Source organism: Diadema antillarum, unplaced genomic scaffold (assembly GCF_040938485.1).
Source record: "Diadema antillarum isolate AM-2024a unplaced genomic scaffold, OU_Dant_1.0 seq00001979_RagTag, whole genome shotgun sequence".
Classification (NCBI taxonomy): Eukaryota; Metazoa; Echinodermata; class Echinoidea; order Diadematoida; family Diadematidae; genus Diadema; species Diadema antillarum.
In genome coordinates this window covers 126,871-188,590 of record NW_027272637.1, presented here as the reverse complement: position 1 = coordinate 188,590, position 61,720 = coordinate 126,871, and the positions used below count along the sequence as shown (strand labels likewise).

Here is a 61,720-nt window from a genome sequence, read left to right as displayed (position 1 = left end):
TGTTAAGCTTAATACCCCAGTTCCACAGAGATTTTGTATCATCGGTCACTCACTGGAAGCAAAGTTTGCTGCTTCCAGCCACCGACCGAAGTGTATCGGATCGTAGTCTCATGAATTTGACATGGTTGGTCGACTATCAAGTGACTGTCAGACAATGTCGCAAGTGATCCTCATCTGACGATCTCGCCTCATCGGATCACCACCAGACATGTCTGACACTGATCTGATACTGTATACACTGTATTTTCGCGCACAGATATTTTCGCGAATGACAAGGTCATAGACATGTTTGTGAGATGTTTTCGCGAATCGATGCTGACGCTTACATTAATGCTCTATTAACAAAGCGCATGGAGACATTTTCGCGTGTTGTTAAATTGGCGATCCAACTGCGATTCGCAAAATTTGTGAAAATTAATCTTTTGCAAAAATAACAGCTTATACAGTAGTCAACCAACATGAGTCAGATTCATCGGCATCGATCCGATAATACACTTCGGTGGGTGGCCAGAAGCGATAAACAATGAGTGACCGATGAGAGAAAATCTCTGTGGAATGGGGGCATTAGAAATAGAAATTCAATGAAGGTAAGAAATTAAGAATATGCATCCAATGTGGTAGGACACATGCAACATGAAGGATGAACTCAGCTGGCCAAAAAGTCAGCAAGGGGATAAGAAGAGAGAAAAATGCCAGAAACATCAGAGTTATCTCCTATTTGGCCAAAAGCGGTAACGTGACTCATGGGTGAGGTCAAATTGAACAATGCAGGCAGCCGTAGACAGATGCACCGGGCTATGAATAGTAACAGGCTGTGCCAAAAATACAATGTGTCACGAAGGGCAAGATGTTCCCTGGATTTCTCTTTCTTCTCCTCCCTCTCGTTCTCTTTCACTCTCTCTGCAAGAGCACACCTAAGACAGTCTTGCAGGGATCATCAGCATGATGTCACTGGCTGTGGCCAGATGCCAACTTCTAATGCAGAGCTGCTCTCAAATAGTTGCACGTTGCTTTAGATGGCAGAATTTAAGGCAGTTCAGTCAGATGGAAAAGTTCTTACAAGAGCTAATTTGATGTACAATTCTCTTTACATACAAATTGTAAATCAAGCGGGGGGACGTAGTGAATTTTATTACTTTCAGGAGCGCCTGAGTTGTTTAAAGAGTGAATCTCGATATAAGAGGATAATAAGCAAAAACTGTCATTTGAAAACCGGAATGGCGTTATTGCCCAAGACACCCCATGTCCAAGTTGATTCAATAGACAGAGTTCATTGAATCAAGAGAGCAGTAGAAGTCACATCAAAATCACATGTGAAACTAGAAAATCATGGAATCTTCTAGAAGTTTAATATATTTTCACCTATCAGGGCAATTACCCTCCGAGGGCAATTACCCCCCCCCCCCCCCAAAAAAAAAAAAAAAAAAAAAAAAAATACAGGTTAGTGAAAAGGTTAGAGTAAAGATTAGGTTTAGGGTTAGAGTTTGGGTTATGGTTAGGTTTAAGTTCAGGATTTAGGGTTAGGGAAAGGGTGTGGGATAAGTGCTGGGGTAATTGCCCTAGACCCCTTTCCACAAAATACTGATATAAGTGGCAGTCACATACAAATATCAAATGTCATGGAATGGCTAATTGGGGCCATTTATGGCTTGTTACCTGGGCGGCATTCCATAGATCATCATGAGTCTTGGCCCTCTCCAGTTTTTCCTGCGAGTAGACATAGTCCCGCTTGTCCCCGGCATGATCCTTCAACGTCTTTTTGGCCCAGTCATTTGTCCCTTTATTGAATTCATGCAAACACAGAATAAGGCAAAAACTGTTGTATTCATGGTGTTGATGATATGACCTCATGATGATGATATGATCTTGTTTATCCAGTGTAGCCTCTTCGGGGTTGCCAAAGGGCTACCAGATGGCCCTACCACTATTAACACCCCTGCATTATTAGTTACCCATTCATCCGAATCTCCATCTGGAGGGACACTGTGGGTAACATACCGGTACCATGTCCACGGATGAATGGTTGTATCAGGCAGGTTTTGAACCCACGACCTCTAGTTCAGAATACAGCATTTTATCCCTGACACTAACTTTCTTTAACCCGTTGAGGACGAGTCCCGAGTATACTCGGGCAGGTGTCTATGGGAAATGCATGTTGTAGCAAAATCATTTCATCCTAAATGGGTTAAGACTCAGGGGCGTGGGGGATTCACAGGTGGCCTGATTGAATCAATCATCATTTACTGCCCACCAAGGCACATTCGAAAACCATGAATGGTGCCAATCAGTGCCACTCATCTGTTACGGTCCACTCCAGTCGAGAATCTTCGGCTGTGTGTATACTTACACAGAAACTAGTGATAAAGCTGTACACATTTTGTTACCTCCGCCAAGGGAGGAGATTGTGATTTCATTACCGTTTCTTTGTTTGTCTGTGTGCATAATAACTCAAAAAGTTGTAAATGGATTTAGATGAAACTTGCAGGAAAGGTTGAGAATGACACAAGGAACAGATGATTAAATTTTGGTAGGAATACAGAAAGTTTTATGGATTTTATGAAGGATTTTCGATATTTTGGCAGGTAGGGTCAATGAACTTGGGAGTTCAAGCTGCACATTTTTTAGGTTTTCATTACGCGCACTGAAGTGCGTGCTCTACTGCGAGAGGCGCGCCATGCAGCTGAGGGTTGATGATGTAACAAAAGGCTTCTGTATTGGGAATTCGGGTGATTTTTAGCATGCACACGTATTGGTGGAAATCACTGATCTCTATGGAAGAGGAAGATCATCGGTGGAAAGTAGCTGCTTGGTGGAGGTCTGCGCCCTCAGAGTGCTTCTCTAGTTATAACGGGGATTCTTGAATATATCTGAGCCAGGCCAGCCTTCCCACCCTATGGTAACCCCACACTACTGGGTTTTTAATGTTTCCAGCTAGTATGTCCTCATCACTGTGCACTGAGGAAATGCAGCTTCCATATCAAAGATAACAAAATAAAAACACTTTCAAATTTGTTGGGAACTCCTGATTCGCGAAAAAATTAGACTCACTAAATATATGATCATGAACAGCACTTATATAGCACCATTTATCCATTAAAAAAAGAAGAAGAAACACTGAAGGTGCCTGGCTCCAACATAAGACTATTAGAGACATCAGCAATAGTTATTCATGTTATACCTAATCATTTTTTCTCCTATCAGTTTTTGTAATCCTATGAGATATAGAGGACAAACCAATGATCTTTTCTTTTTCCCCTCGTGAGGAATAACCTGAGAACTTGCAGTCCATCATGAAAACTGAGATTTCAATATCACTACCTTCCATCACCGAACCATGAAGCCCTTAATTTGAAGCTCTCGCCTCGTTATTGCCTTTGCCTTCATATCAGCTAGGTGGAAACCAAATAAAATACGTCAAATTAAAATTTTTGCTGAACAAACACTCTGGCCTCACTAAAATGAAGAAACCTGTTGGAGGCGGCTGAAGAACAAAGGTAAAAATTTTACCAGATTATCTGTTGAATACAGAATCCCTGATTGACAGACTCACTACCTTTATTAGTTTAAGATCAACACTGGTGAGATAATGAAAGTGACAAGAATCAAGTGATGTGAAATATGTAACATCAGGGCCTGTCTCATAAAGGGTTATGATTGATCTAATGCTCGATTCATTGAGCGTAACTCGGTGAATTGAGTGTATGAACAATAATGATCGTAAATCTGTTTCACAAAGGTACTGACACTTGATTTAATGCACAGGTTTAATAGCAGATGGAGTGTGCAAGTTTTTTTTAATCACATTAATTGCAAGATTGATCTTACAATCAATCTTTATGAAACAGGCCCAAGGTATTTAGGAATCAAAAATTACAATCAGCATATACAATGTAGCACTGCTGACAACTGATGTGGAGGTAATTCTGCTCATCTTTTGTGGACCCCTAGGGAAAGTACATATAACAAAACTTCCAAGATTATTTGTTGTGGATTGATATAGATTTAGTTACTTCATTAATTTATGACCACCGATAATGAAAAAATTGAAGTGAGAGCAATCCAGATCCAAATCATATCTGATGTAATTTCCTTGAGGCTACCCTTACCATACAGAAAAAGAAGACCTCTGAGCTATAACAATTGCACAAGATATTGGGCATGAAATAGCCAACATGCAGATATTGCATGATGGACAGAGATATCTGGCAAGGCATTGTGTACTCGATCTCAGATGCGTCCATCAAGTAGAAGTAGTAGCTTCTCCGTTATATTTCTGCCACGGCTGCAAAACCAGCATCTTACAATTTGCACTAATATGCAACCATTGAGACTAACAGACAAAATCTACTCACTTCTACTTGCATTGTAACACATGAATACGATTATATGTTTCCTGTGATTTGAAGGTCTACTACAGAGTTTCTATTGTGCATGACATTGAACTCTTTATGTGCCACTGCGTAAACCCCCTGCGTGCCATGTTATTCTGAGACAGCAACACAGGCATGCTAGGGGAAAACATTCTGTTTTTCATCTCCTTGTAGCTCTTTATAGATTTTGTTACGATGGACATGCAACAAGCAAAAGTTGTAGAAAAAATGCCAAGCTTCGCAATAATGTTAATTCTACGACAAAGCTACGATTATTTTTCTTTCAAGTATCCAGAAGCTACAAGATTGTTTAGGCATGACATCTGGGCACAAAACAGCATCACAAACACAGAATTTACTCACAAATCCAATTGGAAATGCCACTTGATATTCCATCACAATATAGTGCAAGCTATCTGTGACAGGAATGGAATTGCGGGTGAAGCTTTCATTGCACCTCGGCATTTGGGTGGCGTTTAATTGATCGGTTTGGGCAGGTTGGTGCTTTTGGGCAAAATATGCAAACTTGGCATGTCGTCGACTGAGTCGGGCATGCGAACCTGACACATAAAGAGTTCAGCCATCCATTTGATTAGTCACAGGTAGGTTTAAGGACATGATTGAATACCTTCCACGGAGTCATATTTCTCGTTGTAGTAGCAGAAGTTGTCGGAGAGCTCGCGCCTTACGATCGACTCCTCAATGTAACTTTCGACGGACTCCCTGAATTTTCCTCTGTAGAGCCGCACCATGAGGGCGGCTCGCTGGCTTGACAACTGGCCTGGAGAAAAAGAAACATCAGAGAAATTAGACACGATGTGGCCGACTATGAATGATGTTGTTTCTTCGTTTTTTCAATTCTTTGGATGATGACAGTTGTGGCAGGTAACATACAGACTGCTCAGTTTAAGGTCTGAAATGCTATCTTGGGACTCAAAACTGCCCTAAAACAGAATTTCAAACCCCAAAAAGTTAGAATGTTCTGCATAATCCAAACTCCATTGTATCCTCCATTTATTTAGTGAGTCTAATTTTTTGCAAATCTGGACTTCCCAACGATTTCATGAGTGGTAAACTTAGCGATCGCGGAGTACTGTACTGAATGGGGAAATGTATGTGTGCACATCACCCTCATGTTGGCATCAGAGTAAAAATTTTTGTGTGTCTTTAAATTCGCGAATGGCATTTGACTCGCGAAATTTGTGAAAATCAAAATCTCGCAAAATATTTGGCATATACAGTAAGTCATCATGTGCTGTGAGTTTGTCAAAATACTTTCAAAGTATTGCATGCACTGAACTTGGCAGCCATTTTCATAGCATCACCAACAAGCTCAAAACTGGCTATCTACATTAACTGCACAACTGTCTTTGCACCTTGTTGCACTTGTTCACACCTGAAGAGCATGCCTCGATTTCATTATCCACCACATTCTTTGTCTGCCATTTGTTAACATGAACTAAGTCTTCCTCTGGAAAAATCTTCAGAAATGTTTGGCACACTGACATAACATTTCAAATTGGTCCACTTTCACATGATGCAGTGATCCAATTGCTCACTAGTATCTAACTGACTCATACGATATATAAAACAAATATTGACCACTACCAGGATCATGGGACAATTCCTTGAACCCAAGTTGATTCTAACAGAAATGCTGTGACCTGGGAGGAAGCAGAGGGTCATAAAAATCACTTAAATACTGCTCAACAGTGATTTGCACTATGACCCAACTGATAGCAGTTAATATTTGTTTTCCATAACAGGTGTTCCACATAGAACATTTTAACCCTAACTAGGCCGGGGGGGCCTCGGAGGCCCCCCCCCCCCCCCCCCCCCCCCCCCGACGTTCTGCGCAATGTATCGCTAACGCGAAAAGCTATCGCCGCAACGTTTCATGACTTTTTTCTTTCAAGTCTCCCGCATCTTTTGACACCAAATTTGCGATGCCCGGGCGCGCGGTTCCGAAGTTTCGCATGAATATGTACGGGCCTGTCACACCAAAAATTGCTCGAAAACGAGAATTTGTGTACAATTTCAATGCAAACTGTGCTTACAGGCAAATTTCATAAAAGCATGATTATTTTGGGGTTTTATTGATTAAAATCAATTAATAATATATTTTCTTGTTTGGAACAATGTCGCGGACAAGTTTCATAAAAAAAACAATGAAAAAAAGGTCGAAAAAAACAAAGAAATACATAAGAAATTCAAAAAACAATAAAATACTGAAGAAATTTTTTCTGATGGCACAATTTTTTTGTCTTATATTTGATCAGGACACTAAAAGAATATTTACACATAAAATGTGCCCATTTTGAGCTTCATTTAGTGATTTATACCAAATTGTCTGATTTCATGCATCATAATGCATAAATTAGCATAATTTAGCATAAATGATATATTCCTTTTTAATCTAACTTTGTGGTACTTTAGATTACGTCATATGCAATGTGTGTGCCAATTTTCGTCGCGATCGCGCAATCGACGGCCGAGATCTGGAGGGGGGGGTCTGGTAGTCTAGCGAATAAGACACCTGCATGGCAATCAGGAAATTGTTAGTCCACACTCAACCCAAGTATGTATGGCCATGATTTCTGTCATAGCTACTACTAACACAGTTGAGTGTGGTATTTGAAGTTGATGAAGGGCAATTTGTCATTTAACTGGAATCAGCCAGTTCAGAGTTAGCTCATGTACACATGGATACAAATGACTTTTCTTTTTCCTCAATTGGTTAGGCGCTTCACTTATTTTGAAAGCGACATAATACATGAGCTTGCCTGACGATCAATCAATGAAATTGATTGATCAATCACGTTCAAACAAAGGATGAATTTGCATAGACAAGTAGACCAGAATGGTCCATGAATGATCACCTGGAAAGCATCCATATCATTATTTTGCTTTACATGTAGGCCTATTAACAATCTCTTTCTGATGATATTGCTAAACACCACTTTTTCTGTCAAGTAGATGTACTAGCAAGCACCATTGTTGAGGATTACTTTAATAATCATCACATCTTTCCTACTTATCTCAGTGAATTTAGAAACCAACATGCTGTGTTGGTACGAATGACTTTTTTCTGCTCATGTACAAAGTGAAACCCCCAAATGGCTTATTTTCAGACTCCAACCACCCCCACCCCCAGCCATTGTTGAGTGCTAAAACATGAACACAAGCAAGCCGATCCTATGCGTACCGCACCATAACTGCTCCAGATTTGGGGCATTTGAGTGCTTTGTGGACAAAGCGTACCTCAAGAGTTATTCTCAGAGGGGGTACACATTTTGTAGCAACAAGGTTATTCACCTGGCTCAAGTTATTGGTGTTCAGAACAAAGGAATGAACTTTTTGCATTATGACGTATGTGTGTGTAACTTTTTCTCATGCCAACTTCTGGTATGGTATGGTACCCTTTTGGAGCACATCGGGAAGTGGTCCACTTTTGGCTCGCTAAGAGTACGGTACGGTACACTTTAGGTTAGCGTTTGAGCGCTCCTCTGGCGTGGGTACGATACGGTACGCTTTAGGAGAGCACTCGAATGCACCATTAGATTCCCCTTCCTCACCAAAGTGGATCCATGGGGAGAGATTGCTTAGGGAGTCCTTGGTGGGATCATTCCTACTGGCATTGAAGGACCTAAGTCTCTCCTTGCAGAACTTGTCCAGCTGAATCATCCCTTCCTTGGAGCCGGGCGTGGCCCAGCTCACTGGCTTCACGGTCTGGTCCACCTCCAGACTGGAGTAGGCTGCTTCCCAATCTATGGGCTGAAAAGTGATAACAGTTTGGGAGCATTTCTCTTTTATAGTTTTAGTTTCCAGAAATATATACAATGATTCCTTGTTATTATCTATATGCACACAAAAAAACATATTACATGTGATTTTAGTAAAAAAAAAATCCAGCTCCATCTTACATGTCCTTACAACTCAAGTCCATGCTATGACTCTCAAAGCAAGCTCTCTGGGTCATAGCATGGAGTTGAGATCCCCAGGGCAGGGCAATAATATCAATAATGCCCCCCAGAAGCAGTCCATACTTGTATACTATCACCATCACTCTATCCCTCTCCCTCTGGATGTCAGTCATGTCGACAAAGACTCGTCAACGTCAGAGAGTTATGAATCTAAATGCTGGAGGGTGCGTTGGTGGCTGCACAGACCTATTCTTGAGTTACAGCATCTGCTACACACATTGTGGTCATAGTCATTGTTTGCAAGTGCTACATGTACAGCCATCACCGACTAAAAAACAAAGGTGATACAGTTCAAATGCAGCTACATAAACGTGTGTCATGGATACATGTGTTAGGCTACGCTGCACAGAGTTGTTCTTAATCCCCATAGACAAGTTTGGTTTAATGACCATTATTTTGGCCAGCAAATTATTTCTACAATTACATCACTGGTGTCCATCTCAAACTGACCTCTGGTTTGGCCTTGGACTTGTGGGGATGGCAGATGACCGGTGGGAACTCGGTGAGGTACGTCTGTAACTGCTTGGTGATCTTGGGTCTGATCGTCCGCGCCCCGTACTCAAGTTTGTCGGAGGCCTCCCAGCACGGGACAACGTTGTGAGCATCCACCTACACAAAGACATCAAGATGGCAAGGCTAAAATTTGATAAGTTTTGCTCAGGAAAACTAGTGACACTTGTAACTAAAGCACAGAATGTCAGCATAACACAATTTGATTGCATAAAACAACACATACTGGACTGTTTCATGGTGTGGAGATTTTTGCAAGTTCAAAAAGCGGACTTGTCATTACCTTGCAGTTTTCATTTCATCCACATAAATTTCTTCACACTTGTGATGTGTTCAGAGTGAGTACTACTTGAAACATGAGTTATTTACCATTATTAACTAAGAATACAAAACTAACAGAACGCAAAATGTCTGCCATAACAGAATAACATGTAAGTACACTTCAATGCATCATATCCCTCAAATCTTCAACTCTCTTTCCCTAAAAGACACATTTCAGCTGGTTGAACTTTCTATAATAATAATAATAATACGTATTTATACAGTATTCCTCGCATAATCGGGCATCTGATAATCGGGAACCTCGCTTAAATGACATACGCTTCCCAGAAACATTTCCAGTGCATGTTATTTTCACTAGATAATCGGGCGGGGACCTCTGACAAACGGGACAATTTTTCTTCAAGCGATCTTTGATTATGTTGATATTTTACACAAAAAATCTACCAAAATACCACAACAATATTTCAAAGATACCCTATCAGTTGTCGTTTACATCGAACTTACAAAGCAAGCTTCGGAATGGTGTGTTTTGACCTCCGTCCATCCAGTTCACGTACATGCATAGCCACGAAAGCGCCGTGTATAAGTATCCATGCCATTGCAAAACACATGCTTTCACGAACATTCTTCTCCCCTACATAAGCAAAGCCATGTGCTCGCTTGCAATTCCTACTCACATCCAACAAAAAACATGAATCGCTCACACAGCTCAGGCTGTGTACATTGTTTAATCTCAGTCATACATTTTGAGGGCAAAGTCCAAATTCCTCGTCTCTGAGTGTTTCAACTTTCAATACACTGTGATCTGTGTGTATCTCACAATCTTCCTCAGTTGTCAATGAGCTAGAGGGTCGCGCCGAGGGGTAGCGTGGTTGTGTATTCATGTACATGTACAGTACAGTATGTCAGTATGCATGTGTGTGTGTGTGTGTGTGCACTACATGAACATGTCGTATGCCGTTAGTGTATGGTGAGTGCTCATCGCGAAATCGGGCACCCCGCTTAAAGGGGCCGTGTTTGCTACTCCCAACCTGTCCCGATTACTGTATACGCTATATATTTCGCGGGGGTTTTATTTTCGCGAATTTCGCGAGTCGAGAGCTAATCGCCAAATTAACAACACACGAAAATATTACCTTCCAAAATGAATCCCTTGCCTTGATGATACGAACATTTCAGTACTAGTATACCATGTCACGGCTCACCGAACAGAAAATACTGGCTAAGCTTGTTTACGCACGTCCACGTCTACTTACGAATACTGTAGAGAGCCAATCCATTATCGCAAGGGGGCCACTCGTCAGAAATTTAGCGCGATGGACTTAACCACTTAAAAAATGTTGAATTCCAACTTACTAGTTCGCAGAGTTTGGTAAGTTTTTTTCATGCAGTGTATAACTAGTATCATTCTTATTTGCTAGTAAGTTGAAAGTTCACACTTTCTTTGCCACTTCATACTTTCTCTGGTCCCCCAATCGCGAATTTAACCACTCGCGAAAATGTGTGACGGCGGCAATTCACGAAAATTTATGTACGCGAAAATTATAGCGTATACAGTATGCGATGAATAATGTATTGCACTAAATCCACACTGTAGAGTGCTTAAAGTGAATACATATGATTATCACCCTGGTCTCTGGATACATATTTCCAACCAGCACTGACAGTGCTTCACTGTTCACTCCCTGGGGAGCATTCCAACCAGTCGCCATTTTACAGGTGTGCACCTGCTGATCAACCAGCATAAACATTCTCATCCTACCGGTTATCCATTTGTACTCCTGGGTGGAGAGCAGCAATGTGGATTAAGTGCTTTGCTGAAGGGCAAACATGTCGGGGTTTGGCAATCATTCATGGGGGCAGGTTAGGAAAACTCAATTTTAACAGAGACATACACTTGCACAAGCATGGTAGTAAAAAGCAGAGAGTCTGCTCTTCCACAGTTTGACCTTTACTCAAAAAATCATATGTGGCGACATTCCATCCATTCTGTGAGGCACATGTCACATGGCCATGTGAGAACCAATCACCTGGCAGAATGGCACGTCTGGCGGAAGTGCTTCGGCCACATCGTCCACCCACTGCCGCGGGAGGCGGAGGGGGCTGAAGTCGGTCACCAGACCCCCAATCTTGTTGCTCTCCACAAACTTGGGGAGAACGTCCTTGGCATGACCAATCAGGAGATGAAAGGAGATGTCCAGAGTGGATAGATCCTGAGGAAAAAGAATAAAAAAACAAAACAAAACCCAATAACGACAACTCACGACCACTGTACTTCATTGTATACAAATACATGTCTAGCGCATATCATATGATACCTAAAAAGAATGCAGCTATCCGATTGGTTGATTGCCCATCACATGACATTCAGTTATAAGTTCCATCGCACACTGTGGCTGTCAGCCATGCAATTTTGTTTGAGCAAAAATGGATAGTGCATGGCTGATGTCACCAATTTCCATTGACTCCCATATCTAAACTCACAACTTAACCCTAACTGCACTTGGGGGGGGGGGGGGGGGGGGGGGGGGGGGCCTCGGAGGCCCCCCCCCTCGACATTTCGCACGATTACTCTGCAACACGCAATGCTCTCGCCGCGATGCTCCAGGACTTTTTTCTTTTGAGTTTCCCGCACATTTTGACACCAAATTTGTGACGCCCGGGGGTACGGTTCTGAAGTTACATGACATTTTGTACATGCACGTGAGGCCAAAAATGGCTAAAAAATGTGATTTTGTGTACAAAGTCAATGCAAATTGAGTTTTTTTCACATGGTTCATATAAATATGCTTATTTTTACTCTCAATGGCTAAAATTAGTTTGTTTTAGGAGTATTATGCTTCAAAAAGTGTTTGTGACAAATTTTGTTACAAAAAACAACAAAAACAAAAGGTCGAAAAAACAAAGAAATACATAAGAAATTCATGAAACAATAAAATAAATAAGAAATTAATTTTGATACCGAATTTTTTTTCAAGTACATTTGCTAAGAATGCCACAAAGAATAATTATACCAAAAATGATCACTTTTGGAGCTTTATTTACTGATTTAGATGAAAGATTCTGATTTCTCGCATAAATTATCATAATTAATCAAAATAAAATAAAAGAAGACTATTTTCTAAAATTTAAAAACACGATCTTGTAGATTACATCGCACACTACCATTGTGCAAAGTTCTGCAGCAATCGCGCGATCCACGGCCGAGATCTTGGGGGGGGCCCTTGAGGCCCCCCCCCAGTCTTTCGAGCTACCAAAATAGTCTTTTTAGGGTTAAGTTTTTGTCCATTTGCATGGCTCTGAAGTCACAATAAACAAACATTCGCCATGCGCACTCAACAATTACAAGCGCGCTTACAAATGCATACTTTTGTCACTCAAATTTGTAAGCGACTTCAACTAATCGGTTATGCGTATGTACTTACACGTTGACCGTGACTGTGCAGCTAATCGTTCATCTTTCACAAAAAATGGTTGCCATTTCTGTGCTAAATTCAAGAATCTGTAAGGACCACATCTGTTGACGTTCGAGTTGTATGAAACAAAGTGTATGGTCTTTACTCGTGTAATGGAACGCCTAGCTTTTGACAGACATATCTCTGAAGTATGTAAAAATTCATTTTATCATTTGTTTAATATTGCACATATTCGGAAGCATTTGACACGGGAAAATACTGAAAAAATCATCCATGTTTTTGTCACAAGCAGATTGGATTATTGTAACAGTTTATTTTATGGCTTACCTGATAATCAATTAGGTAAACTACAAAGGGTGCAAAATGCATACGCTAGATTAGTTTGTAATTCTCCTCGTTTTTCTCATTGTAGTCCATTACTACATGCATTACATTGGTTGCCTGTAAAGCAGAGAATCATATTTAAAACTTTCATGGTACAGCACCAGTGTACATACAGGAACTTGTAGAGTTAAAAACATCATTTCAAATATTCTATCATCTTCGAAGTTCACAGGATCAAACATTATTGAAATATCCATCGGGGAAATCAAAAGTTACTCTTGGTGACAGGGCATTTTAGTACGCTGCACCAAAATTATGGAATAATCTCCCTTTGTTTGTAAGACAAGCAGTTACAATTAATGAGTTTAAGGCCAGGTTAAAAAGTCATCTTTTGAAGTTATGCATTTTCTGTTTGAATTTCTTGTCTGCATGTCATTTTGTAATGCGCAGTAGAGTATATTATTATAGTAGCTGCGCAATATAAATGTCCTTTATTATCATATTATCATTTCACACTCGGTGAAAGACGAGGTGCATTATTCAACTCGGCTTCACCTCTTTGAATAAAGCGCCTCTATCTTTCACCTTGTGCGAAATCTCGTACCATCCCACTCGTTACCATTCACTATTTGTAGGCCTATACTGTAACAATCTAGCACATGCAGAGGTTGTCAAACCATATCAAGAATGCAACGCACTAAAATCAGCTGTGGCATTGAACCGAATGAGGCCGCATTGACTACGAAATGCAAATATGCAGTGCACTCCCATTATAACGAACATGGTTATAACAAAATTCCAGTTACAACGAAGGAAAATGTTGCAGAAATGTTATAGATTCTATGTATCTTTATTGTTTATTTGTTCGGTTATAACGAAATTTTGATATACTGTAAAGGTGGAAATTTTCGCGCATTTCGCGCAACCTGAACTAGCGCGAAAATGAAAGCACGCGAATATCTTTGGTTCACATATGTTCCAGTAGTTGATGTCTTGATTTTGTGGGATTAAAAACATGCGAAACTCTTCTTACCCCGCCAAGCGCAAAAAATTAGTCACGCGAAAATAGCCACTTTTACAGTAACGAAAGAAAACTGCCGGTCCTGAGGACTTCATTATAACGGGAGTCCACTGTAGTTGGATGCAAACACTCTTTGATTGTCCTTCCCTTCCAACCTCAAGAGTCGCGTATCCTTTACCTGCGAGACCTCCTTGAGTCCCTCCAGGAGGAAGTTGAAGTGTCTCATGGTGGCATCGAGGAACTTGGGCACCAGGCAGAAACAGACGTGCAGCGGGACCTCCTGCTTCATGGCCAGCCGCTGTGCAAAGAGGAGCGCCCAGTTATCTTTGGAAAAAAGAGCCCAAAATGACAATAAAATGAAATCACAACCATTGGTCAATTTTGTGCACTTTCTTATCTTTAAAAGGGACCATCACAAAACTTCAAATAAATCACCTTGTGCAAGAGGTACAAAGTATCACTCGAGAATGGGAACTTCTAGGAAAATATTACACAAATTATATCAAATCTGACCACATAAACAGGTTAAAATAAGAGGGGTTTTTGTCAACTCAAATTCAATTGACATACATTGTAGGGAGTAAGCCGTAAAGGCGATAAAATGGAAAGAATTTCTGTATTTCATTCTTTTGTTTTAGGAATTTTAGAATTCATGAGACAAATTCAAGAACCAAATATCATTTTCAATTCTCTTAATTTAAAATAACATTTCAAATTTCAGCCATTTTTGTTAATATTGCCTCTTCTCTAATGTCATTGGAATTGGAATTTGACAGAAGATTCCTAATTTTCTCCATTACTTATTTATTATTATCATTTTTTTTTTTTTACTTTGTTGGGTTTTTTTTCCTTCCTAGAGGTTCTATATCTTTGGCGCTACAAAGACATTACAGAGCTCAGTTGATGATTTTTGCACATTAGTTTGTGTTTCTTATTGGGTTAAAATTGTCTTCTGTTCTTATTGTTACATGGAAGAGCACACACACATGCATGAGAACTTGGTCATTATTGCAACTTACTTTTACTTTTGTGCTTCTGAAGAGAAAAATGAGTTCACTCAAGCGTAAAGTTTCCCTTTTTAATGACCTACCAGGTTGATAGCCAATTGAATTACCTTTAATACGGTATATAAAACATCAACATTTAGCCAAATGTTCTATGAGAAATATGAGCTTGAAAAAGTGTCAACTTTCTTTTTCCGCTGAGTGTATATACTCAAAACAAACAAAAAGTCGCCAGCTATGAATTTTTAGTTAAGACCATATTCTGAAAGAGCAGACTTTAAGCTTTAAGATTATGTATAACTCAAATCAAATGGACTCTCCTAACCTATCTTAATATTGGAAAGAAAGCACAAACTCGGGAAAAGTGTGAACTGAGAAAAGAGGCTCTGAAGTACAGTGTCTATTCAAGCGCTTAATCTTTACCAGACCGTGCTGGCTGTGCGATGAATGGGACAAAAAACAGGAAGTAAACCACCAGAGTAACAACAATGAAGGGATTATCTGATTGAACTGAAATTAAGCATGCCTCATTAACACATTCTGTCCATAATTAATGCCAACTTTCAAAGCAGTAGCACTATCTTTTAAAAAGTTATTAGAGTTGAAAGTGAAGAGTGTGGACAAGGTTTTTCAGAAATGAAAAAGGGATTCTAAAGACACACCTAATCACACTATTGTTCCAAAAATGTTCGAGATGAACTGCTAAAAAACACACTTTCCTGCCCGTTTTATGATACCAAATTTTAGCATAATGTAAAAGAAGACCCGCTCTTTCAGAAAATATGAAAAAGTCAAGTTCGGCTAGGTTGACCCATTTCACTTATTCTCAGTCCTCACGCGAAATCAGTGTGTGCGACTTTATGTTCGTTTTGAGGTGCACGGTCACATATCGTCTGTTGAGAATGAGAAGGGCTTTAAGTCTTCTCGAACACTATGGGTTTTGTGGTCACTTAACGCCCTTATCATTCTCAACCGACGATATGCAGATGAGAAATGAAATAACTACATTCTACCCCTCAAATTGCACATAGAGTTTTAAGGTCTAGAGTTTTAGAGTCTCATGTTTGAGCTCTGCTGTTCCATCAGAATGTGACAATGCTTTCTGCAAATGTGCCAGAACACAAATATCTTCCTCTTGATACTGAAGCCTGGGGAATCCTGTAAAAACTTTCCTCTAATCATGCAGACTTGTCAATAGTGAACTCTAACACCATGTAAGGTGACACTTTCATTGCATTTATAATTCTCCCAGTTTCCATCCAAAGAAAATTTCTCTTTTGCTCATCTTTGCTCCTGGAGGAAAATATTTTCCAGCGGCATGCTCACCTTGCACTCTCTGGTCTCGACTCATCCAGTAGACGATGCCGCCGTTATCGTCTGGGACATTCATCTCTGCCGACAGCACTTTCACCCGCTTCTTGTTGAACTTGAATTCGAGGATGGAGCTTGCCGCCGCCTTCCTCAAATTGTCAACTTTGGCCTGGAGGTCCTGAGGCTCCGCATTCCCACTGTCCTTCTTCGCCTGTTAGTATGAAGAGGCAAGGGGGAAAAAAATGGGAAGATTTATATGAAGGTTTGACAGTCCATGGTTGTGCACTGGGTTTTCAATATATGCAGGAATGGTGTACAAGCCCTTTAAAAGAATGGGTAGATAAAATCCTGCAATCTCAGAGGTCGAGAGCTGTGTGTTGATTTTTACTGGCCACACGCTGCCTCAATGATGATAGTCCCTGTAAACATGTCACATTATGCACTTGTAGAGCTTGCCCACTATTGCAAGCATTCATGCTCTCGGTACGAGACACCTAGTGGCTAGTTCACCATACATCCAGTACAGTAAATATACAGTGCATTCAGTAATTACTGGATGCATGGTTTGCATCTATGTCAAGCCAAAAGGATGTGCATTGAGTAAATCTGCCATCAAGTTACAGGATCTAAAAAGTGATTTCTGGCCAAAAAAAAAGAAAAGAAAAAATTTCCCCCATATCTATAAAACAGATAATGCACATGTCATTTTGTGTGCATGCAATAACTAAGAATATAGTCTAACCCCACTCAGCTTGGCCTCGTGGGCTGAACAGTCCACAGTTATCTTATGCGCACAATTTCAATTGATGCACTAAGACCTGTGCATCATCTGTATAATGTGGCACACGAGGTCCTTCAATGAAACATCTCCTTGGTCTGCCTAGGTGTAGCGAGAGGCATCTATTCAGGAATTTGAATAATGCACACTTAAGTTGCATGGCACATGTGTGCACCACTAAAGTAACACCTCACTTGAAATGTTCAGACAAGGAGTGAAACTACAGTAGTTCTTGAGAGGCGCTAGTTTGATTTAGCTCCCATCCTGATATCTTCTTGTGAGAGCATGGAGAAATCACATCATAGCACACAGTGGCAAAACTTCTTAAAGCTTAAATTCTTGAAATTTAAGTTCCTGGAATTTTGCCAGTGTGACTGCCAATGTCCCAAAAATGTCTTGTGAAACTTCCCAGTGAAACTACAGACATTTCCAAAACTACCTCAGATCTTCTCCAAGTTTTTGAAGTCTAAATGCAGGCAGGTAAAACTTCGGTAATTTTTAAAATGCATTTGTAAAGTGACATTATTTTAGTCATGACAAAAAGGGACAAATTAGATGCGACTACTCAGTACAGCATGTTCTGCCAATGCCTGAGTGATGCACAGTAACTCTGTATTACCTAGTGAACAAAGAAAATGTGACCCCGCTTGACCTCTGCTCACTGCCCATGAGTGCGCATGATCACCAAATTCATTTGCATGTTGCGTAAAGCCAGCATACAGACCAGACTGCTAGCAACAAAATGTTTACATTTGTATGCCATAGGGAGTACTGCAACTGGTGGGTTCATCTGTTCATACAATACCTTTTTGTCTGGAGTCTCCGTTGAGGATCCATCACTGTGGGATCTTTTGGCTGCTCCTCCTTCCTTTCCCATGGCTGATGACAAGCCTGTAAACTGCCACCTACATTTAAAAAAAAACAACAACAAAAAAACAAGGATATCATCAAACAAATATGGGCAAGTCCAAGATATCGCGCACCTTACGCATGGGACATTCAGAGATTTCAAACCTCTGAAAAATAATGAAGGAGCACTTGGATTTTACTGTTTATCATCAGGAGGACTGGTAGCCCTGAGAAGAATATTGTGCTTAAGTTTGATGTCATTTGACCATGGGTTAATTATTTTATTAAGAAAAATATGGCAACTTACGTATGGGACCAGAGAAAAACTGGATTTTTCAAAATAAAGTTTGAATTGAAAATTCTCTGAAAGTACCTTACTGATCAAGTTCTGTTTAGAAGTGAAGAAAGGTACAATACTGAAGTATCTTTCAGCAAAGTTTCACTGCAAAAGAATAAAGCATATTTTCGTGAAGTTGGTTTAATTAACGAAAGTACACCTTACGTATGGGACATGGCTCAACTTACGTATGGGACATTTGTCTTTAGTGCACAAGTGTATTCATGGGAATGACCTTAAATTTCCCCATAGTGTCATATTCAGTTCCACAAATCATACTACAACATGTAACAAATGAAATAGACTTCCAAGTGGGTACTTCCCCGGTTCAGGTACCTAACAAAAGCTAAAATAAGACAAATAAAAGTAATTACCAATTTACAATTAAATGTCTTAGTTCAAAATGGATTCCATCATGCATTAACACTGTCCTCATGATGTCTGGTATACAGATACAGTATACATATACTGACACTCTATTTCTAGCCCATTTGTAATACTCTGGTCAATATTTTTTATCAAATGAAAAAAAAAAAATGTGCAAATTCTAGCTTGTGACCTTGATGTAGCATACGTGCACATGTACCATGACTAATTTGTAGTCTTAATAATTTTAACTGTAAAATCAAATGTCATGTACAGTGTAATTTGCAAATTTTATACAGTTTGAAGTGGGTACTTTCAGTAGTTCTAGGCTTACCTTGCAAGTTGTCTAAGTTTTTATAGAGCTTTATAATTGTTTGAAATGCAGCACAAAACACAACAACAACAAGAGTAACTCATTTTGCTCTGTAATCATCATGTTTTGCCATGTGAATTTTAGCTTCTGCAAAATCAATCAAATTTTAATGAAACTTTTAGATTTTAAAAGCTGTGGTAGAACAAAGAGATAGAAGAATGTATGTACCAATGCTGGCACACTTTTTTTCAAATTGCTTGGTCTATGCTACCAAAGATGACAAAATTAGTGTTTACTTTGTACATGCTTGTGTAGTGATACAGGAAAGATTATCATTAATTGTATATTCAAATCTTAAGGGAAAATGTAATTCTAGATTTGAAACACTTCAGTAATTCACTGATCTGAAACTTACAATTTTGATAAATTCTAATAACCTCATTTGATCATACACTACCAGATTGGAATGCATGTTGATAATTGTGTAGATGTGGGGACCGTCTACAAAGTAAGTATGAGTTGATGAAGGTGTCTCAGAGCACATCTGTCTCTTCAAACACAAAATAGAAAAGAAAATTGAATTCCCTATTTGTTTGTGTAATTTGTGTTTTTAGCACTCCAACCACAGAACCAGTATTGATATTGTGGTTCATGGCAATGTAAACTACAAAAGTCTTCATTTTACAGGATTTTCAGAAATCATGTTCATGACCTTGATAAGTCATGATATATTCTGAGGGTGTGCAGTTGAAATATTAAACATCATATCAAAATAAAAAGTATTCTCGTAGGGTTTTTCCTTTGCTATCAACTCTAGTAATGACATTGAAGTTACCTGCTGTCACCTTGATTAATTTTTCTTTTCAGTAAGATCGGTAATGTTGTCATTGATGAGCACCACAAGCACAATTGTTTTGATTTCCCTTTTGAGGCTGTACAGCCTGTAGTACATGCTGAACAGTGTACTGCACCTAAAATGACACTCAGAAAATCCCATTCTCTTGGACAAAGTCATTTTGTAGAGAGGTAAAGTTGAAAATGATAACTGAATTAAGAAAATGTCCAATATCAATATGTTAAAAGGAGGAATGTTAATTTAAGGCCAGCTGCCCAGCCTGTATTGAAAATAATAAAATACATATATAAATGAATATTCTTTATTTTCCTTTCTTAATCATAGAAAGACTCAATAATGCTGTTCTTACACTCTCCCTGAGGTCAACTGAGTAGGAGAGGCAGATATATAGACATATCCTTCAGAGTAGGTGCAAAGATATCCATTAACCAAACAAATGTAAGGACATAATAGCATCCATGTCAAAAGGCGGTTTTCCCATTCACTTTGCATGTAATGTCCCATACGTAAGGCATTTGTCCCATACGTAAGCAAACTTTAATTAGTTATAAGATGAAGGACTAATTAAATTTTGACATTTAGTTTTGCTAATCTGGAGTTGAAATTAATAAATTAGAACTTCCTAAAGTTTGATTGGTCAATGTTAGAAATCTTAAGAAAAAACTTAAAAAAACATACTCAAATCCTTACGTATGGGACACTTCGTTCTGGGAAAGTGCATAATTTGCATAATTAATGTGCTGACCTTGTCTTACCAACTGGAAATTATACTAGCTCATACAGGGGTCATGTCCATAAAGAAACTAGGTCAAGGACAAATTCAACTGATTTTAGATGAATATTTTTAATTTGTCCCATACGTAAGGTTTATTTTTACTTTATGCAAATTAAGGCCATATTTCTTGCATAAATTTGCATAATTCAATATTTTCTTTGCTGGAAATATATGATTTAACTCTTTGGCTACAACATGATATCAATAACTTTTTGATTAGATCAAGATGAATTTTGAGCATCTGAGGGGACATTATCTTGGACTTGCCCATATACTTTTGATGGCAAAAATACTTTTCTGTTTTTCTAAGAAATGTGGAGGCTTCACATACTAAGCATATTAAACAAAATTTAATAAAAATATATTTTGCTAAAATAGTTATTTACAAAAATCACACATTTCATGTAAAAAACATATACTATATCTTGTAAAATTCATTAGTTGAGACCTCTTGCAAATACACTGTATAACCATTAACCTTGCAATAAATTTATGTATTCTGAGCAGGAAATCTACTTGTAGACTTTGAAATTTGGCAAACATTTTGCATCCTACACTACAGATGAAGCAAACACAAAGCTCAACCGTGACTATAAGCAGAAGTATTATCACATACAATTAATGCTGCATTTACACCTTTTTTCGGCAGCCTTAGCAGCCCTGCATGCCCGACACATAATGCGCCATGGGTTTATAAGACATTTTCCTATTTTCCCATCTTCGTATTCTAGTCTTGTTCATTCCAGTCCTCATCCCTGTCAACATGCCTTATAGCTACCACCTGCTGTTCTCACAACGTCTGGTCAGGCTAGACTACCAATATTTTCCGTCACGGCCTGATACGGACCACCTCCAAGTTTTGTTATGGTCTATTACGTGTTGCCATGTTTTGTTGCATTCACCCATTTTACTACGGCATACTAGGTTTCTCATTAGCACCGGGACTGCCCTGGCAACTTTTATCACAGTTTAAAAATCAGAACTAGCATTGACAGCAACCACAGCCTGTTAAGTTTGTCTATCCTGTGTCAACAGGTTGTCTCACGTCCATCCCGTTTTGTCCACAGTGGCCTGAAACGTGACTGCTGTGGCCGCCGGGAAGATGGTGTAAACGCAGCATTGCTCAAAATCAGTAGTGAGATTACAGATTCCCAGCGCTCTCACACAAAAACAGTGATAAACTTAAAATGTACACTATTTAACTCATTTGACGAAATTCACCAAAGTCTGTATTAAGTACATTGCACTCAGATTTAGAAATTATAAATTTCAAAACACATATGTATAAAGGTAATAACTAGAATGTATTATGCCTTTTTTGTCACATTTGAAACAAAGCAACAACAACAAAATTATCACCTATCTTTTTAAAAGTAGGTGAAATGTTTTTTCTTACTTAATGATACAGGAGACAGATCTCAAGAACTTGCTTCTGGTCAAGACTTGCCCTCTGATACAACTAGCCAGCATTCAGCAGTAATCCATCCACACCTGTCAGGGAGAAGCATTTTACACAAAGTTTGAACATTACAGATCAGTAAACATGGTTATACTTCACCAAATTATATTCGGCTCATGAATGTTTACCATAATGAGTGTACATGTATACAAATTTCAATAAATGAATTACATACTAATGTGGTGCTTCATGTTTTATTAAGGAAAGGTGAGAAGAAAATAAAATCAATGCTTAGAACATGTTGCCTAAAAGAGGCCTACATCTGTACTACCTGCAGTTCCATTTGACATATACATGGTATAATATTTCATTACTGTCCTACATTCCTTGCTAAACTGTCCATTGTAGATTGGATTCAATTGCCAAGTATAATCATTTTGACTAAGAAAGCCAACATTCTGAAGCGGTTCTTAGGGTGCAATTTACAAATCACTTCAAGATCTTGTAGCAGTATTGGTACTTGGCACTTGGTGGCATTCCTCTAAAAGACCCCAGGCTGAGTTTAAACTGGAGGTGGGAGCAGAGGGTGGACTCAGTTAAGAGAAAAGTTATCTAAAACAGCGGTCTTGAATTTGGCTGAATCAGTTTGGGATATGTACATAGGTGTCGCCATATTATACTTTGAGGAAGACTGTTCCACGCCCTTGAAGTTCGAAGGAAGAAAAGAAGAGTTCTTCTTATCTGGGTTGCTATTTTGGTACTACAAACTGGTTTGAATGTCCCCGTCCACTTCTATCTGGTTTAGGACAAATAATGTATGGCCTGTATAGTGTATGTCAAGTTCTCTTCATAGCATCTTGTGGAAACAGGACACATGACATACTTCCCGTCTGTGTTGGAATTGAGTTCCATTTGAGCGAACTAAAAAGCTGGGTGACATTCGCTTCCCTCTCATATATGTTTGTTACTAAACAAGCTGCCTGTCTCTGAACTTGTTTGGAGGAGGAAATATGATATCTCTCACAATTCTTGTGTTTTGTTCTGTTTTGTTAATTGTTTGTTTCTCTGTTGAGTTGGAGGCGGGTGGGGTGGGAAGGGGGACTGATTTCAGAGTTGAAAGTTGCTACAGAAGGTACACTTGTACAACAATGTAAATTCATATAGCTGTATTAGACCGATAAATCTGCCTCTTGTTCGGTGGTCTCTTGTTAATTGTACGGTCAGTAGTATGGTCATCCCGAACAACAGATATCTTGCATTCATTCTGCTGTGCAGACTGTGGGATCTATCTGCACACACACAAAGTCAGCGGTTTGAACAAGACTGCTGCCTTTTGCAGGTGAGCAGACCCTGAAGAACATGTACCCGATAAAGATTGCAAATCACGAAATTGATGAGCTTGACTCGTCTTAGCAGTTGTGTATGCCCTTTTTTGTGATCTCCTTGAGGCCCTATATTATCGGTGCGAGATCTTACCATAATCGAGCAGTGCGTGCGAATTCAAGTACCTATCAGGCACCGCGGGTCGACATCGGGTCTTCTGGCACTGTACTGTGTACTCGTATGTGAGATTTCGCATTGGGATGCATGCAGTGTGTGTGAATGTGTCAACGTGCGTGTGCGTGATGAAAGCTCTGATGGTACGTCACATGGTTGCTCTAACGACCTTCCCTGTGCGGCACGGCGTGATCGAGCGCAAGCAGACCCTAGACAAACAGCGTGCTGTGCATTGGCACACAACGGAATGCAACGAGTGATAAACTTCCGCGCTTCAGTCATGATTTTAAATGAATGAATTTTGCGTTATATCTTAAGCAGGAAATGGCTAATTAACCTATTGCAGAGAACATATGTCCACTCATGCCCTTGGTAAAATAATTCTGTGAAATGATAATTAAAAAAAACAAAATCTTATCCCCATTTGTCAGCCTGTCAGTGTTTATTTCGTCTACATAGTTACCGTTTAACAAGCCCGACCAGACACCGTGCAAAGTGTGTACATGTATAACTGATTTACGGGCAGCCACTACATGGACACACACACACATACACAAGCCTCACCCGCGTGGTTGGATTGCGCGATTTGTGATGGGGTCGGATCGGGATGGATTAAGAGGCATGAAAATATTAAAGTAACTGTTGTGGCGAGCTGGCGCGAGCTAGGACCCAAAATGGAATCTATTATATTACAAGACTAATTAATTTACTGCCAACTTTCTCACACTGTAATTTGCGCCCTGATCATGGCAACTTTCTGCGATGCAACATTATACATGTAATAACAGCTCGATGATTCTGCAGCGCAGCAAAGGAACGCGAAATCGTGATCGCACAATGTTTTCGATGTGTAAGCTAGCTCTGCAGAAGCACAGTGAGTGAGGCGGGCTTTTAGTGACCTTATCACTTGTCAAAACGGAGTTCCATACAGCAAGAGAAGCTCGCCAGCTGCTCAGTGTGTGGTGGTTCATGGGATATCACCTTGGCATACGGCGAATGAGGTACCGATATTTCACATTAATTTAAGGCCGTAAAGTGCACAACTGCCGATTTTTTTCCTACAATACTTTTCAAAAAGACACTCAAGACTTCAGAGGTGCTCATGAGGGGGAGAGTGCCTCATGAGACGGAGCCCCCCTCATCATGCTCTTCTTCTTCTTCTTCCGATAAAGTGCTGCCCTCACATGGTCGAGGATGAGCAGATTTTCTGGACTGATAGACGGGGCTAGATAATTGCATGTCGAAAAACAAATCGCACACAAGTACCCGGTACTTGAAGTAAATAAGTTAGGTAGGGATTTTTCATTGACAATGTGAAACATTGGACCTGGCACCAGCCATTTATCACTAGACTGTAGACACTCTAGTCTCTACTGTATGCTGCACAGTATAACTTAACCGGGTTTATAAGTACAGATTCACAAACACATTATCTGTAAATAAACTTATAATAGTTTTACCGTGAGATGCGAGGGTGACCATGGCATGGGGGTTTCTACTACTTGGTATCGGTTCTCCCACGAGAATTGGACTCAGTCCAAGGGGTGGGACCACGGCACAATCAATGACCGAATGTAAATTAGTAAACTAAATTTACTCCACTGTCCTTTACTAGATCTAGACTAGACTTCTAGACCCTAACGACTATAGTGCTAGGCCGACCTCTCTTCGTCATTTCGGCTTTGAACATGAGTATAAGTTTATAAGTTAGTTTATGCAGTTCTCTAGACTCAGGGTCAGCTCATCATCAATTTCAGCGCTGGGCTAGGGTACGGTTAAGAGGGGGGGGGGGGGGGATGCTAATTACTAACACAACTCACCACCCGCCTTGGATGCAGTAGAAGCATGAGAAGCGACTTCACTTCTGCACTGCAGCATGCAAAGCCAGCAAAGGGAAGATGCGTTTTGGTACGATGTCAGCGACAACTTCGCGCAATTTATAGCAGAGTCTCTTGGCCAGCCCTAGTCAGTCAGACGTTCCTTGTGACTTGTGTGGTGAGCAGGTTTTTCTAAGTCCTCGCTGATGTTTCTCCTTTCTTCGATCTCCAGCTTTGCAGCTCACAGCTCGCAGGTCCCTTGCTGTTTTGTGTATACACACAACAACACGTGCGGATGAAGCTATCAGCATGAGAACTGTTGTGTAACGTGCAAACGCCAAACTTACGAAACGTAGTCTCAGTACAAGTGACGATAAGCCGCTACTTGTACGAAATAAAAAGTAATCCAACTACTGCCCGACTTCCATGACAGCGAAACATTTTTTGTTGACAGTTTCTTTGGCCTAACAATTTTGCCACGATTTTTTCAAAAAAATGAATAAAGAATAAGGCTCAAAGATTTGACCGTACACAATTGATAACTTTATAATTGTTGCGACAACTTAATCAAAGGCTACATATAATTCTTCAGTCGTAAATAATCATAACTGAATTACACACGCACTGACCTAGCTCAGGTCAGTGGACACACGAAATAACAACAACAACCGTCGGTTGAGAACAAGTTAGTGGTCATGACCTAGTACCTGGGGCCCGTTGCATAAAAGTTACTATTTTGGTAACTTTGCCATCCAATGGTAACTTCCATGGAATCCTTGATTTTGATTGGCTGTTGAATATTGTTGTCATGGTATAGTTACCACAATAGTATCTTTTATGCAACAGACCCCTCGAAATTGGACAATTTTTTTTTCTTAAATTAGGCTAATTAGCATAATAATTCAGTTAGCATACGTTACAATCTGTAATGGATTTGTTGTTTTAATCAAAGAAGCCAGAAAACAAGGATAATATACAGGTTTTCAAGAGTTTTATATGACGAGGAATCCATTCATAACAACAATTATATTTCTATTTTCTAAAAGATGCTGTGTCCTAAACTTGCAAATTAGCATAATTAGCTGATTTGCATATGTATACTAGGTTTTTGGCGTGGAATAACTGTTCAGTAAAAAAAAAAAAAAAAAAAAAAAAAAAAAAAAAAAAAAAAGCTTGTTAGGTTTTTGTATCAAATCATAATTGAAATATAATAGTCTTGTACACCTACGGGGGGAAACAGGGAGATATAAGCTTTCAAATACAGTGAATATGAGAATAATTACTTTTTGGTGTAGTGTACTTACTGGCAATAAACTTAATTGTCTTGTACACGTTCTTGATGCATGATGATGTTGAGAATTTGTTTGTTTTTGTTTGTTTGTTTTTTGCTCCAGGTAGTGGATTCAAAACGTTCAGTCAATCTTATTTAAGAGTGGTTTTGGAGGGTGTTGGGATTTATAAGCAGGAAATTTTGGATGTCACATGGTTGAAACATATACACTAGATCTTCGGCTGAAGGATATTGATACTTGACAAGTACGGCTGAGTGATGTAAATGATAACGGTCAGTGTTTGAATTATAGAATTCTAAAAGAATCGTTAGCTTTTGAGCCATATCTTGTTAAATGTGATCGTGAGGATAGTAGATAGTAAATTTCGCTGCGGGAGCCATCGTCTCCCCATTGTTATTGGGCGTTATGAAGGATTACCAAGGTCATGCAGATTGTGTACTTCGTATAGTGTTGGTTTGATTGGTGATGAGTTTCCTATGTTCCAGTGCGAGTACTTTTCCGAGGAACGGAAAGTTTATATTCCAAAGAAATGCAGTATATAATTAGGCCAAATACTTTGAAATTGAATGCGTTATTCAATACTAAAATATGAAGGTGCTGTTTAAACTTGCCAAGTTTGTTAGAGTATAATATTACAAAAGTTTCGTTCATAATTCTTGGAAAAAGTTTATACCTTTTTTTACCTCTTTATATGTATATCTAAATTATTTAATGTTCTCTATATCCTTGTTGTTAAGTAGTATCTCATCTCATGCGGGTTTTTTTTTTTTTTCAAATCTGCTATTTTGTGATTGTTTTATGCTGTATACAACATTGTAAATATGTTACATTTCTCATACTCCGGAACGGGTCGGAAGAAATGAAGTTCAAACTTCAAACTTCAGATGGTTACCATATCCATGACGTGGAAAAGTTGTGTAGTAGATGTATTTGTTGGTGTGGCTTTTTTTTTCGTTGTTGAATCGTGTTCACTACAATAGATGGGTAATTAAAGCGTCTAAGTTCTATTCTCATGCCATGTGAGTGGTTACATTAAAATCATTAAAGAAGTGTTAAGCGTACATGTTTCCATGGTAGGGGATGGATAGATGTGTGCGCATTGATTCTTTTGTGATGGATGAAAACAATAATGATGTTTCAGCGCCATCTGTGGGATCATTTCGAAACCGTCTAACGGTTGATCACAGTGGCTAGTTATTTTCGTCATATTTTCTATGTGCTTGTAAATATCTGTAAATAAATTGTATTATAATGTCAATAGCACCAGTCCGCAAGAATCTTCAGTCTATTGAAGGAGGCAGACTTAATCAGAAGAAGAAGAAGAAGAACAACGCTAAATAGAGCTTATAATATTTTTTATGTCACCCTGGGAGACAAAAAAAGTGGAGTCTTTGTTATGCAGAGTATAATTAGACACATTTAATGTTATGCTATTAGTACCGTTTTTACTTACTATGAATATAACAATACTCATGTAATGATGATGATACTTATTAATATCGTATCATTTTCATAATATTCATTTCTTTATCATTATAATTTTCCTCGGGTTTTTTTCCCTCACTATTGTCGCCATCATTATCATCAGCATTATTTCAGTTTGTTTACAGACTTTCCGCATAAGCGGTAATTGTTGTCATTTCACTCCTGCAGATACTTATAATGATACCAGGGCAAAGAAATGATGTTATCATGTTGAAATTCCTTCTTTCCCTGTTCAGGACTTCTGAAGGTCGTGTTTTCCATTTTTGGTTCTATATAATAGGACTCGTCCTTTGAAAATATTTTGTATGGCGTAATCCTGAAAATTTGGAGGTTGTAATTTCCCCTGAAATTGCTATCACAGTATTTTCAAGGCCTTGGAATTAAAAAAGGTTGTAAACCATAAGATAAGAGGTCATAAAACGCTATGTTTATGAAATATGATATAAGGATGACTGCAGTGAATGGTAACTCTACCACTTCTTGACCGGTCAATCTGTACCATTTTTCATTGTTATTATTATTATTTATTTTTTTATTTTTTTATTTATTTATTTTTTTTTTTGTGGGGGGGGGGGGGGATAACCCATCACTATCATAATTGCAACAGTTGGAATTCCGCTGCTACCCCCTGAACACCATACTAACAGTCCCCTAAATTCCAGCCGGGCAAATAGGAAAATTTGCATAGTATAGTATGCAAATTAGCACCTCATGAGAAAAAAAATCTCGGCTACCATTTATTCGATTTCAACAATCTAATCAGCCAAACTTACATTTGATAGGTCACAGAACACGATGAATGCCTTTTCGAATTGATCATAAAAACATTTGCATAGAATACAAGTTAGCTGTTGCTGTAAAAAAAAAAATGTTAAAAAAATGCAAATTTGAATTGCCATACATATTAGTATCTATAGTACGATGAAGTATTGCCTATATGTTTTCACTGTATTTCTGCAGTTACAGGGAACAAACTGATGATGGTGTAGTTACACGAAGATCAGGTACACTGAAGTCAATCAATTATAGGAAGTGAAAAAAAAGATATGCAAAGTTGTCATGAGTGCAAATTATTATAACCGAGAGGTTAAATTTAACCACTATGGGATTCGAGATCAGCTTATGAGGTCCTATTATGATATCGTTAATCTGCAGTAGCGTTCTGGACGAATCAGATTATCTATTAGAGACGAATAAAAAAATCATGAAGCCTATATAATAGTGACAACAATAAAACAGAATGATTAAATCGTCTTATCTAAATACAAAATCTATGTATAATTTTGTCCGTTTGCATGCTTTCTTTTGTCTAAGACTTTAGTCTGTTATAAAACTTTTCCCGGGAAGACTGTGTATACATCACTATGTCTAGGTAGGACCTTTGAAGGACCTATGAAGGTGTTTACCTATTGTGTGACTTCTAAATTATGGATCGAATGTTGATCAAAGTTGTTGGTTTTTTTTTACTATTCCGTTTTTCTGTTCAATAATCTTTCTATATCTAATTTGGTAATTTTGTAAGTGCTCTGCAAGCCTCAAGAGAATTAAAGCGTATATCAAACATTCGTTTTATTGTATGTTTGTATTGTGTTGATAAAATGATGATGCTGTTTTGAAACTTAGTACAACTTATATAGGCCTAAATAGAATAGGATGGAATTCAAGAGTTGAAGCATACAGATTCGGCTTCATCACCCCCGAATTAAGTTTAATTTTCACCATTCTCATATACACAAAAGAAGTTCAGTTTTTGGATGTTGTTATGAATATCTCAAAACCCTAATTAACTGCCAAAGGGATGTAATAATTGGGTAAAGCTATTTTTTTTTCAATTGTTCTTCATTCATGTATGCAGGCCCGTAGCCAGGGGGGGGGGGGGGGGGGGGGGGGGGGTGCGTCGGGTGCGTACGCACCCCCCAAATTCTGAAAGGTCCACTTTTTCATAATAACGGTTTTTAGCAATTCTCAAGATAACAATCCAAATAAATATAAAGACACATTATATGCTACGTTAAGTAAATGTGGAAGAGTACGTTTAACAATGTTAAAAATAATTGTACGAAACCCTTTTGTTGTATGAACCATCGGATCGTCCCCATGCACACAAACACAAATGTTATGTATCAATTTGTGCGAGCTATTATTATATTGGCACTGCATGCCATGGCCCTTGGCGCGTGTGACCGGTGTTTTTTTTTTCCACTGGCCGCCCGAGTACGTGCGATTCGTGGATGACATTGAGGTTGACACTTGCATTTTTTCACAGGTACAGAGGTAAGTGGATGAAAATCTAATAGCCTCAAGTTTACATATAATGTGACCCTGCACCTCAAAACAAACAAAAAGTCGCCAGACATGAATTTTTAGTTAAGACCATATTCTGAAAGAGCACACTTTAAGCTTTAAAATGATGTATAACTCAAATCAAATGGACTCTCCTAACCTATCTAAATATTGGAAAGAAAGCACAAACTCAGGAAAAGTGTGAACTGAGAAAAGAGGCTCTTATTAAAGTACAGTGTCTATTCAAGCGCTTAATCTTTACCAAACCGTGCTGGCTGTGCGATGAATGAGACAAAAAAACAGGAAGTAAACCACCAGAGTAACAACAATGAAGGGATTATCAGATTAAACTGAAATTAAGCATGCCTCATTAACACATTCTGTCCATAATCAATGCCAACTTTCAAAGCGGTAACACTATCTTTTCAAAAGTTATCAGTTGAAAGTGAAGAGTGGGGACAAGGTTTTTCAGAAATGAAAAAGGGATTCTAAAGACACACCTAACCACACTATTCTACCAAAAAATGTTCGAGATAAACTGCTAAAAAACACAGTAATTCCTGCCCATTTTATGATACCAAATTTTAGCATAATGTATAAAGGAAGACCCTCTCTTTCAGAAAATATGAAAAAGTCAAGTTCGGTTAGGTTGACCCACTTCACTTATTTTCAGTCCTCACGCAAAATCAGTGTGTGCGACTTTATGTTCGTTTTGAGGTGCACGGTCACATATGATAAAAATTAAAGAAATTCCTCGAAATTACTATAATCGAAAACCTGAGACATTTTATATCTACGTCTCACAAAGATATAGTACATGTACATATAAGTACATGTTGGCATGATAATGCCTGGGGATAGATTATTATGTCAACTATTTTCCATTATGAATGCATGCTCCAATCAAATTGTGAAAAGGTGGTCATGAATTAGCATTTCTTACGAACGATCAGGAGAGACGAAACAAAATGAAAGGCCTGTCTTACTCCAGTTCTCTATTAGTTATACATTTTCTCATGTTGTGACAGTTCGATTGGTTCTCATTTTGAAGTGAGCCAAAACCTAAGAACATTCTCACTTATAATTTCCAAAGAGTATTATGCAGGCACGCAAACTCAATTTAGTTGTATTTCATTTAAATGTAATGGGTAAGAGGGTATGAGAGAGAATGCTGAGCTATGAAGTAAAATGGTAAAGTAAAAAGTTTGTCAGATAGTATTACAAAAGCCTGAATATTGCAAGAGCTCCGGAGTAAAAACAGTCAGGGAAAAACCCTATGTATGATAACATTGTGAGAGCGTTAGACTGCACTGTGACGCGTCGTTATTTAATTTACATTCTTTATTCATCTTTTTCATAAAAAACACAGGTAATGAGCCGGATTGGGTTAAAATTCTTACTTACAGCTTTGTAGAAGTCTGAGTCAACAGTATCACACAGTACTTCAAGACGTATTAGTACAAACGATTTCTTGAGCCTGCACCGTTTCAGGCTCTGTTCTGGATACGGCGGTAGAAACTCATTCTTTTTTGTTGTTTATTTTATCATTATTTACTAATCTCTTTTCTAACTTACAGGTAGCGGATTTCTTTGCAGGCCAAATTCGGAAATGTACTGTTGATTATTACTTATACATTTTCTCTGTTGTGACAGTTCTATTGGTTCTCATTTTAAAGTGAGCCAAAACCTAAGAACATTCTCACTTATAATTTCCAAAGAGTATTATGCAGGCACGCAAACTCAATTTAGTTGTATTTCATTTAAATGTAATGGGTAAGAGGGTATGAGAGAGAGTGCTGAGCTATGAAGTAAAATGGTAAAGTAAAAAGTTTGTCAGATAGTATTACAAAAGCCTGAATATTGCAAGAGCTCCGGAGTAAAAACAGTCAGGGAAAAACCCTATGTATGATAACATTGTGAGAGCGTTAGACTGCACTGTGACGCGTCGTTATTTAATTTACATTCTTTATTCATCTTTTTCATAAAAAACACAGGTAATGAGCCGGATTGGGTTAAAATTCTTACTTACAGCTTTGTAGAAGTCTGAGTCAACAGTATCACACAGTACTTCAAGACGTATTAGTACAAACGATTTCTTGAGCCTGCACCGTTTCAGGCTCTGTTCTGGATACGGCGGTAGAAACTCATTCTTTTTTGTTGTTTATTTTATCATTATTTACTAATCTCTTTTCTAACTTACAGGTAGCGGATTTCTTTGCAGGCCAAATTCGGAAATGTACTGTTGATTATTACTTATACATTTTCTCATGTTGTGACAGTTCTATTGGTTCTCATTTTAAAGTGAGCCAAAACCTAAGAACATTCTCACTTATAATTTCCAAAGAGTATTATGCAGGCACGCAAACTCATTTTAGTTGTATTTCATTTAAATGTAATGGGTAAGAGGGTATGAGAGAGAATGGAAAGTGCTGAGCTATGAAGTAAAATGGTAAAGTAAAAAGTTTGTCAGATAGTATTACAAAAGAAACTCATTCTTTTTTGTTTGTTTATTTTATCATTATTTACTTATCTCTCTTCTAACTTAAAGGTAGTGGATCTCTTTGCAGCCCAAATTCGAAAATGCTTAGAGACAGCTAGTAACCAAATATGCTACTATAATTACTTTAATAAATAAGAAATAACCATTCCAGTATGTATCTTAGTGTGCACAGTAAGACAGATCAAATCAAATAGGATAACATCTAAGCACTAAGCCTGAGGTCTGAATTTGCACTCAACTTCTTCCAATGGCTAACGGATGTTTAATTTTTGAATTTCACTGACCTCCAAATTTCACAAAGAAAACCTTCTTAGCATGATGGTTAATATGACATTTGACTGATATTGGAGATGTTTGCGAATCGGATCTACTACCTTTAATATTATTAAATCTAAAATGATTATTTGAAAGTTCGGAAATGCTGGAAATATCCTACCACAAGGAGGCAAAATATAAATGGTTCACATTTACAAATCATTTTGTTTTAAAAATTTTCTTATTCATTTTCGTTTTTGACAAACTCGCATACCAACGGCTGATATACTCTATAGTAAAGTGAATGTTTCATCTTCCAAACAGCATCCAATGGGATGGAAAACTCCAACTGAAAGGTGGACACCGTGACCATACTCGCTAAAGAAAACGCGTAATAGGGGTCGTTTTTTCTCACGGATTAGATGGAAAGTGTGATGTACGAGCGTATATAATCAAAGGGTATCAAAAAGGCCGAAATTTGGGAAAATGGTATATTGTTCAATCATGATGAAGTACTTCTTTAGGGTGCAGGAAACATTTAAGGAATACTTGTTTTTAAGGCCCAAAAAAATCATATGATCATTACTCGTTTATAGGGGCCATTTTGAAAGTCCATGTATGAGCATGGTGTCCACCTTTTAATTGTCGCTACCCCTCCCGGGACAGTATCAACGGACCGTTTTGTTAATTAACGCAATCCCCCCTTCCTTTAAAAATCCTGGCTTCAGGCCTGCTAACGCGGGTATACAATAGAAAAAAAGTTAAAACAACACCAGGAAAATCACTATTCTCAATTTTGCGGCGCGCTACGCGCGCAGAGTCTCGAACACAATTAAACTTTGCAACTTCCTGGCAAAATGAGTTTTTACTATTTCCTAGATGAAATACCGTAACGCGATTGCATGCAACAGACAAAAATACAAATTTCCTCGATACTTTAAAACGTCATTAAAACAGTCAAAATTCACAATTTGCGGCGCGCTTCGCGCGCAAATTCTTATACAACTTTTGTAGTTCGGTCGTCCAAAGAATATATATATATATATATATATATATATATATATATAATTGTGTGTGTGTGTGTGTGTGTGTGTGTGTGTGTGTGTGTGTGTCATCATTGGTATTAGTACCGAAGGTCCATTTTTTTAGTGACCGCACCCCCCCTTGAAAAATCCTGGCTACGGGCCTGTGTATGGATATGCACACAGGGACTTTATATTTCCTGCTATGTCGGAGAACATTTTGGTGGCCATCTTGAATATCTATTCGGATTCAGCACTCTCGAAATACAGTAAAGATATCGGTTGTTCACCTTTTATACAAAAGTTAATCATGAAAATTGCAGTTTTAGCCGGTGTTTTGGGTGTGTACAGTTCTGGTCGAGGTGAGGATTTAGCAGTAAACGTTTTGCGAGATATTCAGAAACCACTCTATATGAGATGTCAAAGAGCATGCAATTCTAAGGGGAATCAAACGTTTATTTGATGAAAATCGGTTTTGGAATTGCTAAGATATCCAAAAACAAGGTGAAACAAAGAGAATCTAATAAAAAGCGTGGCCTGTCGCCTTTTATTATAATCACTTTTTTTTTGGATATCTCAGCCATTTGAAAACCAATTTTCATCAAATAAACGTTGAATCCTTCTTAAAATTACATGCTCTTTCATCAAGGTTTCTCATTATCTCACGTAGGAATATACAAAACATAAATCCCCACCTCAACCAGTACTGTACAGTCCCTTTAAGTTGTTCACAGTTGTCTTGAGAAGTGAAGTGTCAACACTTGAGAAAGAGTGAATCGCTCGAAAATTCGTGTGCCGAAATAAACTGTTGGTGAATGCAGCATAAACGTGGTTTCAAGTTTGTTTTTGATGATATATATAAATATGTGTGTGTGTGTGTGTGTGTGTGTGTGTGTGTGTGTGTGTTTACAATCTTTTCGCCATTTGCAAGGAACGTCATAGGAATTTCATTTTAGGCAGCCATATTGGCAACATTTTTTAGTGTCTCAAACCCCCAAGGATATATAAGAGATGAATCATCCATATTCTGATCCAGCACTCTCCAATAATAGGGTTAATGGACAAAACATGGACGTTGACACTTGCTTGGTTTCGTTTGTACTTTGACAGTAAGTGAAGGTCAAACTGCTATCTACGCCTATCTGATAACAAACGGTAATTTCCATATATTTCATAATCTTCATTCTGCATGGTAAAGCGAAACTGAAATCATGAATTTAAGAACTATGCTTATATCGGGTATTTTGATGCAATTGAAAATGAAATTAACTTACCTTTTAACAACATAAGATAACTGGCATATTATTATGCAGATGAGAATCAGATTCATGGAAATATATGTTATTTTCAGTAGTATTTCCCCGTTCTGCGAAATAAAATATGTATAATTTGTGTATAGGTATAGGTTTCCCGGGCTAGCACGTGTTCAAGCATCTGCTTGTGTAGTGGCAGTCCTTCTTCCGCATAATATTATTTCTCAGGTAATCATTTGGTCATTTTGTAATACGGTATAGGATGGAATTAGTTACACATTTATTTTCTTTCTACGAATAATTGTAATCTGTATATTGATATTTTATATGTGGTATTGCTGAAAAGAATCTTGATTCTTTTTTGTAATGAAATCAAATCAAACAGTGTTTGCATTGCAGTTGCTGACGTTGTAGACATGGGGTTTCACACTTACGGGGCGCCCGGTGCGCCGCCCCAGAGCGGGTTGTACCCCCCCCCCCCCCCCTTTTTCCCCTGGATCGGTCACTGATTGGTCAGTCAGTTGGTCACCATTTTAAATGTTCAGACCAAAGAGTATAGAAGCTAGAAGCGCACGCAGTGGTTCAGACCAAAGAGTGCACCTAAAATTTCTTTAGTCCAGACCTTCTAGGCAGCCAGCGAAGACGTGTCAGAGACGTATACGACGGAGCCTGCATAATTACAAATCGTTTTAATCAACTTTTGAAGGACACCTTTATTGTTCATCATGCTGGAAGTGTCGCCTCGTGGTGCAGCTATCCCTGGTCGTTTCTATTTCATTGTCGCTGTCGTCGTATTTCTCGGGAAAACGACCTATTTCACGTCAGGTAAAGTCACTAACTGATTGAAGCTGTTCGGAGTAAATAATTTTGTTCTATTCCACTGGACATTATGTTCGTGAAAATTGTCAAACTTTACAACGTCAAACGTCTCTAACGACACACGAAGTCACCAGTCGCAATATGTGCTCTTTATGAATTGTAAGTGGCAAAAACTAAAGTTGAATTGATCTATAAAGGGAGCCAAGGTTGCGTCCATTTTGAATACCTTATAAAACTCTTCAGTTACATATTATTTCATTGTAATAGAATTTATTGCTATTGTTTGTTGTTATTCGAGACGTCTTCACCAAAACAAGAACACAATCGCGGTGTACGCTCAAGCTGATACTTTTTAGTGCAGTTCTTTAGAGTCCCAATTTATTTTCTTGTGCTTCCTTGCAATTCGTGTATAAATGTGATATTCCATATCATTATTTATTTTGTATGTAACAATGTTCGTTTGTTTTTTAATGTGCAACAGTGTACTGACATGTTGGATATGTTCTATATACCAGTTAAGTACTATATTATGGTGGCATAGAAACAAGATATGGCAATATCACATCAAATCAAATCAATTACCCATGCAGATACGGAAAACAGTATAGACAGAAAGATTCGTCCATGCAGGGAGGTAGTCTCTTCCCACCTCCCTGTCCGGAGTTCGGAGGAGCCTATAAATTTTCATTTTTTTTTTTCTTTGACCTTATCGCTCTCCTCCGGATTCCGTGAAGCCAGACGAGTCTCCGCGGAACCACCGATCTTTCGGTCAAGGAAAACAGTAATCGCTTTTCATCAGGTCAGGCGGAGCGCCTCGTGCAGGGAGGTGGTCTTTCTTCTTTTGTAAATGAATAACAACACGACTGGCTAATGTAAATTGCTGCGTCTGAGCACGGAGGTGACCTCCTTGGTCTGAGCAGGGATCCGTTTCCATGGTTGAGAACATGGGACGTGCCTGGAGTTTACTTTAGACTTGCCTAATGCTTTTTATGCCATGGCGTTTAGCCACTGTTACTCTATGTATTTCCTCCAATATGCAGAACTATCATACCAAGGAGCTATTATCAAGCTCCTTGATCGTACTGATGAGACTGCCCCCAAAAGAACTTGTAGTGGGGACTGGTATTATAAAGGCAGTTGTGGAGATCGTATACTGATTGAGATATTTTACCATACAGACATTAGAAAGAGATCCTCCTCTTCTGTTTTGTCTACTCCTCTCCTATGATCATCCTCCTTCCTATTATTCACCTCTCCTCTCTTCCTCTCCCAATCTCTTCCTATCTGCCTTCTCATACCGCTTCTTCACTTCTCCTCTATTATGGTTCCTTTGTTCCTTCTTTTTCCTACCTTCTTCAGCATTACAGCAAGCCTGTGCCCGTTACGTAAAGACTGTATCCTTTTTTTTCTTTATAGCCCTAACAAAAAAGTCCTGTGGTACTCCCTGTGGTACTTGTCGGTACCACACAATGTACCACACACTTGTAATGTTACCACAGGAACTGTGCGGTACTGTACCACAGGCTTGTAGGGTACTCCCTGTAGTCAGTGGCGTATCTAGGGGGGGCAAGGGGGGCACGTGCCCCGGGCGCCACTCCTTGGGGGCGCAAAAAACGAAAAAAAAAGCGAAGAAAAGAAGAGAAAAAAAAACGAAGAAGAAGAAGAAGAAAAAAGAAGAAGAAGAAGAAGAAGAAAAAAACTCGCCCGGAAAGGGGGGGGGGAGGGAGAATGATGGGGGGGGGGGGCAGAAAACCAAATCAAACAAGGTAAAAACAAAACGTGACGACGCGGACAAAATGACAATGTCTATTGTGTTCACACATGTCATCTAATATTTAGCAGGCAAAATGTTTCACTGAGCAGCGGCTGCAATTTCTTTCGTTCTGAAGGCGATCGCCGATTGGATCAAAAGAGGACGCTAACGGTTTCGAACATACGGGGGGGGGGGCGCAAAAGAAAATCAAAAAAGATAAGAACAAAACGTAATGATGACGCGGAAATATACAAATTTCGGCTTCACTTTGTTGGTATAAATCGTTATCTATAAGGTCGTCACTATATCTTGATTAGAATTGTAAGATTTAATAAGCAAAAAATGACAAGAATTCCATGTTTTGTAAGCTGGAATACAAAAATTTTCGGCTCGCTCGCTGCGCTCGCTCGCCAAAATTTATATATATTATTATAAAAAAAGAGAGATAAGAACAAAACGTGATGATGACGCAGAAATATACAAATTTCGGCTCACTCGCGCGCACTAATTCAGAGTATTTTTTTAAGTCCTCAGTTTGTTGGTATAAATTGTTATCTAAGGCCGTCACTATATCTTGATTAGAATTGTAAGATTTGATAAGCAAAAAATGACAAGAATTCCATGTTTTGTAAGCTGAAATACAAAAATTTTCGGCTCGCTCGCTGCGCTCGCTCGCCAAAATATATATATATATATATATATATATATATATATAAAGAGAGATAAGAATAAAACGTGATGATGACGCAGAAATATACAAATTTCGGCTCACTCGCGCGCACTAATTCAGAGTATTTTTTTAAGTCCTCAGTTTGTTGGTATAAATCGTTATCTATAAGGCCGTCACTATATCTTGATTAGAATTGTAAGATTTAATAAGCAAAAAATGACAAAAATTCCATGTTTTGTAAGCTGAAATACAAAAATTTTCGGCTCGCTCGCTGCGCTCGCTCGCCAAAATTTATATATATTATTATAAAAAAAGAGAGATAAGAACAAAACGTGATGATGACGCAGAAATATACAAACTTCGGCTCACTCGCGCGCACTAATTTAGAGTATTTTTTAAAGTCCTCAGTTTGTTGGTATATCGTTATCTATAAGGCCGTCACTATATCTTGATTAGAATTGTAAGATTTGATAAGCAAAAAATGGCAAGAATTCCATGTTTTGTAAGCTGAAATACAAAAATTTTCGGCTCGCTCGCTGCGCTCGCTCGTCAAAATTTATCAAAATTCGCTACATTTAAATCACCCTCAAAAGACCCCTTTTAAGTGCTTGAAAAAAGCATATCATGTAGACTTTGTGGGGTTGGGGTTGAACACTTTTTCAGAAATTAGGGGCGCAATTTTCGCGCTTGCCCCGGGCGCCGTTTCCCCTAGATACGCCACTGCCTGTAGTACTTGTCAGTACCACACAATGTACCACATTAAAATGTTACCACAGGAACTGTGTGGTACTGTTTTGAATTTACAGGCTCATGTGGTACTCCCTGTGGTACTGGTTGGTACCACACAATGTACCACACAAATAATTATATGTTAACACAGGAACTGTGTGGTACTGTGTCACAGGCTCGTGTGGTACTCTGGGATGTGCTGCTGATGCATTGCAAATTTCACTGAAAACTACACCTGTATGCGCTCTTAGTCTTAATCGTTATTTATAAAGTGTCTATATAAAGAGGTTGAATTTCAAGTTTGTGTATAAAATTGGGTTTCCCAAAATGATTTGTTGCATGTGCGACTGTGCGATTAATAAAGTATTTTGCATCGGACACGCGAACATAATAATGTATCAAATCGTTTCACATTAAGCAACTCCAGTATAAGAAAGATATACATGGAAAAGGACACTAATATACTAGTACTCGTATTATATCTACTTCATTAGTTGGCGCACAGGTCCTTGTTTCGGATAACGGCACCATCTTTATGGCCGATCTATCGAACACCACCTGCGACGTAACCAACTTGGATTTTCACACCACACCCGTTGGGAGCACAGACGTCATGTACGATCTTCTTGACTACTATGAAACAGAGGAGGATATTTATTTCGCGGTTCGGGGAAGCCGAGAGATCCGACGAATAAACCGGAATGGTGCTGACGAAAAGCAAATTGTCGACTTATTCTACGGTTACTTATTAGTTCGAACTACAATGTATATGCCGTATTAAAAGCTCTGACGGACGTGGGTGCCCGTCGAATTCCATCATTATTCTATAGTGGAAATCCTCTCCAAGGTCAAGGGCGATGGGGCATGATATTGTGGACTGAAACCAAGTAAATAGTTTCGTGATGTTTTAGTTAAATCGCTCAAAAATGTCAAGTTTATATTCAGGCATGTTCAGGTTGGACATCAAGTCTGGAAACGGTCATATCAGTCCCACTCATGTATTCTATGAAAAAAAAATAATAAAAAGTAGGTGATGGCTTCAGTGACTTGAAAGTCTTCGTGAGTCTGGGCACATAATAATACAATCTCCCATTGAAAATAAGTTCATTATACTGAAGAACGAAACGCCATTGCTTTACCAAATGATTTGAACGAATTCTCAACAATTGCTTATATTTCAATATATGACACACTACAAAGTCACTATATTTGTTGACCTGAAAATGAGTCTTATACAAGTATCAATTTTATTTACTCCTAATAACACCATTTTAAAGCGATAACATAGAATTATGGTCACTTCATATAATTAATTGTAGGTCTGTGCATGGTTTTGATCAGTTAGTGTTTATAAAGATATAGGCCTAATATGATTTATTAGTGGAAAATGAGCAAAGAAAATATGCTTCCAACATAACAATTCCATGACATCATCAACTTTCTTACTTTTATTGCAAATTTGATGAAATTTTGCGGGATTTTATTTTTTTTACTAATTATTAACTATTCACTTGAGCTAGAACGAGAAAATGTGTGTGTTTGAGAGTTCTTGAAAGTATTACCCATTCCCAAACACAATAAAGAAAACACAATAAAAGCCTTTTCTCTCAAGTAGGCCGGACGAAACTGAAAATATTCAAAGTTTGAGGTCTGGAATTAATGAATATAGGTCCTATATATAATATTATATTACTTTAGTACAATAATAAACATTGTTTAAACGGATAACGTTTAAAGGGACGATATGGTTTTCGTTGAGATGGGGCTTCATTTTTCCAACTTTTTTGAGATAATGAGTCCTCTTATGAAACAAGAAAGAGAATAAGGAATTAAGTTCTAAGAGGAATTCAAAGTTTGTTTGATAAAACTAAAACGTTGTTTTGAAATGGCTGACAACCAGAACACAGGTAAGAGAGGTCCTAAGGAAAGGCGGGACCCACCATTTATTAGGACCGCTTCCTTTCCTATTCTATATGTTTTAGCCATTTCAAGGTTTCCAACTTTTTTGAGATCATGAGAAAACTCTTATGAAATGCGAACAGCATACAATTCTTAGAGGAATTCAAAGTTTGTTTGATGGAAGTTAGTTTTGAAATGGCTGAGATATCCAGAAAAAAAGAGGAGGTCCTTATTATAGGTGGGACCCATCTTTTATTCCAACCACTTTATTTGATTTTGTTTATGGATATCAGTTATTTCAAAATCAATTTGTATTAAATAAACTTGCATTCCTCTTAGAATTGAATGTTCTTTTTTATTTCATAAGTGGTTCTTATTATCTCCAAAAAAAAATCTGAATCTCCCATCTCGATCAAAACTATTAGGGCCTATATCATCCCTTCAACATTGATAATTTTGAGAATGATAACTCTATTGCTAATGAAGATCTGACATGTCATGCACTTTTGTTGCAGCTCCAAAGAGGCTTATATACCATGCTTTACAATAATCATTTTATACTGTCCAAATCACGCAGAATTAAGATCTTTCAAGATCGACCGGAAGACTAGAATACTGATATGGATGTCGATTACAGAAAGATCGTTGGGGTTCTATTATACCAGTCTAGATGGTCTGACGAACTATTGGGTAAATGATGTCTATTTCTTATTTCGTCGAACTGGAGTCGGAGTCGATATGGAAATTGATGAGATGAATGGTAAGCTTTTGTAAGTATTTTTTTCCTTTTCTTTCGACCTGTCATATCCAACCATCCATGTTATAGCTATATTGCCTTCACCAGGGAGGTGAGGGTCTCACCTCCCTGCCTTCACCCAGTGACCCCTCACTACCACAATGTTTTGATCTCCACCTCCGGCCTGCCCCATACTCAGAGGTTCAGGGGCTGAGCTGGATATTGCAAGGGAGCGTAGCAAGCGAGGGGGGGTGGGAGGATGCGGGAGGGGGTACTCCTCCCCCCCCCCCCCCTCGCACAGTAGGGAGATTTTTCATTTTGGGGGTTGCCAGCTTGCGATTTTAAGCATACTTGCATGCTCTATTTTTTCTCTTTTCTTATTTGCTCAAATAATGGAGGGGTGGGGCTGCATCCCCAACCCGCTCCCCTCCCCGGCTGGGTTTTTTACCAAACGCATCGTACACAAGACGCGAAGCGCCGCGCAGTAGCAGCGCGCCGATTTGTTTTTCTTGTATTTTTTGAGCCCCCACTGAGGCGGATCTAGCTTTTTTTCCAAGGGTGGGGAGGGGGGATTCAGGGGCTGAGCTGGGAATTGCAAGGGAGCGTATAGCGACCGAGCCCGAGCGAGCAAAGTGAGCGAGGGGGAGGGTAGTATCCCCCTCCGCTCCGCCCCCCCCCCCCCCGCCCCAGGAGGGAGATTTTTCATTTTTAGGGTTGCCAGCTTGCGATTTTTAAGCATACTTGCATGCTCTATTTTTTTCTCTTTTTTTGCCCAAATGATTGGAGGGCGTGGGGCTTTTTTTTTTTTGTTTTTAACCCCCGTTAGAGATATTTTCCTGGCATCTACTAACGTAATGAAAAACAGTCCATGATAGCGTCTTTTTTAGATCAAGTAATATTTTAAAACACAGTTTATCCTCTCCAGAGTATGTGTATATCTTCACGATATTTGCACTTTTTTCCTCTCCAGTATTGTACACATTCTAGATTTTTAATTGGCAGCCCAAGGAGGGGGGGGGGGGGGTTAAACCTCCCCCCCCCCCGTAGATCCGCCACTGCTGAACCACCATGAAGCAATGGAGGACCTGACTTTGTATACAGCTGGTGTACTGATGATGTATGTGGTGTAACACATTCCCAGTATCAGATGCTATAGTACACTGGCGACGAGTTGCTTCATATTAGTTTCATACATCATAAAAAAACACGAAATTTGTCTGCATGTGAGCACCAGTTTCTTAAACGTCTAATTTTCCTTTAAATATTTTTCTTAAAATGTACCAAAAAAAATGATACGAACGCCATTTTCTCTCCAAAAATAGAAGCAATACACAATATTTTTAATACAGAACTGCTGGAGCAAACTGTATCAATTAATTCTGAAAACATTTAAAGTTGCCTTATGAAGACATGCAAGTTTATCAATTTAGGCCCTATATAGTAGTGCCAGCTGTATGTACATATGAATGTGTAGATACTGTACATCGATGGTCACCTTCTTTCCATCCTCAATCCCTTCTAACTGTTCCTTTCACTTCCTCGTTTCACCTAATCTGGCTTCCAGACTCTCTGCTCGTACTATTTCTCTATTCGAAAACTGGTATTTTGTCCTCCCCACAGAACTCCACAGAGTGTAGAGTTCAGTGGTCCTGCCTTCGTCGCCGCGGAGTCCAGTTGGCAAAGGGTCTGGAAACCAGACTACGTTTCACGATATTCGCTCTTTTCTTTCAATCCATGTTCACCATGCTGAAACTTTTTTCCTGTGCTGTTGAAACCCGGCTGTGTGACCTCTCATGTTATCATCGCCCCCATTCTCCTGCCTCCACCTATATATCGTCACCATAATTCCCCTTTTCCAACTCTCACTGACCATATATAGTACTTATAGTAGTAAAAACGTCTCGTCACAAGCTTTGTGAACTCATTTTTAAAACATTTCCTGTCTCCACTCCAATTCCTGCCTCTCTCACCTGCTCTCTCACTACCTTTCTCACTTTTGCCAGTCAGCTTCCCCTCCTGATCATTTTCGCGACTTCATCGTAGATACTACGTAAAGAAAAAACAAACAAACAGGGAAACAAAAAACAAGGGAGCGGAGGGATGTAATATCAAACCAACCATGTTATGGTTATTGCCCTCACCCAGTGACCCCTACTACCTTTGTGTACAACTGATTTCCATCTCGAACTGCCCAATACTCAAAATTGCCCATGCACATTCACTACTGTAAACGCATCCTTGAATACAGATTACAGCCACATAAACTCACTTACCAGCTCTCAACCATGGACCCAGTGTAGGTCCATGTCTCAACCATCATGAAGGGAGGACTTGATTTTGTACTGCTGGTGTACTGATGATGTATGTGGTGTAACACGGTACAGATGACTTACACATTCCCTTGCGTGACAATGGTTCAAATACGCATACGTTTTACAACAATTATTGACAGGAAATCAATGAAGAATGCAGAGGGTTAATGGAATATAAAACAGTCATTTTGAACTGATTATACCGAAGTCGGCGAAGTTTAAAATTGGAATGGTCATGCGATCGCCTTTTTACAGTCGTATCCTTTATCTGTTCTCCTGGGGGGGGGGGGGGGGGGGGGCATTTCATGAAGCATTTTGTCCGACAAAGTTGTCTTACAAATTTGCTCTCAGCCAATCAGAAGCAAGGATTTCAGTAGCTTTTAACACATTTCAGAAAAATATCTGACCAAAACGCTTCATGAAATGCCCCCCTGGTGTGACGAGAATGGAAAAAAGGGATAAGAGCATTTCATGTGACCACTAATCCGAATGCTAAGCTTATCGTCTTTTTACCAGTATTGGAGGATAAGTACACGTGCATATGCGTTATCATACTCTTAGTAGTTGGTGTCCATGTATTCAATACCAAATACGCCTCCTCAAAATGTGATAGCAGTTTAGCATGTAGTACAATGCGTATTTAAAAAAGAAAGACTTTGGAGGGCTGCTATTTCATAATTGTCAGCTATGGAGAGAATAATGTTGGTTAATGATGGGAGGAAAGAAGAACTCTTCCTCTTTCATTGGTACCTAATTATGTTGACAAATGTTTATTCATGACTGAGCAAATGGACCTTAAAGACAGAAATGACAAATTGCACCTTTTCTAAGTTTGCATGTGATTGTGAAGGAATAATGCATGTGTCTCACTGCATGGAAGAGATCTGTGAATGAAAATGGTCAAATCATCAGGCCAGCCTGCCCGACTGCAGGTTCGTGTTTAGAGTTTCTACTAACCTCTTATAGTCCATAACTTTCAATGGCCTCGTCGACGGGTTGTTGATGACTTGGTCCTTGCCATAAAGGGTAAATCATTATCCATTTTTGTCTCTTCATATTCAAGACATGGTTTGTCGCTGCGAGCTATGTTTTGAATATGAATAGAGAAAATGGGCTATATGTGGGTTGACCTCTTGCTGTGGGAGTGACCATAGGTTATCGGACAGATGTTAGGAGAAACCCTAAACACAAACCTGCATTCGTAAAGGCCGGCCTGTCAGGACACTTTCATTGACAGATCTCATCCATGCAGTGAGACATGCATTGTTCATTCACAGGTATGCATTGTTCCTTCACAGGTATAACATGCAAACGTGGAAATAGTGCATTGTGTCACTGTTGTCTTTAGAGTTCGTGTGCTCAGTCATGCAGGATGTTTGTCGGCATAATTAGGTACAAATGGATAGAGGAAGAGTTCCCCCTTCCTCACAACTAACATTGCGCTCTCTATAGCTGACAATTGTAAAAAAGTAGCCCTCCAAAGTTAGGTTGTTTTTTTTTTATTTGGTAAATTGATACGCACTGTAAAGTGACTCAAGTCAGAGAGATAAAGTGAGGGGCAGGTCATTTTTTTTTTAATTCCCACTAACAATTTTACTTGCATAACTCATAAAATCAATTCAGGTTTTCCTCAAACATGCATATTTTGTTTATTTCTACATGTACTGCGCGCGGTTACGAATGTTCAGAAATTTCACTTTGGTGTCATGCACTTACTGAAAATGTATAGTTTCATGTATATTACTTATTTTATATTCCATTTACATCATTCGTTCTCGTTTACATCATTCTAAAAAAAAAGTCTTAAAATTCGTTTCTTGCACCAGGTTGTTAGGCTACAAAATACATGTAGTTGACTCAAACGATGATCCCTTATTGATATGAGTGTCCATGCCATGGAATTAACGTTTTTATATTTTGTTGATTTACTTAAAGGTACCTTTTTTGGACAACAGATTCCCCCCAAACGGCCATACATAGGGCAAATTTTACAGGTGGAGGCGAGCTGGCCATTAATACTTCATGGCCCATTGCTGATACTGCCTTTGATCAAGACTGTAAGTAAACATACCTCATCCAGACAATACTCATCATTATACTCAAAATTGATATAAAATTAACAAATGAATATATTTGATACAATTCGATACATAGAGAGAGGGGGAGGGGGAGAGAGAGATAAAGATATTTTGTATGGCATATGTGTGTATATAATTAAAGATCCTACACTGCGTGGTGTAGGATCTTTGATATAGTGAAGCATATAAACTTATAAACTAAGGACAGAGAGAGAGAGAGAGAGAGAGAGAGAGAGAGATAGAAGTGATGAAAGAAAAGAATGTTTGGAATTTTTTTATTATCCATATAGTTCCGGTAATGTACTCGTTCTTGTTTCCATGCATAGCTGAATGCTAAAATACCCATATATTTTCATGTGTCCGCGTATGTTTGTGCGCACGCGTTTCTGTTTGTCTTGTGTTTTTGTTTTAATTTGTGTCGTTTTTCTTTATCAATAACGCAAAAATGTACTCCATTTGTATTTTAGCGTCATTGTTGTACTGGATTTCTACGGAAGATGAAATCGGTTACGTGCGAGTCCTTTCGGACCGTTTAGAGTTGCGGGTGCTAAACATCCCCCGGTCGAAGCCGGTTATTCCCGTTGACATAGCAACGTATGGAAACTTTCTGTTCGAAGTTTCCATGTCAACGGGTCATACTGTGACAGTGCGCCATCTCAACGGAACGCAGATCGCAGAGAAGTCCACGCTTAGCCAGCCTGGGGGCGTCAAGGCCGTGAATTTCTATGCTCTTAGGATTATTCTACCGCGTAAGTATATCACACGCCGCTGACGGGCTTTCGACAGAAAAATGTCTTTTCAAGTCTTTCGGGGGAATTCCGAGATGTAACTTTAACAGAGAGGAAGCTTAAACCAGGGAGGTGAAAAACGCACCTCCCTGCTTAAACCAGACCTCCTTTACTACCAATTAATACTTATCATTGTTGTTACCTTTCTTTCCAAGCCATGATATCGATATCAAGAGCTGAAAAAGAGTCTGCGGGAATTACTTAGACTCCTTGACAGCATCTTTATAGAGGAAATCCACTCCAGAATTTTGTAAATTTCATTAGAAAGAGAAAACAATTTCGTACAAAATAGTGCAAAAATTATCAAAACCAGATTCGAAATAAGGAAGTTGTGACATTCTGATATTTCATTTTTTTTCTTCAGAAAACACTTTTTGATCAGTCGTTATAAATATTCAAATCAGAAAGTTGACAATGTCTTGCCGTCACAATTTCTCATTGATTTCATATGCAGAATGATAGAATTTTCATATTTCAGCTTTATGAATCTAGAACCTGCAAAAAAAACACACACAACCTAAAATCTGAAATAAATAATAGACATTTTGGAATGGGATTACACTACCTGTGTTAGCTAAAAAGAACAGTTTTTTTTAATTTCATGAATTACACATTAGATGAAAATTTGTGAGTGCATTACGTCAGTGACTCCCTACTTTGAATATTCATAAGGACTGCAATGGTCAGGAAAATGTTTTGCAAAAAGTTTCAAAGTGGTATAGACACCTATGTATCTTATTTCTTATCCCATATTTGTCATGTTAACAACGTTCACAATGTCACAGGGACATTTTGTTTTCTTTCTTTTAAAGTTTATTTATTTTTGGGGGTGGATTTCCTCTTTAGCAGGAGGGGGTCGATGTTAAAGGCATAATTTACCATTTGCAGATGAAACAAAAACCCATCATTAGTGCTTTAAAATAGTTCTAAAATGTGAGATAGGGATAGACACAACCACTGTAAAAATTTGAATCCGTATAATCAATGTTAAGTATTGTTAAATACACAAAATTTGAACAATATTTATAATAAGAATGCTTCCAGATTAAACCGTCTACAGTTACGGTTTACTGAGAAAAATACTGATATCACCTTATATTTCAGGCTTTATTGCTAAAATTTTATATGGTAGGATGTTTTGTGATACAACAGACCTACACATATGCATCAAATGTGAGATCTTGAACATTTTAAAATCACTGCTCCCAAAGGTAAACTGGCCCTTTAACTAACAATCCATAGTATAAAAAGGGGGAAATCATTGTAATATCTTAGCGGCTATTTTAGATATTCAAAATTATGACGACAATTTATTAAGAAATAAACTGGTGATAATTTCGTTGAAGTTAATTCTGTTAACATGGTTAACGATAAAACATCCCAGCACTTTTGGTACATTTCCAATTTCTAAACCAAATCCATGTTTTGTATCTATACTTATTTATTTTACTGATTCCTAATGACATGATTTAAGCTCAGCTTTCTTCACCTTCGCAATTATCTTCCTCGTTCATTCATTTAGTAAATCCGAACCTTTCTACTGTTACTGCTCATGTGACAACTTTTTCCTTCGCTTGTGTTTTTCTCTGTTGGGAAAAATGACGTGTAACCTGAAACAGTCAACGAGTCAGTCAGTGCCGCCTGCCGGAAATCCGAGACTGGTACGAAACGATCGTGAATAATATCCTTTCGAACTCGGAAGTTCGCGTTATGTGATTTGTTGTTTCAGGTAAAAATAAGGAGATCTGTGATAAACCACAGTGCCCAGAGATGCTGCTGCTGCTAATGATGATGATGATCATGAAGATGATGATGAAGATGATGATGATGATTATCATCATGATCGTGATGATCATGATGATAATAATAATAATGATAATAATAATAGTAATCATCATCATCATCATCATTATCATCATTGTCATCATCGTCACATTCATATCCATGTTCTTCTTTACTAAAGTTGCCTCTTCGGTGTTCCCACTATTCTACCAGAAGGTCCTCTTTTAATATTACTACCGTGGCGTTGACACGTATACCCATTAAAAATGCATTGGGTCATGAGGGGCGTGGTGGGTAAAAACATCATGTCGAAAGAACGTATACATTGACCGGATTCGACCTCGAAACCGTGATTGAAAGTCAGATCCATCATGTCCATTGTGTCACAGTGATCCCACATCGTCAAAATCAGGGTGCATTTATAAGATTTTTCTTCTGGCCAGAAACAGTGTATTGAAACGCTGTTTCTGGCCAAACAGTGTTTCTAGCAAGAAATAAAAAATCTTATAAACGCTAGCCGTGATTTGAAAGAGTGTTTTGAAACACTGTTTGAAATCATACAAAATATCTTATAAACGCTCTCCTGACGTAACTGTGATTTGAAACAGTGTTTCAAAATAGTGTTTCAAAACAGCGATTCTAGGCGCGCAAAATCTTATAAACGCGGCCTCAGTCATGATAATCTAGGCCTCGATGAATATCTGCCACTGTAGTCTTAACACTGCATATCTTGTTTGTTTGTAAACATGCCCTGCTATAATGATTGCATTTTCAGGATGTGAAGGGTTGCATGAAGAATGAAAGATCAATATCGAAAGACTGACTGACATTCTTTCATCTTTATGTCGGCAATGGTACATACACTGCTTTTGTGATAGGTCCCTCTCAGGCTCTCGGTAGTATATAAGTACACATGCTTAAAGGGAACCAACATCCAAAGAGTAATGCGGATAGAGTGAAAGTAGCAACATTAGTAGAACACATCAGTGAAAGTTTGAGGAAAATCGGACAATCAATGCAAAAGTTATGAATTTTTAAAATTTTGGTGTTGAAGCCGCTGGATGAGGAGAATACCAAAGGTTATGGTGTCATGTGTGGACAACATTAGGAAGAAAATATAAAGGGAATTCCACAAAAGTTCATTTTTCATGAAAATTACATATATAATTCTGTCAACTTGATACGCTGTACTGACAAATGTTAAGGGTAGCAATAATTCCCCCTGCTTTCTAAAGGCGGTTAGTCAAGTGCTCTTTCATTATGCTAAAAAAGTGAATTTTTGTGGAATTACCTTTATACTTTATTCTCTGTTGTCCACATACATGTATGACATCAAAACTTCTAATAGTCTCCTCATCCAGCGGTTCCAGCACCAAAACTTTAACAATTCATAACTTTTGCATCGATTGTCCGATTTTCCTCAAACTTTCACTGACGTGTTCTGTTAATGTTGCTGCTTTCACCCAATCCTGATTTTCTCTTTGGCCCGAAATCACGAAGGTGGTACATTCTTTGTCTTTGGACAAACGTATTGGGCGCCAAGTGTTGCTTAGCTTTTTGTGTTATACGAAATATAGGCCATGCGACACTTGGCGCCCCATACAAAACTATGGTCTTTGGCCATAATTTAAACCATGGACAAAGATTGTACAAGTGTACTGTCTTACACCTTTGTGAATTCGCTCTCTTGGGTTTGGTTTCCTTTATCAATTCATATCCCAGTCCACTCAGTTGTCGAGGTTTCATTACGTGTTATATAAAAAGTGAAATATATTTATGTTTGAGGAGAAAATCACGTCATCAAACGAAAATTCTTAACAATGATAAGAATAACGAAGACTATGGTAAATTATCAAACTATGGTCATGTTTGTTTGTTCTCTTTTCTCGTTTGTGTCTGATGTCGGCTGTGTCCTCTGGGCTCTGATGTAGACGACGTACCGAACAGAGATGTAACTGTAGCACCAGGCGGGGAAGTCACCTACAATACGCCCAAAGGCAATGGTCAAACCGCTATCTCCGGAGCCAGACCAAATATCATCATCGGTTTGGGCTTCTTCATCATCATCTTCCTTTTTCTCCGTCGATAAAGGTTTTGTGTGATTACGTTGGAGCAACATACTCTTCAACAATAACCTTTCCACTTTATTCACAATGATCAGAAAATGAAGGTGTTTAACAAGAGTACGTTTCGAGTTGCAACCAGAAGATGGTTCAAATTTTGACCAACAAGACGATAAGCGAAAATCAAAATATTCAGGTATATGTATACTTTTCATGTCAAAGTTTTGGTATCGAATTGTTTGCAAATAATTTCGTCTAATCACCAACAGTTTCGGCACATTTGCTTTCTCGGCATGGTTAACCATTTGTGTGCTTTGTTCCCTGAACATAAAATCCTGACCTGAAAACAAAAGAATTTATTTCAACTTGGTTAATATATGTTTAATTACAACTGCAACCACCTACCCAAAATATTTAACTCTTTATTTCATCGTAACAGCCACGTGCAATGTATCTTCATAACTATATCCCACGAGACAATCGTATGAATTTCATCCTCCCTGAAGAACTGTACACACTCAAATACATTTGTTTATACAGGACCCAGATTTTGGAATAGCTTAGAAAATGATTTCAGAGAATCTGTTAAGTTAATCACTTTTAATTATAAACTTCAAAAAAATATTTGCTTTCCACATAAACCAGTTAATTTCCTTTATGAAAAATTCTCCACATTTTACTTGTCCTTGAACTTCTGTCAGCGTGTCCACAGACCTCTTCCATTCCTTTCCTCTTCCTTTTCTTTCTCCATTCTTCCCTGCTCCTCTTTCCTCGTTCTTCTTTGTCCAGTAACTGTGTGTGTAAATTTTTCTTCATTTCTGTGTTTTGTTGTTGTTATTCTTGTTGTCATATTGTTTTGTATGCTGCCGCGTGTATATCTACTCTTTTGGTCGCATTTTCCTGATATGCACGGCCAAATAGTGTCTGTGCCAAATTTTGTTTGGTATGATATATCTTATATGTATGCATTCTAAAATCATAGTAAGAATTGTTTATAGTATGTTTGTATTATCAGCATCATATATCAATTAGCAAATGTACAATCGTATATAGATGAATTCAATGTGAATGTATTTTATTGCTATATTGGTGCTGTCGTTGTTTCATTTTAGTGTTGCACGTCCTACAAGCTTGGCTTTTTAGTGGAAACTCTTTTCCGTCGCTGTGATTACTAACTCTTTTTTTGTTACCATGACAAAGTGTGAATTGTTTGCTTTTTTATGATATCATTCGTGTATATATATTGTATCCAACGCACTTTCATTATCAGATGAATGAAAGTCAACTTGAAAACTTGTACCGCTTTGAATCATATTTCCTTTTTCTTCTTCGATGGAAAAAGATGAACTATTAAATTGAATTGTTTTGAGTACAGATTGGTACAGAAAATCCCATAGCATGATGCTTACTGTCCAAAGTCCCTAGCTGACACGGGAAGTGTATAGGTATAACATCCGAATGCCTGTGATCCCGCAAAGTATCAACGACTTAAACATTTTTTTTTTTTTAATTATACTGATGAGGCAGTTGGAACGGGGGGTTGTTGTTGTTTTTTAAACTTAGCACTGGCAATGCGTATCGAAAATTAAAACCTAAAGAACGTCCTGATAACGAACATTACTTAACTTGGATCATTTTAGTCATTTTCATCTAAACATTTCTTACTCTTACTAACAAAACCCTCTGACACAAGTCTGAGAGTGATGGAATTAATAAATCTTCAATCTCAAGACCTTTTCAAGATTCCCTTTTAGCAAATCCCTGGTTTCTTTCGGACAGGCATATATCATTATACGACAAACATTATAATGGTGAAATAAAGCTTTTAAAATTGAATTTCAGTGCAGTTTAAACGTAGTCTGAAGAGGAGGAAAACAATGAAAATTTGATCAGAATTAGAGGAAAATGAGAAAGTTATGACATTTTTGTACAGTTTCGCTAATTTTTCAGGAAACAGTCCATAATGAATATGCAAATAGTGAAATGATACCCCCTTACAACATGACATATAGTCTGTACATAAAATTTTGAAATTTCCAGTATTTTCATTCAAATGACATTACGCCTCGGTCTCAAATCCTAATACTTGTATAGCTCACTGACCAGTATTTTGAAGTTATTCAACCGGAATAACATCATGTTTTACTCTCTGATAAAATAAACATCATTGTTGTTGTTTTTCATGATCAGAACAGTTCTGAAGAAGTTGTCAAAACTTTGCAAATTCATAACTTCCCCACTTTTCATCAGACTTTAATCAAATTTCCATTGTTGTAATCTACTCGTAAGATTTTACCCTTTCTTAGGCTAACTTATGACTGGACTGGATTTTTTCTTTAAAGTTCAACCTTAGAAGTAAATCATGTTCTGCACCAGGAGCATACACTCAATTGAATCAGCGATCTATTAACTCCAACAATATTGAACGCTACTATACATAAAAAGCTTTAAATTTCTTCTTGAAAGTAATCCAGCGTGTTGTTGCTAATTTGGACTTGCTAAAAAAAAACATTCCATCAAGTTTTTCATTTCTATGTCAATAATTTGATAATTGTATAACCGATTTCGCGTATTTTTGCAGCTTTTACCGTTTGTTTACTTGAAGTTGAGTGCACCATGGATCTAATACCCGTACATGTATTATTATCTTACTGGTTTTCATAACGGTTTTAGCATAAAACGAGTACTGTATAAAGTAATAAATAAGACATTGAAATACAAATATAGATGTTCTGTGATCTCTTTTACGTGGAGTCTTTTGATGACCACGTATTTTTGGCGCATGTCATTTACGCTTGTTATTTGATTATGCTTTTCGAGTGTGTATGTGTGTGTGAGTGTGTGTGTGTTCATACATTCAAGATAAATGTTGTTTGTTATGTAAAATGATAGAAATCGAATAAAAATTACTGAAAAAATGTTTTGATATAACAGTGTACCTTTTCACTAGTTACTGTAATTTGCTTCATGTTTATACGTACTTTACGTTTTGCGGAGATGCACAATGAGTGAGGGGACTGCATTAGACAGGTTCACCTTTGATGAGGAATTTGAATTTTTAAGAGCCTTGATATAATCCACATTTCTTCTTGTCTCCTTTTATGTCGAATTCTGCTGATAACACCGAATGAACACCAATCTCTACGGTATTAAAAACGCAAGTAAGTCATGTATATTCAAGATTCGAGGATGCCACTAGAGTTGATCAGCGTTATAGCGCAAGATTTCATCAATATCGTTGTGAACACGCAAGATTTAACGCAATATTGAACGTAAAGATAAGAAAATTATGGTCATAACACTGTCACGCGGTTGGACAAGATGATGATATCACAACCTCTCAAATAACCTATTGATGACCTGCACATAAGTCATCGCTAAACTTCCTCCTTTTTGGACATGAAATCAAAAACAATTATATAGCATCTTGAGCATGAAATTATCATTGTGTTTTATTTTATGGTCACTGAATACATGTATGACCATACCGTCCTTAAATTTTTTTTTTGCGGCAAACGACCAAAGAGTTACCTTTCGGGTCTTTTGTCCTGTATGCGATTAAACAGACTAATGGTAACGTAGACAGAGTACGTGGTGTTGTCTTGAGCTTTCCGATTGTGTGCAAAACATTGTGGTTCTGTAGTGAGTCTCTTCTGTAAAAGAGAATCTCAGTCCGTTTTGTTTCATTTTCAGTAAGTTGGGGTTTTTTCTACACTTGTACAAAAGAAAAATAAGTATGACAATGACAAACATATTCATAAGTCACTAAAATATAAACAAGAGTTCTCATAACAAATATATAATCATGTGAATGATAATGCCATGACAAATCTTTTAAGTATACAGGTGGAGGAGACCGTTGTCAATAAGCAAATCGCTTGACTTGGAAAACAGTCTCTGAGCGTTACGGCTTGTAACAATTCTATATTTTTTAAACTGAAGGAACAGAACACATACTAGTACACATAGCATGAATAAACGTAAAACTTTAAAATGATAATTTTAGATGTCATATGGACAACACAAGGTGAAATAGCATAAAAAGACAAGACACGAAGATAAGGGACAACATAAATTAAGGGAGTACCCGAAAAGGAAAAGTATAGAGAGAAGAGAATTTACGAGTATGACGATAATAGCTGAACGCAGTCCTAATTCTGAAGACATGGGGAAGGTGAGATTGTGGAATGAGTCCTGATTATCCTGAATATCTCAAACTCCCTCAAGGTTGTGAAAATTAAATCATTCAGACTCATATACACCATCCTCGTAACAAGGAAAAAGCATATATATATATATATATATATATATACAGTGTATATATATATATATATATATATATATATATATATGAAAGTTCTGCGTCGGTGTATGATAAATAGATATCAAGAGTAAAAACTTAGGGGTCAAATAAAAACACCGCAGGAGCCAAAAAATTGGACTGACGTTTCGGTCAAAGACCCTTATGAAAGTACAGTATGTCTGAACATAAAAATAGATGCAAGAAACTAAGAAGACGCATAAATTGCCAAGATACAAATGATAATAACAAAAAGCTGGCTGGACGCATGGCGTAAGCGCTAGAGTGACGTCAAAAAATGAAAAAAAAAAATCTGTTTGTATTTTTTTCAGAAAGTGAAAGGGGGTTCTCGCGCCAGTGCGCCCAATGGATCGGCCACTGATTGGTGAGTGAAACTTTATTTGGACTGGACCATTAGTGTGTCAGTCAGTTGGTTACCATTCAGACTTGAGATAATATCTTTAGTTCAGATCTTCTAGGCGGCCAGCGAAGACATGCCAGAGACGTATACGACGGAGCCTGAGTATTTCATATAACAAATCGTTTTAATCAACTTTTGAAGGGCACCTTTATTAATTGTTCATCATGCTGGAAGTGTCGCCTCGTGGTACAGCTATCCCTGGTCGTTTCTATTTCATTGTCGCTGTCGCCGTATTTCTCGGGAAAACGGCATATTTCAAGTCAGGTACAGTAACTGAATGAGATTGTTCGGCGCAGATTTTGTTCTATATTCTGATACACTTGTGGAAATTATTACGCTCATGAAAATTGTCAATCTATGTTTTTACAACGTCAGAAGTCTTTCACGACTCCATGAAGTCACAAGTTGCATTTTGTGCTCTTTAATGTAAGTGGCAAACTAAAGTTGAATTGATCTATATAGGGAGCCAATGGTACGTCCGTGCTGAATACCTTATAATAAAACTCTTCATTTACATATTTTTTCATTGTTATAGAACTAATTGCTATTGTTTGTCGTTGTTCAAGACGTGTTCATCAAAACAAAAACACAATCGCGGTGTATACGCTCAAGCTGTTACTTTCTTAGTCCAGTACTTTAGAGTCCCAATTTATTGTCTTGTACTTCCTTGCAATTTGTATATATATGTGATATGCTATATCATTCTTTCTTCTTTATGTTACAATGTTTGTTTGGTTTTTTTTTAATATGCAACAGTGTACTTACATATTGATCTATGCTATATACTAGTTAAGTACTATAGTTCTACATGGTAGCATAGAACCAAGACGTCAAATCAAATCAAATCAAATCAAATCAAATCAAATCAAACCAAACCAAATCAAATCAACCCAGACACGGAAAACAGTAATCGTTTTTCATCAGGTCAGGCGGAGCGACTCGTGCAGGGAGATAGTCTTTCTTCCACCTCCCTGCCTCGTCCTTGTCATGAATAGAAAATTCCTGAAGTTTCCCGAAGGTCTAATAACTATGCTTTTGATTTTTTTTTTTTTTTTTTTGCTTGCTTTTCACAGATTCGACTTTTGGTTTTTGTTTGTTCGTGTCATAGATATTGTTACCACACTGTTATTTGCCTTAAAAAAAAACAGCCTTCGATCTAGATTATATTCCTTGAGCATATGCACAATCTTCCATTGTGGATGGAATTCTTTTGTGAACGTATAACACAATTACGGCTGAGCTTAATTGCTGTGTCTGAGCTAGGCCTTAATCCGTTTGCAAGGTTAATATATTGCTTTTTCAGTGGAAAATTATTTACCGCTATAATGTGAATAATAATGATAATAATAGTAATAAAGGACATTCATATTGCGCAGCTACTATAATGATATACTCTACTGCGCATTACAAAATGACATACATACAAGAAATTCAAACGGAAAATACATTACTTCAACAAACGAAGGGGGATTATTCCATAATTTTGGTGCCGCGTACAAAAATGCCCTGTCACCAAGAGTAACTTTTGATTTCCCTGATGGATATTTCAATAATGTTTGATCCCGTGAACTTCGAAGGTGATAAAATGTTTGAAATGATGTTTTTAACTAAAGAAACTGACATGGTTCACAAATAAAGTTTCTTCAAAATTCTCTTCCACTTCATGATATGTCCTCTAATAAGTCCTGCAGAATCACTGAGCTTAGTTTTTCAGGATGGTACAACTTTGAAACAAAGACCAGGTCAATAAATCACTCAAGATCAATGCTGAATGAAGAGCACAGAGGAGAGCTGCATCATGCGCTCGACCCATGCTCGAGAAAGGAGATATTTGAAAGTGGAACATACTACAATGTTTTATTTGAATTTGAGTATATTTCTTTTTGTGTGTTTTTTATGCAGTTCAAGTCGGTGTGGCTTTTATTCTATTAAAAAAATACGTATTTGATTGTAAATACTTAAAAGGAAAGGATAGTTTTTCTTGAGATGGAGATATAAATTTTAATTCTTTTTGAGATAATTAGGAATCACTTCTGAAATATCAAAGAGCATGCAATGCTGAGAGGAATTCATAGTTTACTGTATTCGATGAAAATTTGTTTTGAAATAACTGAGGTATCAAAAAACAAGGCAAAACAAAGTGGTCGTAATGGAAGAGGGGTCCCACCTTTTAGCTTCTGGATATCTCAGCCATTTCAAAACTAACTTTCATCGAATAAACTTTGAATTCCTCTCAGAATTTTATGCTCTTTATATTCCTTAAGAGATTTCTCATTATCTCACAAAAAAGTTCGAAACCTAAAGCCCTATCTCAAAGTAAAACTATATCATCCCTTTAAAACAATAGAATGAAAATAAGATCAATTATGATACATAAATTTGGAAAGCTTAGGAATGAAACACATTCTGGCGTGCTACAAGAGCTGATGATGTATTGCAAACTTCACTGAAAACTATGCGCTCTTAATCATTATTTACAAAGTGTCTATTTATATAGAGACGTTGAATTCCCACTTGTAGAGTTGGGTTTTCAAAAATGATTCGTTGCATGTGCGATTGTGCGATTCAAAAATGTATTATGCATCGGACATGTGAAGATAATGCATCAAGTTACTTCACATTAAGCAACTCTAGTATAAGAAAGATATACACGTAAAAGGATATACTCGTATTATATCTACTTCATTAGTTGGCGCACAGGTCCTTGTTTCTGATAACGGCACCATCTTTATGGCCGCTCTATCGAACACCACCTGCGACGTAACCAACTTCGATTTTAACACCACACCTGTTGAAGGCACAGACATGTACGATCTTCTCGACTACTATGAAACAACGGAGGATATTTATTTCGCGGTTCGGGGAAACCGAGAGATCCGACGAATAAACCGGAACGGTACTGACGAAAAGCAAATCGTCAACTCAGAACACGGTTAGTTACAAATGATAACTAGTTCGAACTACAATGTATACCGTATTAAAAGCTTTAAATGGGAAATCCGGTCCAAATATTAAGTTAGCCTGATAAAAAAAGAGTGAAATCTTACGAGTTCAACAGTATAACATTTACTGAAATAGGATGAAAAATAAGGAAGTTATGACATTTTGAAGTTTTGGTAATTTCTGCAAAACAGTTCTTGTACAGTGAATATGAATATGCAAATAAATGAGTTAACCGTGTCATAACCTCACAATTTTCCATTGATTGTGTATAAAAAAAAAATGATGAAAATTATTTTTTCTTTACATTAAAGTCTTGAACATGTTATCCTGGTTAAATAACTTCAAAATAGTCATCACTTAGAAATACCAGGATTAGAGCCTCGGGCATGATTTCGTTTGAATGAAAAAATGGAAATGGAAATGGAAATTTCAAAATATTATCTACAAAGTATATGGCAAGTTGTAAGGGAATGGCATGTTCACTTTGCCATTTGCATATTAATTCACATCGACCGTTCAAGAACTGTTTCCTGAAATGTACTTGTGAAACTTCAAAATGTCATAACTTCCTTATTTTTCACCCGATTTCGATCAAGATTTTACAGTTGAACTCGTAATATTTTACTTTTTATCAGACTAACTTATATTTGGACTGGTTTTTTCCTTTAACGGACGCGGGTGCCCAGAGAGTTCCATCATTATTCTTAGTGGAAATCCTCTCCAAGGCCAAGGGCGATGGGGCATATGTTGACTGAAACCAAGCAAATAGTCTAGTGATGTTTCAGTTAACTCGCCCAAAAATGTCAAGTTTATTTTCAAAAAATCATAATAATAACAAGCAGTGGGGGATTGCTTTAGTGGTTAAAGTCTTTGTGAGTCCGGACGCATAGTAATAACATCTCCTATTGCAAATAAGTTCATACAGAAGAACGAAAAAATATTGCTATACCAAGTGATTTGAATGAATTCGCAACAATTGCTTATATTTTGATGAATGACACACTACAAAGTCACTCTATCTGTTCACCTGAAAGTAAGTCTTATACACGAATCAGTTTTGCTTATTCCTGATGAGAACATTTTAAAGCGGTGACATAGAATTGATATCACTTCATATAATTCATAGGTCTGTGCATGGTTTGATCAGTAAGTGTTTTGTGAGGACATAATTATGATATCATCAACTTTCTTACTTTTATTGCAGGTTTAATCAAAATTTTAAGCAATCAAGAGAAAAGGATGTGTTTCACTGTGACTTAAACATGGTACAGTTCTTGAAAGTATATACCCAAACATAATTAAAGAAAACACAATAGAAGCCTTTTCTCTCAGGCAGGCCGCAAGAAACTGAAAATATTCAAAGTTTGAGGTCTGAAATTAATTAATATAGATCCTATGAATAATATTATACTAATTTTAAGTATACGATAATGAACATTGTTAAAACGAATGGCTTTTAAAGAGACGGTATATAGTTTTCGTTGAGATGGGGCTTCAGGTTTCCAACTTTTTGAGATAATGAGTCCTCTTATGAAACAAGAAAGAATAAAGAATAAAGTTCTAGGAGGAGTTCAAATTTTTTTTTTAAATAAAAAAGATGGTGTTGAAATGGCTGATATCTAAAACAAGAGAGGTCCTAATAAAAGGCGGGATGAACCATTTATTAGGACCACTTCCTTTCATTATGTATATATATATTTTTTCCAGTCATTTCAAGGTTTCCAACTTTTTGAGATATAACGAGAAATCTGTTATGAATTGCGAACAGCATACAATTCTAAGAGGAATTCAAAGATTGTTTGACAGAAGTTAGGTTTGAAATGGGTGAGATATCCAGAAAAAAAAAGAAGAGCTCCTAATAATACGTGGGACCCATCTTTTACTCCGACCGCTTTATTTGACTTTGTTTATGGATACCTCAGTTATTTTAAAATCAATTTTTATCAAATAAACTTGAATTCCTCTTAGAATTACTGTATGCTCTTTTATACTTCATAAGTGGTTATAATTATCTCACAAAAAAATAATAAAATATGAATCTCTCATCTCGACCAAAACTACATGTATATCATTTTTTTTTTTTTGCTGTAGCTCCAAAGAGGCTTGATACCATGATTTACAAGAATCATTAACTGCTTAAATCACGCAGATATAAAATCTTTCAAGATCGACCGAAAGACTAGAGGACTCTTCTGGATTTCGATGAAAGAAAGCATGTTGGAGTTCTATACTACCAGTCTGGATGGTTTGACGGACCCTGGGGTAAATTATATCTTTATCCTATTTCGTCGAACTGGAGTCGGAGTCGATTTGGAAATTGATGAATTGAATGGGTAAGCTTTTGTATTTTTTTTTGTTCAACCCTTTGCGTGACAATGGTTGAAATATGCATAAATTTTACACACAGTCATATGGACAGGAAATCAATGTAGTATGCTGAGGGTTAATGTAATATAAAAACAGTCATTTTGAACTGCTTACCCCGAAGTCGCCTTCTTACAGTAAAGTACCCTTTATTTGTTCCCCTGGTGTGACGAGAATGGTAAAAAAAAAAGGATAAGAGCATTTCATGTGACCACTATTCAGAATGTTTATTGTCTTTAATACTTCACAATGCTTCTCTTGCATTACCAGTATTGGAAGATATTAAATGATAAAGATAAGCACACGTAACTTAACGTAAGACGTTACACGTGACTTAAGTCAGAGAAGTGTTGTATTTACATGGGTAGGTCATTGGCATTTTTTTTTTACTTTCCACTCACAATTTTACCTGTAAATCATATCATTTCAGGTTTTCCTCAAACAGGCATGTTTTATTTATTCTGCATGTACTACCTGAGTGTTTCACTTTGGTATCATGTACTTCACTGATAATTAACTTATAGCTTCAGGACGATTGTATATTTTTTATTCTATTTCCATTGTTCATATTTTACACCTTAAATGAGATTGAAATTGAAAAACACGATGATCAAATTCCATCCCCAAAAGAAAATGTCTTAAAATTCGTTTCCTGCACCTGATTGCTAGTCTAAGAAATAGTTGACTCATACGATGACCCCCTCTTGATATGAACGCCCATGCCATGGAATGAACGTGTTGATATTCTGTTGATTTACTTAAAGG

General features: G+C 37.8%; 1 protein-coding gene across 1 annotated transcript; it reads right to left on the bottom strand.

The window, feature by feature from the left end:
• Positions 1-1,656: 1,656 nt before the first annotated feature.
• Positions 1,657-42,097, bottom strand: LOC139713468 (deoxyribodipyrimidine photo-lyase-like; the record flags this gene model as incomplete). The annotated part of the gene is made up of 9 exons (XM_071625195.1): positions 42,030-42,097; positions 17,805-17,904; positions 16,237-16,432; positions 14,085-14,230; positions 11,176-11,358; positions 8,804-8,962; positions 7,946-8,144; positions 4,999-5,151; positions 1,657-1,778 (listed from the first exon to the last, which is right to left on the bottom strand). Coding segments are annotated over exons 1-9 (1,326 nt in total), but the record flags the coding sequence as incomplete, so codon positions are not given.
• Positions 42,098-61,720: the final 19,623 nt, after the last annotated feature.